The sequence below is a fragment of the Cricetulus griseus genome, chromosome 2 (assembly GCF_003668045.3).
Source record: "Cricetulus griseus strain 17A/GY chromosome 2, alternate assembly CriGri-PICRH-1.0, whole genome shotgun sequence".
NCBI lineage: Eukaryota > Metazoa > Chordata > Mammalia > Rodentia > Cricetidae > Cricetulus > Cricetulus griseus.
Genome location: NC_048595.1, coordinates 18,920,203 through 18,989,248, shown reverse-complemented (window position 1 = coordinate 18,989,248; position 69,046 = coordinate 18,920,203). Strand labels below are relative to the sequence as shown.

Sequence of the window (69,046 nt, the reverse complement as noted above, 5' to 3'; positions counted from 1 at the left end):
CTCATAACAGATGGTTGTGAGCCACCATGTTGTTGCTGGGAATTGAACTCAGGACCTCTGGAAGAGCGGCCAGTGCTCTTAACTGCTGAGCCAATTCTCCAGCCCCTCTTATTTTTGAGAGAGGGTCTCATAATCCAGATGTCTGGCCTCAAATTTGTTTTGCAACTAGGCTGGCCTTGAACTTCTGATCCTCTTGCCTACACCTCTTTAGAACTTAGATTACTGGTGTACACCTGCACTCTCAGTCTTATTTGGTGCTGGGGCCCAAGACAGGCGTTTGTGCAGTAGTGTCCTTGGAGCCAAGCACCCGCCATCTTCACGAGTTCAGCTACATTTGTTCACAATTGATCATGACATCTGGGCTTGTCACTTCAAAGTTCACTCTTAGAAAAAGGGGGCTGGGACTGTCACCTCAATGTCCAGCCATTCTCAGCCGTTGTACGCAATTCTACCCAGATTTCCCATAGCCTCCGGTCTTGGGCGGGGCTCAAGACCACCAACAAGCGGAGCACTAAGGGAAGGAGGCTCCATTTGTGTGGCTGTGAGGAAGCCGTCATCTATACTGGATAAAGACTAGATTTATACTGGATAAAAACAGTGTGGCTGTTTTCTAAAGAAGGGTGCTCTGTGAAGAAGCCCAATAAACTCACAGTTTCCCTGGAGGGAGGGAGTGACTTTTATAAAGAGCAGGGTAGACATTACCTGGTTGTCCCCTAGTTACTCCTTCCCTGAGAAAATTCTCCAAACGCCAGGGCTCTGTGAATGCTAGACAAGCACACTGCCATCTGAGCCACGCCCCCACCTCCAGCCATTCTGCTTTAACAGTTCTTGTTAGTTTGCCTGTTGTGGGTGTTACTGAAAAGGACTACAAGCTGCCCCCTTTGGCTCCTCACTGTTGACGAGACTTGTCTGTATGATAGGCAGCAACATTCCTTGTTCTGACCCTGCACACTCTCCCCTCTGTGACCACACGGTTTGTGTTTTTCTCCCAGTGGTGGAAATCTGGAATGCTTCCAAGGCTTTTTGTTTGGTTGGTTTTGATTCTGCTCTTTTTTTTTTTTTTTTCCTTTAAAGATTTTAAGGACCAGTAAAAGAAGAATCTTGCAAGCCAAGTGTCGTAGCTCAAGACTGTAATCTAAGCACTCTGGGAGATAGAAGCAGGAAGATTGCTTCAAGTTTGGGGCTAGCCTATGCTATGATAAACATACACCTGTCTCAGAAAACTCTTGTACATATCTATTGTCTATCTGTCTATTGATGGTGTCATAAAGCTCCATTCCTCAGAGCACAATTGCTGAGTCTCATGTCCCAGTATATTATTTTTTTAATTTTATGTGTATGAGTGTTTTGCCTACATGTATTCTGTGCCCCATGTTCATGCATCGCCAAGGAGGCTGGAAAGGAAATTGGATCCCCTGGGGCTGGAGTTACAGGAGGCTGTGAGCTGCCGTGTTGGGTGCTGGGAGTCAAACCCACGTTCTCTGGAAGAGCAGCCGGTGCTTTTAACCACTGAGCCACCTCTCCAGCACCCTGTAAGAATAGTTTACACTGTGATGTTTATCAAATGGCATTCCCCGAGGTCTCAAGAGGAGTCAATCATTAATATCTTTGCTAGTTTTATAGGAGAAAACCCAATTCCATTTTGCCTTTGATGTGAAGTTGGTAAGCGGGTGCCGATAAGCACGCCACCTCTGTTTATGTTGGGAACTCAGTTCATCAGTGCCCAGTGAACCACCTTTCTTGCCCTTTGCTCTCTCTGACCTTTGAACTCCTCACAGAGCTGACACTTGGTCCGGACACGTGTCTCCTGTGTTTTCCCCCTCCGCCAGTTACTTGTCTTTTAGTTTTGTTTATGGAACAACTGCAGGTTTAAATATAGTCTGTTTCCCCCCCTGCTTGTTGTTTGTGATTTGGATAGTCCTGGAGGCTGTATGTGGCAAGCCCCAGGTTCAAGCTGGTGGGGGCGGGGGGCAGCAACAGCTGGATCCCCAAGGCTAGCTCTCTGAGGCACAAGCAAAGAAAGGGACCGCAGAGGCAGCCCAGAGCCACTGGTTGGCAGTGTGCCTGGGACGCCTCCTCCAATTCTTCCCAGGTCTTTCTGGGGAGTTTAGGGTGGCTACCAGTGAGGACAGTCTCTTCCCAGACAGGAAGCATGGGAGCCAGCCAGTGTGCATAGCGCAGAAGAGAAAGAAGTGAGGGGCCAGTAAGATGGCTCCGTGGGTAAAGGGACTTGCCGCCATACCTGATGACTGAGTTGTTTAGTCCTGGGGACACACATGGTGGAAGTTGTCCTGACTTACACTAAAGCATGTGTGAACTCTCTAACACACACACACACACACAACACACACACACACACACAATTAAAAATGAAATCATTGGGGCTAGAGAGATGGTTCAGTGATTAAGAGCACTGGCTTCCAGGACAGGCTCCAAAGCAATACAGAGAAACCCTGTCTCGAAAAACAAGAAACAAAATCAAAGAGCATTGGCTACTCTTCGGGAAGACCTGGGGTCAATTCCCAGCAGCCACCTGGCAGCTCACAACTGTCTATAACTCTACCTACAGGGGATCTGACACCCTTGCACAGACAGACATGCAAGCAAAATATCAATAAAGTAGAAATAATTTTTTTTGTTTTTTGTTTTTTTTTGGGGGGGGTTCTCTGTGTAACAGCTGTGGCTGTCCTGGCACTCGCTCTGTAGACCAGGCTGGCTTTGAACTCACAGAGATCCACCTGCCTCTACCTCCCAAGTGCTGGGATTAAAGGTGTGCGCCACCATGGCCTGGCTAAATCAATTTTTAAAATAATGCAATAATCTACTTGGGCCGCCATAGCAACTGTTCTACAGATTATCGGAATTCAACACTAGAAATGGATTTCTCTCAGTTCTGGAGCCTGGGAAGTCCCCAGATCAAGGAAGGAGCTAGCAATGTAGGCCAGGAGGACCGTCACATGTTGTTGTGTGCATACACTGACCTTCCTTGCCGTGTACATGGAGGAAGGAATGCTACCTTCTCTTGTGGTCCCCATGACTGTTTTTATTATTTAATTTTTTAAGGCTGGGTCTTACATATCCCAGGCTGGCCTTGAACTTCATATGTAAGGAAGGCCTGGTCTCCACATACCCTCACACCCAGGCATGCCTGTGAATTTGGGGCAGCACAAGCTTCCAGCCCCTATCGATGCCCCAGGCTGTTTTCTGGGAGTCTAACCCAGGACTTATTACCCAGTGTGCAAGCTTGTTGATGCATTTTCCTTATCTGTTTAGTGGGGATGGAACTGGAATAGACCTCATGAACTAATAAATCAGTAACTACAAAATGCTTAGGACAGACTGTGACCAGCCTCCAAGAAAGTCCTCAGCAACTCTTGCCTCTCTCACTGAGCAGCAAGGTCAGGCTGTGACCCCTGGAGAATTCAGTCACAACGAGAGACTCAGGCTAGAGAGATGGCTCGGTACTTGCCCCACCAAGTCTGGCCTGAGTTCAGTTCATGGGAGCCACATGGGAAGGGAAGAATTGACCCCTGCACGTTGTCCTCTGACTTCCACATTCACGCATATGCATGCAATCAATACAAATTAATTTAAAAACTGATAGTGTGTGACTTCGAGGCCAACTCACTAAAGAGATCACCATTGTTTCTGAGTCACTTGCTCTGAGTTAGGTGCTGTGGTTTAGGAGTGTGTGTGTGTGTGTGTGTGTGTGAGTGTGTGTGTGTGTGGTGTGCGTGCGCGCGCGTGCCTGTGTGCATGTTGTGGACAGATATGTGGGCTGAGGGCTGCAACTTGTAAGCACTGAGTAAGTTGTCTGGAAGTGGCTCCCGTAGCTCCAGTTAAACGGGCCTGTAGTCCAGCCAATGTCTTCACCACCACAGACTCTTAAGTGGCCCTGAGCCAGAAATACCAACTTAGCTGATCCACCAAAACTATGATAGTCAATGTTTATTATGGTTTAAAGCTAAATTTGGGGATAATTTGTTAGGCAGAAAAAGACAATCTACAGATGGAGGTTGTGGGGTGACCAGTCGAGGCTGAGATAGGAGATCACACGGGGCAGCCTGGGCAGCATATGGAGACCTCACCTCAGAAAGAACTGAAGCCAGCACCTGTAATCACAGAGCTGCAGAGGCTGTGGCAGGAGAATCGTCATGAACTGTGGTTCAGCCTGTGTTATAATAAGATCCAGAACGGCCAGGGGTTACACATGGAGGCCAGCTGTAGTTCAGTTGGTAGAGTGCTTGCCTAGCATGTGTGACGCCTTCAACTCCATTCGCAGCCCCGAAAGAAGCCAGATGTGGCAGTACATACCTGTTATCTCAGCATTCAGGAGTGGAGGCAGGAGGATCAAGAGTTCAAGGTCATCCTCAGCTCTACACTAAGTTCAAGTCCAGCCTGGGATGAGTGTCTCTGCAAACACACAAGCTCATCTTCACAGCACTGTGTCCAGAGCTCTGCTGAGCAGATGGTAGCCAGTCTTGCTCCCTATCCAGGACGACAAGTTTGTGAAGGACTGTCATGAGTCAGACAGGCTCCCACCTTTGTGCTGTAGAGGGCTAAAGGACAGTCACCCTGGAGTCTAGACTCTTGGCCCAGAGAGCTCTCTGCTCTACCTGACTATCATTTCACAGGGTAGCAAGCTGACAGGGAGATGCTGACTGTCTTGCTTGAGGGACAGAACTAACCACCGCTGTGAAGGATCCTAAACTTGACCTCAGCTGCATTGGTCCTGGGCGGCTCTCAGGGGCTCAGGGTGTGGCTCTGCTATTTCTCACACTTCACAAAGCACGCTAACTCCCCCTTTCAGACTCATCAATCCTCAGTCACCTCATATTTTTGGTCTCCACGTCCCCTGAGATAGCCCCTTCCTTCCTTCCTTCCTTCCTTCCTTCCTTCCTTCCTTCCTTCCTTCCTTCATCGAGACAGGGTTTCTCTGTCTAAGAGCCTTAGCTGTCCTGCTGTCCTGGATCTAGCTCTGTAGACCAGGCTGGCCTCCAACTCACAGAGATCTGACAGTCTCTGCCTCCTGAGTGCTGGAATTAAAGGCGTTACCACCTTTAATTTTCTCTCTCTCTCTCTCTCTCTCTCTCTCTCTCTCTCTCTCCCTCTCCCTTCCTTCCTTTCTTCCTTCTTTCTTTTTTTCTTTCTTTCTTCCTTTCTTTCTTTTTGGTTTTTGGAGCTAGTTTCTCCTGGAATTAGCTCTGTGGTCTCGAACTCACAGAGATCCACCTTCCTCTGCCTCCCGAGTGCAGGGGTTAAAGGCGTGCGCCACCACTGCCCTTTCTTTAAAGACCATCCACTCCCCAGAGCCTTCAGCTGTCCATAAATGTTGTCTAGACCTGGGGACAGTAGAAGAAGGCCATGGGGCTCCTGGCCCAGGCTTCATGTGCTGAGTTCTTGGGACACTCTGGTCCTTTCTATGGTGTGTGGGTCAGGCCCACTGGACATCGTGCTGGCCCTGGGACACTGTATCATGCCCAGAATCCATGGGCCTGACTCTGACAACTGCTCTGGCTTTAGCCACTAGATCAAATAGCCATTGATTTGATCCTGTGATTTGGACTGATTCTTCACTGAAGATGACGTCAAGTCTATGGTTGGGGCTTCAAGCCCTAGCAAAACAGCCCCTGTGCCTCCCTGCTCCTGTTCCTGAAGGTCCAGAGCAGAGGCAGAATGGACCACCACACCCCATGGGCGGGGGGAGGAAGGGATAGTTGGGGGCAGGCAGGCACCTGACACAGAGCTAGCTGTTCCAGGACATACTGTGATAAACCAGGAAAGCATTCCAACAAGTCGGAAACACGAAGGTGTGAACGGGAAGAGGAGGCGGTCTCCTCCCCCGAGATACCACTCTCCCCACAACTTTGTCATCTTGCACAACTCCTCTGAGAATAGACCAGTGGGGACAAAATAGGACCCTTGGGAATCCTTTCCAGCAGTTGTTCCATTTGGCAGATGGAGTCACTGGTGGTGGGTGTGGCCTGCTGGGTATCACATTGCAAGTGTTGGTCACAGAGAGTCAGAGCCCAGGTTCCAGCCCTTGGCCAGGGTCCTCTCCTATGACCCAAGAGGCCTCACGCTCTCGGGTTTCTGAAAAGTCCCTTTTCTAGTGGCAGTCTGAAGAGCACAGACTTAGGAACTAAACAGGACTGTTCCAGCCTCACCAGCACCAGTTGTGTACATAAGGCAGCTCCATATACCAGTCTGCGCTCCAGTTCCCTCTTCTGGAGAGTGGAGACAAGAAGCATGACCTGTATCCAGGCCTGTTAGTGCATATCTGTAATCCCAGCCACTTGGAGACTAAGGTAGGAGTAACCAAAAGTTGGAGGCAAAAAAGTCTGTAGAGTGAGTTGAGACCAGCCCTCCTCTCACCTTGGCAACACCCTATCTCAAAATAAAACGGAAAAAAAAAGATTGGCAACATCTTTTATTTAGGGGAAAAAAAGCAGTAGGTTTCCACCATTGTGGAAATGGCCTCAAATTGAATTGGAAAATACTTGGTTACTCCCACAACAACCATGCCATCATTGCACTATTGAGTACATGCTGCCTAGCAGGTCAGTATTGTAGCATGCAGAGTTCAAAGTCAAGTAAAACTGTTGATGTGTACCAATAATAATAATAATAATAATAATTGAACCCAGGTTCAATTCCCAGCACCCACATGACGTAGCCATTTCATTGGTAAATCTCTGCAGCTGCGGTTGTCTGATGAGACTTGAACAAAATTGGACCTGTTGATGTGGAGACATGGATAGAGGAGGGCCCAAGAGGTACCACTCTTCCCAGCATTCCTATCTACAGCCAGTGCTTGTAGGAGGGAGACTTGTTGAGAAGAAGGGGCCCCAGTGGGAGAGGGGAGGGGGAAAATTCAGAATGGGAGGTGAACATGACTAAAATCCATTATATAAATGCATGAAATTGGCAAACAATTTTTTAATAATTTATTTTATTTTATTTTGATATGCTTTGGTGTGAGAGGTTCAGATCCCTTGGAACTGGAGTTACAGTTGTGAACTTTCATGTTGGTGCTGGGAATTGAACCTGGCTCCTCTGGAAGGGCAGCAGTGCTTTTTTTTTTTTTTTTTTTTCCTTTAATTTTATATACATTGACGTTTTGCCTGCATGGATGTCTGGGTGAGGGTGTTGGGTCCCCTGGAACTGGAGTTATAGACAGCTGTGAGCTGCCTTATAGGTGCTGGGAATTGAACTTAACACCTCTGGTAAAGCAGTCAGAGCTCTTAATAGCTGAACCATCTCTCTAGTCCTGACAAACATTTAAAAGAAAAAAAAAAAAAAAAAGCTTGCATCAGGCATATTGGTACATGCACTTGAGAGGCAGAGGCAGGCAGATCGCTGTGAGTTCAAGGCCAGCCTGATCTACAGAGGAGCTCCAGACCAGAAAAGGCTACATTGTGATATTCTGTCTCCCGTCAAAAACAGTCCTGGGCCCAGCTCATCACTCATCACTCATGTTGATCTCTTCACCTGCCAATCCTATGGTTTTCTAGTTTGTTCTAGTGACTGGTAGCGGTGTTGGCTCATAACTTCATGGTAATGCCACTGGCTCTCTCACTTACTCCTGGTGGAGCTTGGCCAAGTGACTGCATGTCTCTGAGCCTTGGCAGATCAGCTGGAGGCAGAGAAGGTGCGGCTCCCTGCCCCACTGAGTCACTCGGAAGGCCGGATGACAAGAAGTATGGAAAAGTCTCAGCACAATGGCCAACCTGTAATAAGCACTCAATACCTCTCTAACAGAGGAGCACAGGTTTGAGAGTCAGGCTACCCTGAATATGAACCAGGGCTTGGCTGGGCCATTTGTAGCTGTGTGACTTCGGCCAAGTCAGCTAACTCTCGGAACCTCACTTCCTATTGGGAGAGGAAAAACACAGATCTCCTGAAGGACAGATGTGAGGATCAAATGACCAGACATGTTTTGCTGCCCAGTGCAGCCACATGAGAATTTCCCCACCTCACCCTTTGACTTTCAACATTGCTGGCCTTCCCAGTGTTCATGCTGGAGGCCATCCCACTGTCCATTTGCTGGGGCTCTGCACCTGGCCTGCCCAGCGTGGCTGGAGAAAGTCAACAGGAACCTGTGACTGGCTCCTCCCAGGTGACAAGCATGCCCAGGACACAAACAGCAGCAAAGCCCTTCCTTGCTTGCTGCACGGGCTAATCCAGACCCTCTCGGCCACTGTCCATGCAGCTCTGGCCACCTGCCACCTCAGCCCCAGAAGTTGGCCAACTCTTTTTCCTTTCTTTCCTGCTCCCGATACCCTGAATGTTCCCTCCTTCTTTCCCTCTCCCAGCCCACATCCCAAAACTGAAATTCCCTCTGTCAGACCCAGGCCTATCTCAACTTTCTCATCATTGTCTAAACTGTCTTAGCTTTAAGTATCTTTTTAAAATACAAATTTTTGTTACATTTGGAAGTCACAATCTCTGGGAATCAGTTCTCTCTTTTCTTTCTTTCTTTTTCTTTTTTTGTTGTTTTGTTTTGTTTGTTCTTTGAGACAGGGTTTCTCTGTGTAGCTATGGAGCCTATCCTGGCACTCGCTCTTGTAGACCAGGCTGGCCTCGAACTCACAGAGATCCGCCTGCCTCTGCCTCCCGAGTGCTGGGGTTAAAGGCGTGCGTACGCCACCAACGCCTGGCCCAGTTCTCTCTTTTCACAGTGTAGATGATCCTAGGCGAAAACTCAGGTCTTTGTCCATAAGCCCAGTGTATTTCTTGAGCCAGAGCCCTCCCATTGGCTCTTAAGTATCTTTTTGTTTGTTTGTTTTGAAATAGGGACTCATCCTGAGCTGTGGTTAGCCTGGGGTTCACTATATAGACCAGGCTAGTCTCAAACTCACAGAGATCCACCTGCTTCTGCCTTCCGAGTGCTGCAATTAAAGGTGTGAGCTACCACCACCACCACCACCACCACCCAGCCCCCTTTTTGTTTTTTGATTTTGAGATCTAATAGGATCTGATATAACCCATGTTAGCCTTGGACTTACTGTAGCTGAGGATGACCTTGAACCTCCTTTTTAAAAAATGATTATTTTATTTCTAAAATTTATTTGAAGTTTCTATGTATATGATTTGCCTGTATGTATGTCTGTGCACCTTACGTGTGCCCATAGAACCAAAAAATGGCATACATTCCCTTGTGTTACCAAGAGTTGTGAGCCAACATGTAGGTGCTGGGAACCGAACCCAGGTCCTCTGAAAGGGCAGCCAGTGCTCTTAACCACGGAGCCATCAGCCCTATCACAACTCATAAGTAAGCAAGAATCATGATGTCCCAATTGGCATCAGGGACCTTTTTATAGCTCCCCTCAGCATTCCTCAGGGTGTTGGCTTCTTTGTCACACTGTCTGTAAAATAGCTCATAGCTGTAAAATGGCTGCCCACTCTCTCATGGCCCTATTCCAAACAAAAATGAAACTCCCTTCTTGCACTCATGTTTCTAGCATGGAGAAAGTCCTTAGTGTTAGCGAATGTTATTGCTAGTAATACCGACTTTGGCAATACCTGCACCATTAGACAGAAAGGAATGAGATTACCAGCATAGGCTTAAACCGTGAAAGGAGAGGGAACTTCTTTCTTGGGGCACCAGGCTGGGCATGCCTGAATGAACCCGAGCTCCCGTGAGCTGGGAAGAATGCCTCTTCTCAATTCTCGTCTTCTCCCTCTCAGATGGCCGCAGAGTATTGACTTATCCCAAACACACCTCCGTATCGACACCAGAAGCTCACAGTGGACTGTCTCAGAGACACCTGCTACTGGCTGTGTGACTTCACGCAGGTTACTTTGCCTCTCTACACCTGACCGGCCTGTCCGTTTAATGGGGATGTAACAGTTCTGTAGATTGTTCAGGTGACAAAATGCAGCAAGGTGAGCAAGTCCTTAGCACCATGCCTGGCATGTAGCAAGTGCTCAGCAAACACTAGTCACCAGGATTGGGGTTGAGCAGAATCACCAGATCTGAAAAAATTGACTTGTGTTCACACTGCAGCCTAGGTTGGCCTGAACTCACAGTAGTCCTCCTGCCTGAATCACTAGGTCTAGATTTTTGTCTTTTGTAATCTTGTTGGGACTGGTCCCTCCTTCTCATCTGCCCTTTCCTGAGACTGGCCCCTCTGCTCTTGGGACCCCCTAAGGTTTTTTTTAGAGGGGGCTAATTATGGAGAATGGAATGTAAGTCCTCATCCCACATCCTAGACAAATGCTCTGTCATTCAGTCATCCCCACCCTCCTTTTACCTTTACAAGTATTTATTTTTATTCTGTGTATGGGTGTTTTGCTTGCATGTATGTATGTGTGTGTACCATGTGTATCCAGAAGAGGGCATATTCCTTGGAACTGTGAGCATCCTTGTGGGTACTGGGATTTATTTGAACCTGGATCCCCTGAAAGAGTAGCTAGTGCTCTTAATTGCTGAGCTGTCTCTCCAGCCCATACTTGTTGTTTTTGTTTTTTTGAGACAGGGTTTCTCTGTATAACAGCTCTGGCTGTCCTGGAACTAGCTCTGTAGACCAGACTGGCCTCAAAATTCACAGAGATCTGCCTGCCTCTGTCTCCCAAGTGCCTCTGCTGCCCAGCTAGCCCCTACAATTTTAAAGATTAATTTAAAGATTAATTTATTTTTATGTGTATGTGTATTTTGCCTTCATGTATGTGTGTTATGGGCATGCAGTGCCCACATGAGACAGAAGAGGGTGCCAAACCCCCTGGAGCTGGAAATAAGAGTTTTGAGATACCATGTGGGTGCTGGGAACTGAACCCTGTCTTCTGTTCCATCTTTTTACTTTTTGTTTTTTTAGATTAATTTATTTATTATGTATACAGTGTTCTGTCTGCATGTATGGTTACACATCCAAAGAAGGTACCAGATCTCATCTCATTATAGATGGTTGTGAGCCACTGTGCTGTTGCTGGGAATCGAACCCAGGACCTCTGGAAGATCAGTCAGTGCTCTTAACCTCTGAGTTATCTCTCCAGCCCCAATCTTTTTACTTTTTTTTGTTTTTGTTTTTTTGTTTGTTTGTTTTTCGAGACAAGGTTTCTCTGTGTAATAGTCCTGGCTGTCCTGGAACTTGCTCTGTAGACCAGGCTGGCCTCAAACTCACAGAGATCTACCTGTCTCTGCCTCCCAAATGCTGGGATTAAAGGTGTGAGCCACCACAATCCTGCTTCTGTTTTACCTTTTATTCTGAGACATGACATCACTATAGAGTCCACTTTTCATCCTCCTTCCTCAGCCTCCTGAGTAGCTGGAAATATAGGTCTGCAGAACACTAGATCTTACCTCAGGGCTCTGATCACTCTTGTCTTGAGAGATCTATGTGTCCCACAGTTCTTCCTGGGGCCCAAGAGTGAACATGTATGCAAAGCCCAGGGTAGTCTCTGGCAGACTTCCGTGTGTAAGGGCCCAGGATTCAGAGGCACAGTAATGGATCTCATGTTTGTTTCCTTCCTGAGCTGTGAGCATCTCCGTGCAGGGAAAACAAACATGAAGGCAGGTTGTCAGCAAGTACCTTAACACTGAGCCACCCCACCAGCCCTCAAGAAAGCCCTTTTAGCATGAAGTGCATTAAATGGCTGAGGGGTGTCAGGGTGAGCTGCCCAGACCCATCAAAATGCTTGGCTGGAGTCTGAGGCAAGGGGAAAGGCTCACAGAGGGCCTACTCAAGCCCTGTTATCTTGGAGCTGCTCAAGGATCCAGAAGGGGAACTGACTTAGGTTGGTACAGGAACGCCGGCTGTCAAACCCTTGAATGTCTGGGAGCCTTCAGCCAGCTCCCATTCCCTCACTCCCATCTGACTGGGGGCGGGGTGCAGTGGGGGGGCGGGGGAGAGTGCAGTGGGGGGTGGGCATCTTCTGCAGGAAACTCAGGTACCTGTCCCTCCCCTGAATCTGGCTCTGAACAGTCTGTACTTGTTTACGACCCCCATCCCAGGGGAACAGTGATTGCTCATCCCTGCATGTGATTTGAGAGTGCCAAATCTTTGGGGCCTGGAGGAAATTCAAGCCCGGCCAGCAGCTTGGCATTGGAATGCTCAGCTGGTCCCCTCCTGGGCCTCATGTGATCAGAGGTACAGCTATAAATATCAGAGGGGCCTCAGACCAAGACAGAAGTCAGGCGCCAGGAGAAGACGACAAAGAGGATCCCAGTGAGCCTGGGGACAAAGGCAAGCCCTCCAGTGCCGCTTTGTGTGACACAGGTGGAAGAGACAGTCACATCTCAAAGCAATATGGATTATAAATCTAGCTTGATTCCGGACGGAAACGCCATGGAGAACCTGGAGAAGCAGCTGATTTGCCCCATCTGCCTGGAGATGTTTACCAAGCCTGTGGTCATCCTGCCGTGCCAGCACAACCTCTGCCGGAAGTGTGCCAACGACATCTTTCAGGTCAGCACTAAGCTGGGCCCCAACATGGAAGCAGCCCCCCAGGACGGCTTCTCAGATTCCTCTCCCTCTCAGCCTAGGTCACTTCTGACCACTCCATCCAATGTGAAGCCATGCAGAGACCCCTGGGAAAGGGTAGGGATTGCAGAGGGGCAGAGGGAGGGGCTAAGAGGAAAGGGGAGCTGCCCCAGGTCTTCTCCACTATCTATCTAGTCCCCACCCTGCCCACAACTCGAACCTCCCGGCTCTGCCTGGAAGGTTCACTGTAGAGTCTCAAGAGTCAAATGCTTCAGTGATAGGAGGGGGAGGGGCAGAGAGGCGAGAGAAACCAGGCACCCGGGCAGGAGCCAGCTCCAGCATGGCAGGAGGCCTAGAGCTTTGGAAGGAGGGTGGCAAAAGGCACATAGCCACAGCAGCATCCTCAGAGGCCGTTGGCTCCCACATGGGGGCAGAAGGGTTGCCGTCTCCCTGTGGTGGGAAAGGGAATAGTGGTGACTGCCCTGAAAGAGGGACTCAAGGGTCCTGAGCCACTCCAGAAAATGGTCTTCAGAGTCAGATGGAGTTGCACATGCCAATAACCCCAGCATTCAAGGAAGCTGGGGCAGGAGGATTGCTGAGAGTCTGAAGCCAGTCTGTGCTACCTAATGAGCTGAGATAGCAAGATCCTATCTCAAAAACAAAACCAAAAAACCAAAAACGGTCTTTCAGTTTTCTTTAACAATCCCAGGAGCTGGCACTAATTCTGAGGCCTGTGACATCAGTGGTAAACTGAGGCATAGAGAGAGTTGCTTGCCTAAAGTCACATGACTTGAACTCATGTTGGCTGATACTGTTTAAAGGCTTCAACCAAGACACTCCACCGCATGAGTGGACTGGTTCTAGGTCAAGACCAGGAGCCTGTGTCCTTTGAATTGGACTGGGGAGAGAAGGACTAGAGACTGGAGAGGGAAGAAACTCTAGCCTCATTTTTGCCTTGGCTGTCTGCAGGCTGCGAATCCCTACTGGACCAACCGCGGTGGTTCAGTGTCCATGTCTGGAGGCCGTTTCCGCTGTCCCTCATGCCGACACGAGGTGATCATGGACCGGCATGGGGTGTATGGCCTACAGAGGAATCTCCTGGTGGAGAACATCATTGACATCTACAAGCAGGAGTGCTCCAGGTCAGTACAGCCCAGCCTCCCGCCCCAGCCACCCCCCCCCCAGACTATAGCCACAGTCATCGGTACAGAGAGCCAGCACCCTCCACCTCAGACAGAGCCTCGGCTCTTGAGTTCACTGGGTATACTAGGGGCATGAAAGAGAGCCCCGAGACCTTTGTGTGTGTGTGTGTGTGTGTGTGTGTGTGTGTGTGTGTGTGTGTGTCTAGGCCAGAAGAGGGTACTGGGTCCCCGTGTTAGTCAAGGTTCTCTAGAGGAACAGAATTTACAGAATAAATATATACACAGGATTTATTAGGATGGCATTCAGGCTGCAATCCAGCTAGTCCAACAATGGCTGTCTACCAACAGGAGGTCCAAGAATCCAGTAGTTTTCAGCCCATAAGACTGGATGTCTCACTTGATCTTCAGTAGATACTGGAATCCCAAAAAAGTAGGCTCTAATGCCAGTGAAGGAATGGACTTGCCAGTGAGAGCAAGAGCAAGCAGGTGGAGAGAGAGCAAGCGTCCTCCTTCCATGTCCTTTATGTTGGACTCCAGCAGAAGGTGTGGCCCAGATTAGAGGCAGATCCTCCCATTTCACAAAAGATCTGAACTGAAAGTGGGTCTTCCCACTAAAATCATTTAATTCAGAAAAAAAAATCCCTTATGGGTATACCTAGTCACTTGGGTTTTAGTTAATTCCATATGTAATTAAGTTGACAAGATATCACAATCCCCCTGGAACTAGAACTGGAATTACAGATGGTTGTGAGCTGTCATGTGGGTGCTGGGACCCAAACCCAGGTCCTCTGCAAGAGCAGTAAGCTCTCTTAATTGGCCATCTATCTCTCCAGTCTCCACAGTGAATATCCCAAACGTCTTTGTAATATTGGTCTCATTAGCTAGAATACAACACTACAAATGGACATTGTTGACCCCCAGGCACAGTGGCACATGCCTGCAATCCCAGCTACTTGGGGGTCTGAGGCAGGAGGATCTCAGTTTCAAGGCTCACCTAGGCTACACTGCAAATGCAGTGCCTGCCTGGACAACTCAGCAGGATTCTGATTCAAAGACAAATAAAATAATAAAAATAAGGGGCTGGAAATGTAGCTCGGTGACAGAACTCTTTCTAACACAAGGCCCTGTCCAGTACCTTCTCAGATAGGACATGCAGATACATTTTTAAATTATTTATATTGTTTATTGTTATTAGTGTGTGTGTGTGAGCGTGAGTACACACACACCATGGCCCTTGAGTGGAGGTCAGAGGACAACTTTGTGGAATCTGTTCTCTCCTTCTGCCTTTACATGAATTCCAGGCATCAAACTCGAGTAACTAGCCTCGTGCTGCAATGCAAGTACCCTTGTGTGCTGAGCAATCTTGTCAGCCCATAAATGCCTATTTCTGATGATGATGACAATGATAATGACAGTGATGGCAGTAACAATAATATTGCAATTTATAGTATACAATGTCAGCCCATGGCTGTAGAGTCCTGAAGAGTATGCTGTGTCTGGACTCTGAGACTTTTCCCTAGTAGGTGAACGACCACGACAGTTGCCCTTAACCAAGGTCTGGTCAGAGATCTGCAGGTCACATTCTGACATGGTTGGGACAGCTCTGAGAGACACTGAGGCTTGAAGAGTAAGATCACACAAATCAAGCAAGTGTTTGACCCCGATACCTGACCGCCAGGGAGGGAGGGAGTTTCAACAGCAGGTCTGCTCCATCTTGTTTTACACCCTGGGGCAGAGCAGCAGGTGGCACCGGGGAAACCCCCACCATCACAGCCACCTCAGTATGAGGTCCCTGAGCTCAAAGATGAAAACAAAGCCAAAACCAAAAACCAGCCTGGATAGGGGCTCCTGGAGGGGGCAGTGAAGTCTGGGGTGCTACAGCCATGCAGGGCTGCTGGGAGGTGAGACATTGATACTGATGGGGACAGTCAGTTTGAGGTTTAGGAGATGCTTACATGTTAGGGGCTGGCATCAGAGGTAGTGTAGACATGGCTGCTTACCCTGAATGGAGCCAAGTTCTGTCTCACTTGGGAGGTAAAACCTTGACTAAAACCCGAGTAGATGCTGGGAAAGACTGATGCTAGAGAGGAGCATGCCAGGCACCCTAAGCAGAAAAAGCAATAAAGGGAGAAAGGTCCTAGGACAGCAGGAAGAAACACTTAGGCCAGCAAGATGGCTCAGTGGGTAAAGGTGCTTGCCGCCAAGCCGTCAACCCGAGTTCTACCCTCAGGACCCATATGGTAGAAGGAGAGAACAAACTCCTTCAAGCTGTCCTCGGACCTCCATCGTGTGACGTGGTGCAAACATTTACCCCAGCATACACGCATAGTCAATAAAGGCATTTTTAAAAATAAAAAAGAAGACGGGCAGTGGTGGCTCACTCCTTTAGTCCCAGCACTCGGGAGGCAGAAGCAGGAGGATCTCTGTGAGTTTGAGAACAGTCTGGTCTACAAGAGCTAGTTCCAGGATAGGCTCCAAAGCTACAAAGAAACCCTGTCTTGAAATATATATATATATATATATATATATATATATATTAGATATATATGGGCCCCATGAGGTCAAGCTTTGCACGGGGCTGCTACACAGCCCTGCCCCCAACCATGTGCTGTTTGTCTGGCTTAGGGTGTACATACTGTCCCCTTCTCCTAACCCTCGGACACCCTCAGGATGTGTTTACTCGTGTATTCTTCCTCCTTGCATTTCATTTCCACGGTCTCCACGCCAGGTACTGTACGTTATAGACGCAGGGGAGAAAAACAAGCAGGCTTCCCAGCCTAGTTGAAGGCTATGGTCTGATAGATTAAATATAGACATAAGGGTTGCCATCAAAATAAGTTGCCCAGGCCCAGCAACCAAGAGCTATGGGGCTATAATTAGAGCAAAGGCGTTCTAACCTCCTCTGCCTCTGTGCTGGGCGACCTTGGGCAAGTCTGTTCATTTTCTGGGACTCTGTTGCCTCTTCCTTAAGGTCAGCATCTTCTGGTCTGACTCTAGAATTCCGGGGCCCTCCCCGGGCTCCCTGTACCAACTCAGGCCAGCCCTAATGCTGGAGTCTGAGTTTAGGTGTCATTAGCCAGGTTTGGTGTCATTAGCCTCCCTGATCTTGGGCTCCCAGAAGATAAAACAAAGACTGTTTGGAGCAGGTACACACTGGGAACTGGCATGTGGATGTGGTGGCTTCCTGTTCTTGGATTTAGCAAGGGACAGTTAGAGGGGACATCCCTAACTTGTGGTTCTTCTCCCCCTCAGTCGGCCCCTGCAGAAAGGCAGCCACCCGATGTGCAAGGAGCACGAGGATGAGAAAATCAACATCTACTGCCTCACGTGTGAGGTGCCTACTTGCTCCCTGTGCAAGGTGTTCGGGGCCCACCAGGCCTGTGAGGTAGCCCCGCTGCAAAACATCTTCCAGGGACAGAAGGTATTGACTACAAACACTGTGCCCAGATGGATTTGACCCTTGTGGATGTGCTGAGCCGGCCTTTCAGGAATAGTCCCTCTGGAGGGACTTCCCAGGCCACAGGGACAGCAGCCGTTGCCTCCCTGGGGGAGGTGGCTGAGCTCATGGGTTATACTTAGAGCTACTTGAGAACACCTGGGTGTGGCCATAGGGAAGAGGCCAGACCCCAGGGACAGGCCACCAGGCCCTTCCAGGCCATGGCTTCCCCTCCTGTGTACTCTGGGGTCCCATACCTCTCCACTTGGGCCTCTCATGTAGCACAAGGCAAAGTCGAGGTTCTTCCCTGGGCCCCTGGCAACCCCAGCATGGTGTCTGTAGTAAGCTGTAGCCCTTCCTGAACTCTGTTCTCCACATGCCACTTGGCTCTTGGACTTTTGTCTTCTAGAACTTTCCAATCCTATTCCTTTTCTCAGAAATTAGCAGCCAGGGGGTATGACAGACAGCACAGGCCTTTAAGCATAGCACTCATGAGGCAGAGGCAGGTGGATCTCTATGAATTTGAGGCCAACCTGGTCTACATAGTAAGTTCTGGGCCAGCATAGTAAGACCCCAGCTCAGAAAAGAAGAAGAAGAAGAAGAAGAAGAAGAAGAAGAAGAAGAAGAAGAAGAAGAAGAAGAAGAAGAAGAAAGTTTTCTTCTGTTCCTTTGTCAGTATCTTGCTGTGTGTTCTGGGGTGCTCAGTTTCTCTCTCTGGGTCTCATCCGTCCATAAAGGATATAGCATCTGTATTAGTCTCTACTTTAGACCTTAACTGCACCCCAGAAGGAGGGATAGCAACCCTATTGGTGACTCTGTCAGAGAAGCAGCCGGCTCTGAATCTATTTCTGTCTCTCCTCTCTCACCCCTCCCATTCAGACTGAACTGAGTAACTGCATCTCCATGCTGGTGGCAGGGAATGACCGAGTGCAGACTATCATTTCTCAGCTGGAGGACTCCTGCCGAGTGACAAAGGTGAGGGTGCTGAGTGGCCCTGTCAGCGCTGAGGCAGAGTGGACACCTCAAGTGCAGCTGGTCTCTGGGAAAGGCCTAAGTTGTGAGTTTAGGTTGGGGTTTAGGGCCTTGGGTGTCCAATATAGATGGCAGAAAAAGGGCACAGCCATTCCCCCACTCACTTGGCAAATAGTTCATGAACATAGCAGTTATGTCAGACCCTGCCCAAGGTCAAGCCAGACCCAATTGGTCCCTGACTGCAGGGACCCACCAACTCCCTGAATGTCTCTAGCATCAATCATTTTGCTGCAGAGCAAGGTTCCTGGACCTTTAAAAGTTCACTTGACCCTGGAGCCTGTGGAAACTCAGGTTCTGATTCGGTAGATCAGGAATGAAATGGGATTCCACACTTCTTCATTTATTATTATTTTTTAATGTATATGGGTGGTTTTGTTGTTGTTGTTGGTTTTGGTTTTTCAAGACAGTGTTTCTCTGTAGCTTTGGAGCCTGTCCTGGAACTTGCCCTGTAGGCCAGCCTGGGACTCAGAGATCTACCTGCCTCTGCCTCCTCAGCGCTGAGATTAAAGGCGTGCACCACCACAGCCCAGCCAGGTGTTTTGCCATGTGTGTGAGTGCCTGAGGAGGCCAGAAGAGGGAGTTGGATCCCCCAGAACTGGAGTTACATGTGGTTTTGAGCCACCATGTGGTTGCTGGGAATTGAATCAGGGAGTTCTGGAAGAGCAGCCAGTGCTCTAACCACTAAGCCATCTTTCCAGCTCTCTTTCTTTGTCTTTCTTATTTTTTTCTTTCTATCTTTGATTTGATTTTTTGAGACAAGGTTTTGTGTAGAACAGGATAACTTTGCATTTACTATGTAGTCTAGATTGGCCACGAACTCCTGATTCTCTTAGCTCTACCTTCCAAGTGCTGGGATTACAGGAATGTACCTGGCTGAAAATGTGCATTTTGTTTTGTTTTGTTTTTCGAGACAGGGTTTCCCTGTGTAGCTTTAGAGGCTGTCCTGGCACTTGCTCTGTAGACCAAGCTGGCCTCGAACTCACAGAGATGGGAGTGCTTTAATCCCAGCACTCCCAAGTGCTGGGATTAAAGGCATCAACCACCAATGCCCTGGCTGAAAATGTGCATTTCTAATGAGCTCTGGCAGGCTGTTGGTTCCACAGACTACAGAATGCAGAGGTAGTTTTCCCAGCCAGATGTGATGCCATGTCTGTAATATCAGCATCTGGGAGATGAATACAAGCAGAGAAATTCAAGGCAATCCTCCTACACATAATGAGTTTGAGGCCAGCCTGGTCTACATGAAACTGTCTCAAAAAAACAAACAAACAAACAAAAAGAAGAGGAGGAGGAGAATGGTAAGAGAAAAGAAAAGAAAAAGAAGGAAGCCAATCCCAGTCCTGGAAGAGTATTCAAAATTCTGCTCTTCCTGGACACAGTGACACACACCTCTAGTCCCAGCTCTCAGGAAGCAAAAGCAGGTGGATCTCTGAGTTTAAGGCCAGCCTGGTCTACATAGTGAGTTCCAGGCAAGCCAGGGATACACAGTGAGGCCCTGTCTCCAAAAAGAAAAATAATCTGGTCTCTTCTTGAGGAAGGGTTGGAGCTGGTGAGGGGAAAAGCATCATAACAGCAAGTGAACAGAGCTGTGGGGAGGAGGGTGACATTGTGGTCCCTTGAGTGGTATCCCATTCAGAAAGGTGCCACTGCCAACCATTTTACTTTTTTATTTTGAGACAAAGTCTTGTTGAGTTGCACCATGCCAGCCTTTGCGTGCTCTTCCCGTTAGCTTTGCCTCCTGTGCGGTGAGGACTTGGCAGGCTCTCTTCTCCATGCAGATGACTGGTTCTTGGGCCCTTCTGTCTCAGAAAGTGGGTTGGGACCTCATGAGATGAGACTATAGGATTTCTGTCCTCAGGAAAACAGCCACCAGGTGAAAGAGGAGCTGAGCCAGAAGTTTGACGCCCTCTATGCCATCTTGGATGAGAAGAAGAGTGAGTTGCTGCAGCGTATCACGCAGGAGCAGGAGGAAAAGCTGGGTTTCATCGAGGCCCTGATCCTCCAGTACCGAGAGCAGCTGGAAAAGTCCACCAAGCTTGTGGAAACAGCCATCCAGTCCCTGGACGAGCCTGGAGGAGCCACCTTCCTCTTGGTGAGTGGCACATAGAGGACCTGGGTGGATTTAAACTATCCTCTTCCTTACTCCTTGAACAGGTCTTTTAAATCTTGGTGAGATGCCAGGCATAGTAGCTCATGCCTGTAACCCTAATACTTGAGAGGCTGAGACAGGAGGATTGCAAGTTGAGGGGAAACCAGGTAGAACGTTATCTCAAAATAAAACATGCCAGACTAGACTTGGTGGCTCATGACTTTGATCCCAGCGCTTGGAAGACACAGGCAGAGGCAGAAGGAGAGACACAGGCAGAGGCAGAAGGATCTTGTGGGTTTGAAGTTAGTCTTTTCTATATAGGGAGCTCCAGGCTAGCCAAGACTGAATAGTGAGACTCTGTCTCAAAAATAAACAACAACACAAACAAACACATTAAAAAATAGATGGCTCAGGGGCTGGAGAGATAACTCAAAGGTTAAGAGCACTGGCTGCTCTTCCAGAGGTCCTGAGTTCAAGACCCTGCAACCACAGCCATCTGTAATGAGATCTGGTACCCTCTTCTAGCCTGCAGGCGGAAGTCTGTATACATAATAAATAAATGAAATCTTAAAAAAAAAATAGATGGCCCTGTGGTTAAGAACACTCTTTTGTGCTGCACACCACTAGTTCCAGCACTGGGGAGGCAGAGGCAGATTGATTTCTCTGAGTTTGAGGCCATCCAGGTCTACAAAGCAAATTCCAATACAGCAAATTCCAATACATGATAGAGAGACCCTGTCTTAAAAGAAAGAAAGAAAGAAAGAAAGAAAGAAAGAAAGAAAGAAAGAAAAGAACACTTTTTGTTCTTGCAAAGGACCTGGATTCACTGGATTGACTTCCCAGAACCTACATGGTGGCTTACAACCATCCATAATGCCAGTTCCAGGGGACCCAATGACCACTTCTGACTTCCAAGGGCACCAGGCACATATGAGGTGTACGTACATAAATGCAGGCACTCCTACATATAAATAAAACAAAAATAAACAGATCTTTTCAACAACAGCAAAACCCAAAAATCTAGAGCGATGATGTCTCAGGAGGTCAAGAGTGCTTCCTGCTCTTCCAGAGGACTTGAGTTAGGTTCCCAGCATCCGCACTGGGAAGCTCACACCAACCTATAATTCCATTTCCAGGGGAATCTGACACCCTCTTCTGGCCTCCAGGAGCTGTTGCACACATGTGGTGCACATAAACTCACACAGGCACACATACATACAAAGAAAAGTTTAACAACACAAAAAACTACTGTACCCAAAACCCATGCCTTAGCTTTTCTCATGGGCCAGCTTCTCATTTGTCCAGACCATGGGTCTGAAAAGGAGGTTTGATTGACTCTCATCCAGGGGACTTCAGACATTGTGAATGGCTTGGTCCCAGAACCCTGACTTCCTACAACAGTGGAAGCATATTGGGGTGCATGCTGGCCAAGACCTGTGCTTACCCAGAAACAGAGAGGAAATGTCCAAGTTCTGTCTAACTTAGGGAAGGGATCAAGTTATGACTGCACCAGGGAACGGTATCTGAATCTATTCTCAGGAGGTCACTATTTTATGTCTCCTGGAGTTTTGCAAAGCTAACCTCTGCTCTTTCTCCCCACAGAGTGCCAAGCAACTCATCAAGAGGTTAGTGTCTCTGGAACTGTGGCCCAAGTCCTTAATTCCCAAGGGCTTCTGACACTTGCCCAGTGGGATCCTGTGCATTAGTTCTCCAGGCCTTGGGGCTCATCCCCAGCTCATGTCCCCTACTTTCTTGGGTCATCCACTCTGCTTGACCCTGGAGAAGAAATGTTCTCTGCCCCTTCATCTCCTCTCATGTCAGGGATGGACAGTGGGGCTGGGATGGACCCACATAGAGAGGAGGCTGAGCTGTCCCTTACAGCATGCAGCCCTGAGCCTTTACCCTGCCTTTCTCCCCACAGTATTGTGGAAGCGTCCAAGGGCTGCCAGCTGGGGAAGACAGAGCAGGGCTTTGAAAACATGGACTACTTTTCTTTGGATTTAGAACACATAGCAGAAGCCCTAAGGGCCATCGACTTTGGAACAGGTAAAGGACATGTTAATGCTACTTGCTTGAATGCCCGTTTGACCTTTGAAAGGCAGCGGTCCCCAATGGTAGGAGCCCCGATGGTAGGCAGACATCAGATTTACACAATCAACTACAATCAACTTTGACAGGGTCTCCCCATGGAGCCCTGGCTACCCTAGAATTCTCTAAGTAGAGCAAGTTGGCCTGGAACTCACAGATCTCTGCCTGCCTTTGTCTGGGCCTCCTGAACGCTGGGATTAAAGGTGTGTAGCCACCATTTGTGGCTACACAGTCTACTTTGTGATGAATCTAGAGCCTAGCACAGTGCCTACTGCATAATTGTTGCTCAATAAATTATTTGTGAAGACTGGTGGTGGTGGCGCACGCCTTTAATCCCAGCACTCGGGAGGCAGAGGCAGGTGGATCTCTGTGAGATCGAGGCCAGCTTGGTCTACAGAGCAAGTGCCAGGATAGGCTCTAAAGCTACAGAGAAACTCTGTCTCGAAAAAAATAAAACAAAAGAAAAAAGTATGTGTGAATCCAAACTTCATGACATCTGGTATTAGAGAGATCTAACTTCAAATCCTGATTCTGCCATTATGTGCTATTTGTGAGACTTTTGGTAAGCCTCCTGTACCTTGGTGGTCTCCTGGGTTTTTTGATTTTTGGGGGGTGGGGATGGGGTGTGGTGTCCTTTACTGGTGATTAAACCCAGGTTTTCACACATGCTAGGCAAGTGGCAAGTGTTTTCCCACTGAGCCAGCTTTCTTTTCGAGACAGGGCTTCTCTGTGTAGCTTTGGAGCCTATTCTGGCACTCGCTCTGTAGACCAGGCTGGCCTCGAACTCACAGAGATCCGCCTGCTTCTGCCTCCCGAGTGCTGGAATTAAAGGCGTGTGCCACCACTATGTCCATTCCAAGCTCATTTTTCATTGGACTTTTTATGCTCTATGGACTCTAGGATGGAGCTCTGTTAACACTTCCATTTCAGAGTTTAGTAAACGAAGCATAGACAGCTAGAAAGTAGGGGGTACAAACCCCACCCAAGGCCATTTGGCTCACAAGACTCTGAGGACGTATGACACAATGTGAAGACATGATGGCACTGGCCCGCAGTGATTCTCTGGGGAAACAATTAGTAACTATGGCTTAATGAAATAACAAGCCCTCCGGACTATCCAGTTTATGCATGCATCCTGGGTGTTTGGCTGGAGTTCTTACTTGCCGTTTTTGTACTTTTGGTTTGGGGATTTTTGGGGGAGGGACAGGGTTTCACTATGTAGCCCAGGCTGTCCTTAGATTTGTGGCTAACCTCCTACCTCATGTTATTCTTTTGTTTAAAAAGAAGAAAAGAGAAATGCTGAGACATGAGACATGTTGACTATAAGTTTATTATAAGGCCCGGCAGAGTAGGGAGACTAAGAAGAGGAAAGGAACAGGGATAATGGCTGACCGCCATGGCCGGTGGCCACAGAGAGAGCGCATAGGTGAGAGAGAGAGGAGAGAGGAAGCAGCTAGGAAGCAGAGAGGAAACAGAGAGAGAGTAAATGGGCAGGGATCTGTCTTTTTAAAGGGGTCCTCTGCACCTGCGTGCAGACTTAGTTCCCATGGAACCTAGGGCTGACCAGGGTACTGCCTGTTCCACCAGGTAACAGGGGCAGGCCAGCATAATGCCTGAACCTTTAACCTCAGTTTCCTGAGTGCTGGGATTACAAATTGAAACCATGGTGCTCTGGTTTGTAAATTATACTTGACAAATGCTGACTCTGTAATCTCTGAGGCCTGAAAGGGGGTTGGGGGGGAGGGGCAAGGCCCTGCTAGGAAAGTTTGAAGGTCACATCCCAGGATGAGAAAGTGAGGACCCAGGTTGCACCTGGGAGTGGGGGAGGACACTGTCCTGAGCAGAAACCCCCAGGCCATCCCAAGACTGCCTCTCTGTGGACTGAGGAATGAGTCAAACAGCAAGATGCTGAGCGAGCTGATTTCAAAAGCTGAGCAAATTCCTTAAAGCCAAGGACTCTGATCAGGAAGGACAGGAAATGTTTGCCCAGTTCCCCCTTTGTAATGTGTCTGTTCCGCTGAGATGGACAGAACCCTAAGTGTGCCTTCTGTGTCCCTGAGGACACAGACACACCAGAGATGAAGGACTGTGATCTGGAGGGAGGGGGAGGCAGGGAACATACAGGCTGGACTCTGTGAGCTGGGGTCCCTGCCGCTTCTAGGTGGGTTCTCACTTGGGCCCAGAGGACAATCTTCTTCTAATAGTTGCTCTGAGAAGCCAATCCCATTTTAAATCAATTGGTCTTGTCACAGATGAGGATGAGGAGGAGTTTATTGAAGATGAGGAGGATCTGGAAGAGGGTGTGTCCACAGAGGAGAAAGAAGGTGAGAATTCTACCTTTCTCTGCCCTTGCACCATCAGTGATAGGAGTGTCAGGCTATAAGTTCTGGGGGGGGGGTATTATTATTTTGGTCCTTCCCTCTTTTTGTACACCTGAGGTATGCATGCATATATGCATGTTTGCACACGTGTGTGATCAGGGCTGACATCACATCCAGGTTTTCTTGATCAGTCTCCACTCTATTCCCTGAGGCAGGTCTCTTATTGAACCCAGATGGGTTCATGAATTTGCTAGTCTAGCTAGCCAAATTGCTCAGGAATCCCTTTTCCTGTCTTCTGAACTCTGGAGTCACAGGTGCTACCACGGCCATCCGCCTTTCTTTGGGTGGATGCTGGGGATCTGAACTTGGGACCTACCCACCAAACCAGTTCCCAGCTACTGTTATGTCCTCCTCCACCAACTCCTCCTTTTTCTTAATGGCTGGCCTCTTAGAGCTGGGATTAAGGGCTTGTCCCCCTACACCTGGTTAGTGCTCAAGCCTAGTTACCGGAGCCAAATTCCTCCAGCTAAAGTAGCTAATTCGGAAGAATCTAAGGCAGTGGTTCTCAGCCTGTGGATCGTGACCCCTTTGGGTGAAGAGGGTTATCAAACGACCCTTTCACAGGGGTTGCCTAAAACCACCGGAAGATGCAGATATTTACGTTATGATTCATAACAGCAGCAAAATTACAGTTATGAAATACTTTTATGGTTGGTGGTCTCCACAACATGGGGGTCACAACATGAGGGTCACAGCATTAGGAAGGTTGAGAACCACTGCTCTGAGCCATTGAATTCTGACAGCTAAATTCTAGTTTGGCTCTAAAAAAGGAGCCCAGGCTGGAGGTGATATTATTTGTCACCACAGCTCTGGACTGGGTCCTCTTGAGTCTGTGTCTCACCATGAGCCTGTGTCTGACTTTCTCTTCCAGGACACCAATGAGGAGCTCGAGGAATAGACACCCTCTGGATGCAGAGACTGGGGAGGCTGGTGATAGGCCCATCTAGGGAGGGGGTTGGGGTTCGGGACTCCTTTGGGGGGGCACAATGGGGAAGTGTGTCTTCTCTCTGCTCAGAGAGCAGGGACTAGAGTAGAACCCCCCCCCCACTGCTGTGTCCAGCAGCTGCTCAAATAGGATTGGAAACATACTCCATACTTAAACGTCACAGGACACTTTTCTACGTTGGTGCAAAGCAAAATATTTTGTATGTTTTTAAAATGTGATTTTTGTATATACCTGTATATGTATGTCAATTTGGTGCTTTTTGTATGAAAACTTTTGTATGATCATGCCTGGTCATTTTGTGACTGGTGATTGTCACAAAGAGGGAAGGAAGTCAAGCTAACAGAGCTGCCCACTTCCCTTCCTTGGTGGGATGGCTGGGTCTCACTCAAAGGCCTGGAAAGGGACAATGTACTGTATTTCAGTGCCCATCCCCAAACAAGGGGAGAGGACTGAGTTTGTGTTATATGTTGTTTTATTAATAAATGCACAACAGGCTGGGCCTGGGGGCAAATGCCCTTTAATCCCAGCACTGCAGAGGCAGTTGTATCTGAGTTCAAGGCCAGCCTGGTCTACATGGAGAGTTCCAGACCAGCCAGGACTACACAGAGAGACTCTGTCTCAAAAATAATAATGAAAAAGAATAAAAAATAAATGCACAGTGTTTTTTTCCATGTAACCAGAAAAGAGGTGTAATTTCATTTAGCTTGAGAGAGAGAAAGAGAGAGAGAGAGAGAGAGAGAGAGAGAGAGAGAGAGAGAGTGTGTGTGTGTTGCTAGCAATGGAATTGAGAACCATGGAAATACTAGATAAAAACTCCACCCTGATCTGCAGGAGGCCCCAGCCCTCCTTTAGCCTGTTTCTGTTTGTTTTTAGGAGAAAATAATTCAGCTTCAGGCAGGTTTTTGTTTGTTTGTTTGTCTGTTTTTTGAGACAGGGCTTCTCTGTGTAGCTTTGGAGTCTATCCTGGCACTCGCTCTGGAGACCAGGTTGGCCTCGAACTCACAGAGATCCGCCTGCCTCTGCCTCCCGAGTGCAGGGATTAAAGGTGTGAGCCACCACTGCCCGGCTTTACAGCTGGATTTTATGGAGGCATTTCCTCAATTGAGGTTCTTTCATTAACTCTAGTTTGTGTCAAGTTAACACACAAAGCCAGTACACCTTGGAAACTTTTTGTGCCAATGCCAGCTTATATCTTCACTCTGCATGGGTCATGACCCTGTCATTTTTACTGTCACACACATGGTTTGCTTTCTTTTTTTTTTTTTTTTTTTTTTTTTTTTAGATTTTTTTATTTATTTATTATGTATACAACATTCTGCTTCCATGTATATCTGCACACCAGAAGAGGACACCAGATCTTATAATGGATGGTTGTGAGCCACCATGTGGTTGCTGGGAATTGAACTCAGGACCTCTGGAAGAACAGTCGGTACTCTTAACCTCTGAGCCATCTCTCCAGCCCCATGGTTTGCTTTCTTAAGTCTTTTCTCTTTGGGGGTGAGGAGTGGGGGAGACATCACAGTGTCTTCAACCTAATTAAGAAAAACAGTTTGGGGGCTAGGAAGGTGGCTCAGACTCACTCCCTGCTGTTGCATGGGACCTGGCTTTGGGTCACAGCACCTACATGGTGACTAACAGCTGTCTCTAACTCCAACTCCAGGGATCTGACACCCTTGTCTGTCTCCAAGGCCACATATATGCATGCAGGCAGAACACACCTACATACCAAACAAAAATAACCAAACTTTGGGGCTGGAGAGATGGCTCAGAGGTTAAGAGCACTGGACTGCTCTTCCTAGAGGTCCTGAGTTCAATTCCCAGCAACCCCATGGTGGCTCACATCCATCCATTATGAGATCTGGTGCCCTCTTCTGGTGTGCAGGCAAATATGCAGACAGAACACTGCATATATGTAATAAAAATAAGTAAATAAAAATTTAAAAAATAACCAAATTTTTAATAAAGGAAAGAAAAGTATCTTTACAACTGAGGCCTTTTATTTTATTTTCATCTCTCAGGCCATGACTTCACAGGGAATGGACGCCTGTTTGCTCTTATAACGCACTCTGTGGGCTGGCACTTCAGTGGGACCCAGGGACCTTTCTGTTTGGTTTGTTTTCCTTTCCCTGTTTCAGAAAGTCATTTCAGATCATACTCAGTAGACACATTCATTCTCCCAGGATCTGGCCCCCAACTTGCTTATTCACAAGCAAGGGACACTAGGTAGCACTAGGGACAGTGTCGACTCTGCTGGCTTTGCCATGGTGACATTTATGGGGTGTTCCTCTTTGACCCATACATGTTTGATGTCTGCAGTGTAACTTTTCTTGTAAAGTCTTGCACTTGTCATTTAGAAGCTCAGTGAGCGCTGTTAGGGCCTCCCTTGTTTCTCACTGGGAGATATATATTTTTGAAGATTTTATTTATTTATTATGCATACAGTCTTCTGCCTGCTGGCCAGCAGAGGGCACCAGATCTCATTCAAGATGGCTGTGAGCCTCCATGAGGTTGCCAGGAATTGAACTCAGGACCTTTGGAAGAAGAATCAGTGCTCTTAACCGCTGGGCCGTTTCTCCAGCCCCTCACTGGGAGATATTTTGTCTGAAAAGAAAACAAAAGGGAAGGACAGGACAGCTCCTGGGTATGGTGGAGGAGAAAGCTGATTGTAGATAAAAGGGAGAGCAGAGCCAGAGGCAGGGACATCTGGGAGAGTCCAGTGTGGACACGACTGTCTGAGCTGGGCCGTGTGAGGAAGAATGGGGAAGGGTGAGGGGAGACAGGAACCAGGAGCAGCAGCAGCAGGCCAGAGGTCCAAAATAGGGCTGGTAACCAAAATGTCTGGATTATACAGGGAAAAGCCTCTGAGGGAAGGAAGGGTGGAAAGTTCAGGGTAGGAGATGGGGTATGGGAGCTGTATCCTGGGAGAATGTGGCAGCCAGGTCTGTTTTGATAAGTTAAATAGACACCTCAGCCATCTGTCCTGGGTCTGAAACTTAACATTGTCAAATTACTGGAAGATGGCAACTCTGGCCAAAAGCACTTAACTTTCTTACTTTTTTACATTTTATTCACGTGTTTTTGTGGGGGGGGGGGGAGAGGAAACCCATGCCTCAGCACACATGTGGAGGCCAGAGGAAAACTTACAAGGAATCTGTTGTCTCCTTCGACCATGTGGGTACCAGGGATGGAACTCAGGCCATCAGGTTTGGGGACTCAGCTTTATCTGACGAGTCTGCTTTACCGTCCTATTTTCAAGTATTCTCCTGCAGAAGACTTTAAAGGTTTTCAAGGCCAGAAAGAGAGAGGCGGGGCATAGTGACCTTTGATCCCAGCACTGAAGTCACTGGGGCAGGTGGATTGAGAGTTCAAGCCAGCCTGGGATACACAGGGAGATAAATAATTAGACAATGAAGACAGACGCACCCACCGCCTGGAAATCACATCACACAACTGGCTCACAATATGTTTTCTCATCACCACTCCAACTTCCTGACTAGAGAGCAGGCATTATAGTCCCTAATCTTGCCAACCTGATGAGGCTAGTTTTATTGGGTTTACTTACAGGAATGTGGGTGAAAGGTTACTTCCAGGTGCAGAAATGACTGACAGCTGCATCGCTAAAATCCTTCTTCGGCATGGGGACAGGTCAACAACGTTGGAAGCCTGGAACACACAGCACGGCATTCCGTCCTTCCGAGGCAGTTGAGTCGGGTGAGCTTCTTTCTGGCAGGTCAGCTGATCACTTTTAGGCAGATCTCTTATTTAAGAGCCCTCGCTACTTATATATGCTTGTGGAAGGAGGGAACTGAAGTCCTCTCCCTGGCCCCCACCAGACAGGGTTTCTTTGTGTCACCCTGGATGTCCTAGCACTCACTCTGTAGACCAGGCTGGCCTTGAACTCACAGAGATCCCCCTGCCTCTGCCTCCCTTGTGCTGGGATTAAAGGTGTGGGAAAGCAGTAAGTTCTTTTAACCATTGACTCCTTTGACTCTCCAGCACCCTTGTTGAAGTTTTAAATGCAATTTTTTGTTAGGTGATCATGTGTGTGAGCTTGCACCTGCACACGCAAGTGCACATGCATGAGTGTGTGTTTTGGAATTGAACCCAGGGCCCGAGGAATGCTAGCCAATCGCTCTGTCACTGAGCTACATCCTCAGCACAAACTCTCGCAAATCAATTAAAATTGTTTCTGAGCTGGGCGTTGGTGGCTCACACCTTTAATGCCAGCACTTGGGAGGCAGAGGCAGGCAGATGTCTGAGTTCCAGGCCAGCCTGGTCTACAAAGCTAAACAGAAACCCTGTCTCGAAAAACAAAAACAAAAAAATCCTTTCGGAGGATACAGGGAAAGGCCTACTTCAAATGGGATTTCTCCAGATAAACTCTTCGAACACTAGATGTACACACCAGGCAAGAAATTAATTTTGCAGTGGATCACAGCAGGTTGTCCACAAATGCAATTCAATCTACTTGTAGTTCTTGGTCTTCAGGACAATCCTCTTTCTCTTTTGATAACATGCACAAGCTCCAGGCTTTATCTTCTCACCGCTTCCCTTTTTGGGCACCATAGAGTTGCTAAGAACCCAGGGAAATGCTAACTTAACACTTATGAATTCATCTCAAAGGATATAGATAAGGGGCAGAGGGCGGGGCTTATAGGGAGTGGTGGGGATACTCTATGCCCTCTCCAGGCACAGCAGTTTCCAGGAACCTTTCTGTGTTTGGCTTTAGGAAGCTTCTGGAACTCTGTCCTTTTGTATTTTTTGTATTGGAGATGTCCTCCAATACAAACACAATTAAATCAGAACCCTGAGGATTTGATTGGATGAAAAGAGTGAGACCTGAAGTTATCAGCTGGGTGGGGACATCCAGCAAAGCCTGTCTGTGCACTTTTCTCATCCCAGATACCAGGCAGGGCCCCTCTGGTTGGTGAGGCCAGAGATTTTTTTTTTTTTTGACACCAGATTTTGATTTTGATTTTGTTTTGTTTTTAATATTTTATAAATAGTTCTTACTTATTTTCTATGAAATGTACTGGGAACTCAAAAAGTCTGCTAAACCCACCAACATGAGTTTCCACAGAGAATTCTTTTATGATCAGCTCCTAGATAGAAGGCAGGAAAGATCAGAATTTCTGTGGCTTCAGGTGAGAGGGCAAGGTAGGAGGCTCAGTAGCCCAAGGTCACCCTCAGCAAATTCAAGATCAACCTGGGCTGCCTTGATTTACTCTTTTTGCTTGTTTTTCAAGACAGGGTTTCTGTGTAGGTTTGGAGGTTGTCCTGGAACTCTTTTTGAAGACCAGGCTGGCCTTGAACTCACAGAGATCTGCCTGCCTCTGCCTCCCGAGTGCTGGGCATGAGCCACCACCACCCGGCCAAACTGTCTATGATCTACCCTAAGAGAGATTCTAGTTTCTTCTGCCTTCCTTAGGAAGGGATAGGTTGGGTGGGTATGGGGCATTAGACTGCAATCCCTCCCACCACTCAGGATGCTGAAACAGAGTCACAAGTTCCAAGCCAGGCTGGGTTATAGGCATCATCAGAAATATGGATTTAAAACAAATCTTCTGAGTTGGGCAGTGGTGGCGCATGCCTTTAATCCCAGCACTCAGGAGGCAGAGGCAGGTGAATCTCTGTGAGTTTGAGGCTAGTCGGGTCTACAGAGTGAGTTCCAGGCTGTTATACAGGGAAAGCCTGTCTCAAAAAACCAAAATCAAAACATTGATAATTATGATATGCTTTGAATTGAGGAGAAAATGAGTGACGTGATAGACTGTCACAATTTTTCCACCTTACAACTCCACAGTGATCTGTGGTTGTCCTATAGAAACGCCACCAAACAGCACTTAATCCATGCTTATAGGACCAGGGCTTGAAGTAGGACTTTGTGCATAGTGGGAGACTCCTCTACCACTTAGCTCACACCTCTGCTCTTTTTTACTTTGAGACAGGGTCCAGTAAATTGCCCAGCTAGCCTCAAACTTGGGACCCTTCTGCCCAAGGCTCCTTAATTCCTGTGATTACAGGCATGTGTAACCATGTCGGGCTGTCCTATTTGTTTCAGCCTAATTTCAAAGATGTTTAAGTGCTCACCTAGGTTCTCCGTGCTAAGCTGGGGAGACCACTGGAGATCGTAGAAGAAAAGAGTCTCACTTCCAGATCAGCTAAATTACAGGCCCATACATTATGCCCAGAAATACTTGTTCCGTTACCCAATCCTCTGAGATTTGGTGTGGGTTTATTGTTGTGTGACAGGGCCTACAAGTCTGAAGTACCCCAGGATAGCCTTGAACTTGCTATATAGACAAAGATAACCTTGAACTTGTGATAGCGGTGCCCTTCCATCTCTCTCTGCAGAGGTGGAATCACCAGCTTGTGTGGTGCTATGGATGGAACTCAGGCTTCATGCATGTAAGTCAAGCTCAGCCCTAGTCCATCCTGCTCAGTCCTGCTCCCCTTGCCATGAGGCAAAGTCTCTCATGCTAGCCTGGGCTACATAGTATGACCACCGTTCTTCCTTCTCTTCCCTAGTGGGCACTGGGGATAGGATCCAAGGCTTTGTGCATGAACAGTCTATCAACAAGCTGCACCCCAAATATACCTTCCAAGCTGTGGTCCTGAAGACCTAGCACATGAAGTGATTGAGTAGGGAGGTCGCCAACTATATAAGGAGATACCTATCAGAGGCCAGCACCGGGGGCGCCATAGGCCCCAAACCCCAGAAAATGTGGACTATGGACTTTATGTGGGGCATCAGTTTGGCCCTACGGCCATCTCCCAGAAATTTGTTGGGTTTCTGGGGTGCGGTTAATGAGACAGGACACTGCTCTTTGTAGAGGTGGAGAGCCGGCCACTCGGATCCCTTTTTTTTTTTTTTTTTTTGGTTTTTTCGAGACAGGGTTTCTCTGTGGCTTTGGAGGCTGTCCTGGAACTAGCTCTTGTAGACCAGGCTGGTCTCGAACTCACAGAGAAACGCCTGCCTTTGCCTCTGGAGTGCTGGGATTAAAGGCGTGCGCCACCACCGCCCCGCCCGGATCCTAATCAGAGAGCAAGGAGGAGGAATGGTGCCTTTCAAAGGGAAACTTGGATCTGTAACTCCAGCAGTACTATGATGGGGTACTGCCCCCTCCCCAGAGGCCGAGTGCACCCCAGCCCGCCCGAGTGTCACTCCCTACAAAAGAAAATGATCAAGCTTCCGGGAAGTCTCTCTTCCTAGCTAGAAGCCCGACCCTAACCTCAGGAGTCCCTTTGGTTCTGTCAGTAGTCACATCCCTGCCCTAAGGCACCTCTATCTCTGTCTCTGTCTCTGTCTCTGTGTCTGTCTGTCTGTCTCTCTCTACATAACAGGTTTTCTCTACGTAACAAAGCTCTAGCTGTCCTGGAATTTACTATGCAGACAAGGCTGGTCTCGAACTCGCTTGCCTCTGCCTCCTCTCCGGAGTGCTGGGATTAAAGGGTGAGATGCCCGTTAAGAGTGGATGTTCTGGTCACCCAGTCCTAATTTAGCAACTTTGGGCAGCTCTTAGCAGGCTCTTTGCTCCGGGCAAAGGCCCTTAAGCTCTCGGTGTGAGGCCGCGGGCTGCTTCAGGCTCCGGGCGGCGGGGGAGCAGTGCTGGGGGCCGAGCCGCGGTTCCCTTTGCAGCCGGCCACCCTTCCCCCTCCCCGCGGGCTTTTGCACACGACGCGCGGCGGGCGGCTTCACACGGGGCGAGGGCCGGGGATAAAGCGGGCGGGCGCGGGGCGCAGAGGCGAGACCGAGCAGAGGAAGGTGAGAGCGCGCCGAGCTGACATCGTCTGGAGCGCAACTTCGAGGACGCACGGCGAGAGGCGGCATGCCGTCCTTGGACAAGCGGAACCTGTTGGAGAGCAGGAGCGGGGCGCGGTAAATTCAAGCCCCGAGGGGCGGGAATCTGGGCGACATCACAGGCACCTCCTCTTTGGCCATTCTGGCTGTGGTTGGTCCGGCCGGGGGCTTGAACCTGGGATCCCGCCAGAGGGATGGGGTGAGGCAAGGGAAAGAGGAAATTGGCTGTGGCCTCGTAGCCCCGGGGATCACCTGTCTCAGCTGGCCAAGCACACAGATCCTGAACGCTGCCTGCGGGTGCGCTCCAGTGGGACACAGTCGGGTGCCTGTTACCCCGCCTTCACTCCAGCACTTTGATCCCAAGCAGCCCTGAGGTGGGGAGGCCCTGTGCCCTCGGGTGCGCTGCGCTACGTTGCATGCTGCTGTCTTGAGCCAGAACTCTGCTCTTTGTCTGCGCTCGACTGGACGGCCTGCCCTTTGGCTAGTTCGTAAAGACTCTCCAGGCCTGGGAAGGGGTGGAGGAGGGGGGGACGGCTTAGAACAAGGTCCCAAGACTCACTTCCCCAGCATCCCCTGTAACATTGGCTTCTTACCTTGATCACCTGCCAGGCTCGGTGCTTAACTTGCTTTGGAAACACCGGACCAGCAATACTCCCAGAGACTGGCTCTGTGCTCCCACCTCCAAACGCTGAGCGTTTTCTCTCCTTCCCCACCTCCAGGTCATTCTTAGGATCACATTGGAAGAGTGAGGCTGCTTGGACCCCTCCTGTGGACCTGCCCGCTGTTGAGCTGGCTGTCCAGAGCAACCATTATTGCCATGCCCAGAAGGATTCCTGTAGTCACCCTGACTCCAAGAGGCAGAAGGCCCGGCGCAAACTCTATCTGGCCTCTGCCATCTGCCTGATGTTCATGATCGGAGAAATCATCGGTAAGGCCTTGTGTGTGAATTAAATAAAGTTGGTTCTTGCATGGGCTGAATGCTCTCATTAATGCTACTGACACTAATCCCTGTTTTATTGATTAGTTTTTCTTTCTTTCTTTTTCTATTTTTCTTTTCTTTTTTTTTCTTTTTCTTTTTTTTTTTTTTTTTTTTTTTTTTTTTTTTTTTTTTTTTTTGGTTTTTCGAGACAGGGTTTCTCTGTGTAGCTTTGGAGCCTATCCTGGCACTCACGCTCTAGAGACCAGGCTGGCCTCGAACTCACAGAGATCTGCCTGCCTCTGCCTCCCAAGTGCTGGGATTAAAGGCGTGCACCACCAAAGGCCGGCCTCTTTCTTTTTTTTAAGGCAGGGTCTCACTAGCCTTGGCTAGCCTGGAACTCTGCTTCCAGAGTGATGGAATTAAAGGTGTGTGACACCACATCCATTAATTTTTATTTGTTTATTGGCTTTTCGAGACTGGGTTTCTCTGCATATCTATGGCTGTTCTAACTCCTGCTGTAGATCTGCCTGCCTCTGCTTCCCAAGTGCTGGGATTAAAGGCGTGTACCACCATCACTGGGCTAATTTTTTTTAAATCAATCAGTTGGTTACAGCTCTGCAGTTAAGAGCACTGGCTGCTCCTCCGGAGGACTTAGGCTTGATTCCCAGCACCTACATGGTGGCTCACAATCATCTGTCACTCTGGTCCCAGGGAATCGGCTGTCCTCTTGTGGCTTGTGTGGGTACCAGGCATATGATGCACACCCATATGTGTAGGTAAAACACACTTAAATTAATAATGAAAATAATATAAGAGTACTTACTGAGCTCCTACTTTGCTTCCCTAGCTCTAATTGAACTTGATCTTCTTTACTTTTTTTTACAAACTCCTTTTTGAATTACAAACAAGATTGAATTACATGACAATCCCAGTTCCCTTTTCCCTCCCTTTCTCCCCTACAACCCCTCCAACTAAAACCCTACCTATCGCATATCCTTTAGAATTTTTTGTTGCTCCCCCCTGCCCAGAAAGGGTTTCTTTGTATTGCTTTGTAGGCTCTCCTGAAACTTGCTCTGGAGACCAGGGTGGCCTTGAACTCACAGAGATCCACCTGCCTCTGCCTCCCGAGTGCTAGGATTAAAGGCGTGCACCACTACTGCCTGAACTTGATTTTTGCACTCACCCTGTAAGAAAATGTCAACTCTTTAGCTCAAATTGAACAACTGATTGGTGCAGAGACCTTGAGCCCACTGTGTCTTCCCTTGTGGTCTCCCTGCTGTGCAGAGTTGGGGGGCGGTTAACTCTTTCAGGGGGAACTTCACCCTGGCTGTCACTTTTGCAGGTGGGTACCTGGCACACAGCCTGGCCATTATGACTGACGCAGCTCACCTGCTCACCGATTTTGCCAGCATGCTCATTAGCCTCTTCTCCCTGTGGATGTCTTCCCGACCGGCCACCAAGACCATGAATTTCGGCTGGCAACGAGCTGGTAAGGATCCTTGTGGCCACAGATGGGGTAATCAAGAGATAGATAGGGTTTTAGCATTTCTAGTAGTCTAGGCTGGCCTTGAATGTACTAAGAAGTAACCAAGGCTGCCCTTGAAATTCCTGATCCTCTTGTCTCCACCTCCCAAGCCCTGGAATTTCAGGTATGCCACACACAGCTAGTTTGGGGGGATTTTTGTTTTTGTTTTTGTTTTGTTATTTATTTATTTTACAGGATCTTGATACATAGTCCAGACTGGCCTCTAACTCACTGTAATAGCCCAGTCTGGCTTCAAACTCAGTAACTCTCCTGTCACAGCCTCCCAAGGACTGAAATTAAGGCCAGGAGTTAGGCCAAAAAGGCAGCTTCTATGGAAAAGGGAGTGTCTGCCTTGGCCTCCATCCTCTGGGAACTCCCAATCTGATGGGACAGACTTGGTGCCAGTTATCTGGGAGCTACTTGTTAATGGAGAAGCAAAGTTCATGTTAGAAAGTAGGGGCTCAGAACAAAGGACAACAGCACTAACATTGCCTGTCACTATGGGTCAGCTATGGGTAGGGAAAGGTCAGTAAACAGTCCCTTAAGCTGTTAGTTCCCTTCCTGGTGGCACTGCCACTTTCCCGTAGGGAGAGATGGCTCAGCAGTTAGCACGTGTCTTCTTGGCTGTAACTAGCTCCAGCTCTGGGGAATTTGGGCCCTCTTCTGTTACCTTCATTAATTAGGTAGTGACCTTACCTTTATTTGGGCAGGAAAATTAGGCATATATATGCCCTTCATCCCAACACAAGGGTGGTGGAGGCAGGTGAATCTCGAGTTCAAGGCTAGCCTGATTTACATAGTGAGACCACAAGAAACATAAAAAGGAGAGTATTAAACTCAGGCAGTCCTCTTGTCTTAGCAGCCCACATTCTAGGATTAGAGATGTCCACCACCATGCTGGTTAGAATATACACACATACATACATACATACCAGTTTCTTTCCACATACAGCAAACAGGATTGAGCTGGATGGTTCTAGATAGGAGTTCTCATATATGAGTTGGCAGGAAGAGGCATGTCTTCAGCAAACACCAAAAACATACTGACTTTTCTGCAGGGAGGGGCTAACATGGAGGGAGTAGGCCTTCCTACCCTTAGGGCCCAGGCTAATGTTCTTTTGGTTGGGCTCTTCTTATCTAGAGATCCTTGGAGCCTTGGTGTCTGTACTGTCCATCTGGGTGGTGACTGGGGTGCTGGTGTACCTGGCTGTGCAGCGCTTGATTTCTGGAGACTATGAGATCAAAGGGGATACCATGTTGATCACGTCGGGCTGCGCGGTGGCTGTAAACATCATGTAAGTATGGCCCGGTTCCCTATAAGTGACCCCCACTCCCAGGGAACGGAGTTCATGCCTCCCTTCCCGCACTGAATCTCACTCACGGCCTGAACTCTGGCACATGGTATACATTGGTCCTGCTTTAAATGGGACATGGGAGGTTATAGACCCCCACCCCACCCCACCATCTCAACTCTCCTCCCCTCTCATAGTACATGTCCAGGAGAATAACTTCTGAGGCTATCCACAGCAAAGGGATGCATCTGGTTCATGCTGGACCAAAGGCCAAGTCAGGTTGACATGGCTGAAACTGGTCCCAGTAAAAGAGAGGGGGCTGGTTAGAAAGAACATATGTTTGGGCCTTCTGTCTCCTCCGCTGGCTTGTCTCAGGTTCCCCTCCTGTGACATGATGGGATGAACCAGATGACTTCCTCATTGCCCCCTTGCTCTGAAATTCAACTCTGGGATTTTGTGCCCAGTCAGCCTTCCATTGTGGGCAGAACTCTTTGCCCTATGGCTATAAGCCAAGGCTGCAGACTAGATTCTTGATCCTAAGAGGATCGCTGTGTGCTGGGGGCTTCAGAATTTTACCTTCAGGGAGGCCAGCCCTAATGGGTAGACTGTGCCTAGCTGACATGAAACCTTTGCTACCTCATTGAACTCTGTCTGTTTCCATAGAATGGGGTTGACCCTTCATCAATCTGGACATGGGCACAGCCATGGACAGGGGCAAAGCCATGGACATGAACACAGCCATGGTGACCAAAGCCATGAAGACAGCCAACAGCAACAGGAGAACCCCAGTGTCCGAGCAGCCTTCATCCATGTGATTGGGGACCTTCTGCAGAGTTTGGGTGTCCTGGTAGCTGCCTACATTATATATTTCAAGGTCAGATCTGGGTACAAAGAGGGAGGTGGGGCAGTACCCAGGGCTTCTCTGCACAGGGCTTTGTCCCCATGCTAGGCCCCCTCCAGCTTAGGATGAGAGGGTAGAAAGAGGGAAGGGATGTTTATTTAATACTTTCCAAGTGTTGTTGGCACCTTTTACTTCTACAAGAAGCCTGAAAGGTAGGTGATTGTGCTATATGCCATTCAGAAAGGTTCTGTTACTTGTACAGTTTCACAGAAGCCGGATTTAAACCCATGACTGTGTTGCTGAAGCCGGGCATTGCCTATCACATAGAGATAATGAGTTGTAAAATGAGCCATGAGTGTGGCTGAGGCTGTGTGATGAATGGATTACTTGGTCCCATCGAACCTCAGTTTCCCCATCTATAAAATGGGAATGGTGAATCAAATGCCCACAGTCCTTTTTAGTTTCGCCTGTGTCTCATCTTTTTAGGAAGAGATGTGTCCTGAGGTCATCTGGATGGAGAATAGAGTAGAAAATTGGAAAAGACAGGCCAGAGCAAGTCCCGTGCTCACCCTGAAAAGAGAGACCCTTCCTGATACTGTACTGGTAGGGAAAAATATAGACCCAAGTGGATGCTGGTGAGCCCCATGTCTGTCTGTTTTTCCTGCAGCCTGAGTATAAGTACGTGGATCCCATCTGCACTTTCCTCTTCTCCGTGCTGGTCCTGGGGACAACGTTAACCATCCTAAGAGATGTGACCTTGGTTCTCATGGAAGGTAACTAGGCCTTCGGGCTTATGGATGGGGGTGGGGTGTGTGCAGATGTCTGTGTTCATTTGTTGTGTGGAAACCCGAGGTTGATAGTGGAGTGTCTCCTTCACCCTAAGTTTTCCTTTTTGGGGGGTGGTTTCGAGTCAGGGTTTCTCTGTGTAACAGCTCTGACTGTCTTGGAACTAGCCCTGTAGACCAGGCTGTCTCTAACTCTCCCCAGTGCTGGGATTAAAGGGGTGCATAAATAAATGTATGCCTGCATGGCAGAATAGGGCCTCATTATAGACAGTTGTGAGCCACCACATGGTTGTGGGAATTGAACTCAGGACCTTTGAAGAGCAGTCAGTGCTCTTAACCTCTGAGTCATCTCTCCAGGTCCACCCCCACCCCCACCCCACCTCACCCTGCCCGCCCCCCAAGGTTTGTCTGTGTAGCCCTGGCTGTCCTGAAACTCAGCTCTGTAGACCAGGCTGGCCTTGAACTCAGAGAGATTCCACCTGCCTCTGCTGTCATTAAAGACATGTGCTACCACTACCCAGCTAGCCCTTCTTGTTTTTTGTAATAAGTAAGATCTCTTACTGAACTTAGAGCTGTAGGCTGGCCAGAAAGCTACCTGAGTCTCCTTGTCCTCCACCTCCCACCCAACTCTAGGGTTACTGGCGAGGACAAGTGGCCTTTTTTTTTGTTTTTGTTTTTCTCATGGTTGCTGGAAACCTGAACTCATTTAACCCACTGAGCCCTCTCCCCAGATCTGGGACTCTCTAATTAGACTAAGCTGGCTGGCCAACCAGTCCCAAGGCATCTGCCCATCTCTGCCTTTCCTGTCTGGGATTACAAGTGTGCACTAACGTGTGTGCATGGGTACATGCGTGTTTAGTTCTGGGGTATCTAACAGGCCTCTAGCACCGTTAGCAGCTGAAGTATCTCCCCAGCCTGACTTTGGGGTTCTCTCTCAGCCTGAGGCTCACCAAGTCTAATCTACCTTGGTGCAGATGTTTGGAGAACCACTGCATTAGGGTGCGAGCCCGTGTCTGGGACCTTTAACGGACATAGGTCCTCAGAGCTCTGAGCTGATCAGATAAAGGTGTGCCAATTCCTAGACAGGTTCCAGCCAGCGCTTGCCCTCCCCCTAGGCCCAGGGCTGCCTCCTCCCTTGGAGTGTGTGTTGTCCCTGGCTGGTCACATGGCCTTGGTAACACCTGGAGCCCCACCCCTGCCCTCATCATCAGGTGACTTTTCTCAGGAAGATAAGGATTTGGTTCTAGTGTTGGGTTGTTTTTGTTTTTTGTTTGGGGGAGGGACCAGGTTTGAAATAGGTCTCTTTATGTAGCCCTAGCTAGCCTGGAACTCAAGACCAGGTTGGCCTCAAAGTCTTGCCTCCCAAGTGGTGGGTTAAAAGCATGGACCACCACATCTAAGAACTAGGAACTTTTTTTAAATTTATTTTTGAGACAGGGTCTCACTATGAAGACCAGACTGACACCAAATTCACAGAGAACTGCCTGCCTCTACCTTCCTAGTGCTAGGATCAAAGGGTGCTGGGAACTGAACCTTGATCCTTTGGAAGAGCAGCAAGTGCTCCCAAACTCGGAGCCGTCTCTCTAATCCCCTGTTGCTTTTTGTTGTTGCTTTTTTAAAATTTATTTATTAGGTATACAGTGTTCTGCCTGCATGTATTGCCTGCAGGCCATAAGAGGGCACCTGATCTCATTATAGATGGTTGAGAGTCACCATGTGGTTTCTGGGAATTGAGCTCAGGACCTCTGGAAGAGCAGCCAGTGCTCTTAACCTCTGAGCCATCTCTCTAATCCCTTGTTGTTTGAGATGGCCTTGGCCTCCTCAGTGTTGGAAGTGCAGGTGTGCACCATCGTAGTTGCTGAGTGAACCCACACCAGCTCAGTTCTTTCCCACAGGTCTCAGGGCCCATACCCTCCCTGTTCCTGCCTCAGCTGGTGAATGATGCCTGGAACTACCACTCTAATCCACAGGCCTAGCTCACACTTTAGGCCTTGGCTTAGGCCCAAGCCATGGCTTTCTAAAGGGTCAGGGACAGTTGGAAGAGAGTGGGGTACTAGCCTGGGCTTGGCAGGAATATTTAATTTCAAAGCTATCTTCAACAAGATGACTGGCCTTGGAGGGTCTGGAGGGGCCATACCTGTAATCCCAGCACCCAGGAAGTTGAAGAAGCAGAATTTTGGGTCGGAAACCAGCTCAGGGTACATAGCAAGACTTTGTCTAAAAAACAAAAACATTGACCATATAGCTGTGAACAAAAGAGACTCATGCTCTGTTTCCATTCTAGACTCAATAGATAAATTCGTGAGATCATTCCACTTGTTGTAACAGGACAGAGTGAGGGATGGGAGCACCATATGGAACCTGCTGGCCAAGGAGGCCTTCTGAGTAGATGGCCCTGGAGGATAGAGTGGGATGGGAGGGTAGTGTCCTTTACCATTGTGCTTTCTGTCCCCAGGGACTCCCAAAGGTGTGGACTTCACAGCCGTGAAGAATCTCCTGCTGTCCGTGGATGGGGTGGAAGCCTTGCACAGCCTGCATATCTGGGCACTGACAGTGGCCCAGCCGGTGCTGTCTGTCCACATAGCTATCGGTGAGTTAAGGTGAAGAGAGAAGCAGCCAGGGGCCTGGGGCCATTCCTGAGGGTTTGCCAAGCTCCGGCCAAGTGCTGAGCACTGAAATGCCCTTTGATCCTTCCAACTGCGTTTATGGAGGAAGATAACTGAGGCCTTGTTTGGGGTGGTCAGATCACTTGTACAGGAGCAAGGGGGTGAGTGGATGAGGGAGACAGATTCAAGCTGTAAGGCCAGTGCTTTTCTTGCTCTGGGCTCGCCTGGTACAGGATAGACCCTGGCACTTCTTGTCTCCTAGTCAATTCCCCAGGGGTAGACATGGAGCCAATCATCCCTTGTTTCTCTTCCCAGCTCCGCATGCTGACCCCCAGGCTGTGCTGAAGGTGGCTAGGGACCGCCTCCAGGGGAAGTTCAATTTCCACATCATGACCATCCAAATTGAGAACTACACTGAGGAGATGAAGGACTGCCAGGAGTGCCAGGGCCCCTCAGACTGACCATCTGGCCAGACACCATCGGAAACATCAACGGTTTAGCCAGGACTCTAGGTTCCAGGCACAGCCTGGTCCATGCCAGTGGGACTCTGTGGCCTCCTGTGAGCCCACAGGACCAGGATGAAGCCCATGAGGCCATACTTTTCCAGGGATGTTTGGGCTGGATCTTCAACTGTCATCCTCACATCACAGCTGGGATGGCACTAAGGCATAGAAGGAGGACCTGGGGTCGCCTGTACTAATCCAGGGTCTTTGTTACACATTACTGGGAAGTTGGCTCCCTTTTGCATAGTCAGTTTCTTTGATAAAAGAATTTTGAACTGGACTCAGAGGGATCCTTCAAAGACCATGTTATTACAATTTGGGAGAAAAACACACACACACACACACACACACACACACACACACACAGGCCAGGTAAGCTGTAACTCTCAGCAGCTGCAGGGAAGAGGAGGGAGAAAGAAGGCCACACCTTTGAGTTAGGGTCGTCAATGGAGTTGTGTAAACAGCTGAGTGGCTGCAATGGGGGAGGGGCTAGAGAGACAGTGAGGAAGCTCAGCATGCTGAGGGTTTTGGTCAGTTTCCAAAGGCAAAGCAGAGGAGCTGGGCAGATGCCTCTGGGTAGAGTGTGCTGCCACACACAGGTGCAACACCTAGTTTTGGATGCTCTGCACCTTGTGCCTAGTGGGGGTGGAAACCGAACCCCTGGGGCTTGCTGGTTGGATACTTTAACCACATCTGTGCCACCTAGGTTCAGTGAGAGCAGTGGAGGATGTGGCCTTCAGGAACGCACGCACACGCGCACGCGCACACGCACACGCACACACGCAGTTTAAAGATGAAAAATGAAGCGATGAAAAGGGGGAATCATGCTTTTGAGTTAGAATCTGGGAAAACAGGCTACCTTAGCAGTTGATGTCTGTAAGTAACTGTCTTGTATGTGGGGGTGGGGCAGACAGCCCTAAGTACCCTATTTAGGGGATGACTTTTCCTTTCAGTTTCTTAGCACATCTTTGGGTGACTGTCAGGCCCAACTGAATGAACTCTTTAAAAAGAATGTGTGGTGGTCAGAGGACAACTCTGGAGTTGGTTCTCTCCACCTTTAAGTGCATTCCTGGGATCCATGACAGGTTGTCAGGCCTGAGCTACCTACCCTTGAGGGAGGGGACAGTGGTGTATAATGTCTTTGGAGCACGTTAGGAAGTTCTGTCTTCACCCTGGGCCAGGGGTGGGACTTAGTTTCCTTTCTTTTGACCGTGAGGCATTTCCTTCTAGGAGACTGGCCTCAAGGAGCTCCTCCCTGGCTTGCTTTTCCCCAGTTGGTCCCCATGTGTTACCTAATCAACCTGTGGTAGCTGGGAGTCCCTGCCTCTGGCCATGTGGCTTACCAAAGCCATGGTGACTTCCTTCATACAAATCACCCTGAGATGTGGGTCCAAAGGCTTCTCTGTGTCTTGGTCACTTTGGCTGTGGGCCTCATGTAACTTCCTGGAGGAGGAGAGGCTTCTTAATAAGGAAGAGCTTGACTGGTTTCTTCCTTCCTGGTATCCCAGTCCAGGAAACTGTCAGTGCAGCCATGGCCTTGACACAGGTAGCAGGCGGGGACAGATTCCAGTTGAGACCTTCAGGACAAGGCTACCTCCCTTGACCTGATACTATCCCAGGAGGTTGTAGATGGACCTCTATTGCCTGGATGATGACCTGACCTAGTTAGAGCCTAGGGATGAGGATGTAATATATCCAGGGGCCAACAAGTCTGGGTGAAGAATCCTTATAGCTGGCCTGCCTTTACAAGATGCAAGAAGAGAGACCTGTCCCCTGTCTCAGAGGTGACAAGCCTACTTAGGAAGCCCTGGGTCAATGTGTACTTCTGTTGTGGGCCAGTCCTTAAGGCTGTCACTTCTCAGTGCATGTGACTCATAGGGAGACCACCACCCCCACAGGATGTGAAGACAGCCCAGCCTGCCACATACCTAGTGGTTGTGTATTGGTCACTTTGATCAGTATCCTGAAAAAGGGACTCTGCAGTTAATGCTGTTGTGAAGGGCCAGGCCAGCTTCCCAGCCTCCTGTCTTCACTCTGCCCTGGCAGGTAAGAGGAGAAGCTAAGTGTCTGCCTCCATCAACTGCACCACCTCTTAAAAAATAAATGGCAAGCATTTAAAAATCTATTTTTGTTTTGTGATTATTGTTTTTTTTTGTTTTGTTTTGTTCTGTGTGAAATGTGTCAGAAGCCCTGGAACTGGAGGTACAGACAGGTGTGAGCTGCCATGTGGGTGCCTGGAATTGAACCCAGGTCCTCTGGAAGAGCAGCTAGTGCTCTTAACCATTGAGCTATCTCTCCAGCCCTGTAAAAATTTTTAAAAATTTATTATTGTGTATCCGTGCACAAGTGTGGGCATTTGTGTTCCACGGTGTGTGTGTGGGTCAGGGGACAACTTTTGGGAAGTGGTTCTCTTTGCACTGTGGGTTCTGCGGACGGATTCAGGTTACTGGTCTTGTACATGCACCCACAGAGCATCTGACTGGCCCTGTTTCTGACCCTCCTGCCTCCGCCTCCTAAATGCTGGAATTACAGGTATATATTAGAGACATCTGGCTTTTTCAATTTTTAATTTTAGATAGCCTGTAAGTCCCATCTTCCTGCCCCATCTCCTGTTTACAACGTGTACCACACACCACCCCACCTCTCCTTTGACCCTCTCTCTCCATCTGTTAAAAAAACAAAACAAAAATAAACAACCTTTCAGCACTGTCGCTGGACGCCTGTGGCTTAGGCTCAGGGGTTCTTTAGTTCCTCAAGGTTTGTAAAATCAGTGTGGCCCTGGGACGGGGAAGATGCTGGTTAATTATGCCTTTATTCTCAAACAGCCAAGTGCCCACCCCTCAGCCTCCACCCCCAAGATTCTGGATACTGGGCATCTCTGTGTGCCATCTTTATATCTCTCAGGAGATGGCCATCGCTGTCTTTTTTTGTAGTTGCTGATGTTTTGAGATAGGTCCCGCTGTGTATGTGGTCCAGGATGGTCTGGGATTTTAAGAGGGTCTCCTGCCCCTGCCTCAGGCTCAGCCTCCTGAGTGCTGGGACTATAGACATGAGCTACTGGTCCATCTTCTTCAGCTTCCTTTTGTTTTGTTTTTTAGTTTTTCCGTGACAGGGTTTCTCTGTGTAGCTTTGGAGCCTGTCCTGGAACTAGCTCTTGTAGACCAGGCTGGTCTCGAACTCACAGAGATGCACCTGCTTCTGCCTCCAGAGTGCTGGTATTAAAGGTGTGCATCACCAACGCCCGGCCTTCTTCATCATCCTTTTAAAGAGTGTGTGTGTGTGTGTGTGTGTGTGTGTGTGTGTGTGTGTGTGTGTCCCTGTGTGTGTCTGCGAGCATACACTTATCTATATGTGAACCATGTACTTGGGTGCCTATGGAGACTGGAAGAGGGTTTTGGATCCCCTGGAATAGGAGTTAAAGGTGTTTGTGCTGGGAACCCAGGCAGGGTCCTTTGCAAAAGTAGTAAATGCTCTTAACCTCTAAGCCATCCCTCTAGCCCCCAGTTTTCATTTTTTAAAAATTATTATTATTATTATTATTATTATTATTATTATTTTTTTTTTTTTGGTTTTTTGAGACAGGGTTTCTCTGTGTAGCTTTGGAGCCTATCCTGGCACTCGCTCTGGAGACCACGCTGGCCTCGAACTCACAGAGATCCGCCTGCCTCTGCCTCCTGAGTGCTGTATTTTTCTTTTTTATGTACATACATTGGTGTTTTGCCTGCATGTATGTCTGTGTGAGGATGTCAGATCCCCGGGAACAGGAGATACAGACATTTGTGAACTGCCATGTGGTTGCTGGGAATTGAACCCAGGTCCTCTGGAAGAGCAGCCAGTGCTCTTAACCACCAAGCCATCTCTCCAGCCCCCACAGTTTTCATTTTTATAGATGAGAAAACGAGGTTCAGAGAGGTTAAGTCACACAGCGCATGTGAGACCGATGTGCCCCATACCCTGGCTAATAATCTCTGTCCCAGCAGAGGTTGAGACCTGCCTTACTGCCCTGAGCTGAATCCAACAGTCTTCCACACGGGCACAGCCAACGGGAGGCAGCCGTTGTCCTTGGTGTCCAAGCCTCAACAGCCTGTCCTCGGGCTGGCCCTGGCACTGGGTGCCCTCCGTCCTTGGCAGGCTGCCTAGACTGCAGCTGTGCGGATTCCTCACCCTCAACTGCTCTTGACCGTGGGCCAGGCTACCCCCACCCCACCCCGTCCACCCCGGCACCCCCGCTTTAATCTCCATGCCCCCCTTGCACCTCAAGCATCTGACAGTTCCCGGCTTCCACACGCAGCTGTGGCAGGCTCCAGGAAGGACCTGAGCCATACAGAGGCCAGGGGCAAAGCTGGAGAAAGGGGATGAGAGGCCTCAAGGGACAGGCTGTTCCAGCCAGCAACCTAGTCACGGGAGTTTCCACAGTCGTCAAAGGAGGAAAACACGCGAAACCTTGGGCCCGGGTTAGACCCACCCCAGCCCCGCACCACGCTCGCCGTTGACCCTGAGCAGCTGCTGTATGGGTATTTCTAGCCCGAGCGCGAGCGGGCAAAGACAGACGCGAGCTTTACTTCGGAAGCGGTAGTTCCAGTTCCAGGTGGGTGAGCCCGGGAAAAGCAGCGTCCCCTCCCCCACTCCACTGCCCCCACAGGACGCTGAGGACAGCTCTCTCGTGGCAGCCAGCCCGTCTGCGAGCCGCCCCGGCCCCCAGTGTGCAGGCCACAGTGGGTTTCTGTCACACTCCTCCCGAGTTTTCAGACGGGAGGCTGCGCACACCAGGGGCTCTCCACTTCCTCTCAGCTCGCCCTCTTACCCGTAGTCTTTAACTCCTCTCCCAGTCTGCCATTGTGGCTCACAACTCTAAGTCTAACGCTTGGGAGGCTGAGGCAGTTCAGTCTGGGTTGCAGAGTCAGACCTTGCCTCATTCGCTCACGCCCGTCCTCAAAAACAAAACAAAACAAGAAAGCCGGGCGGTGGTGGCGCACGCCTTTAGTCCCAGCACTCTGGAAAGCAGAGGCAGTGGATCTCTGTGAGTTCGAGGCTAGTCTGGTCTACAGAACGAGTTCCAGGACAGCCGGGACTACACAGAGAAACCCTGTCTAGAAAAACGAAAAACCGGGGGGAAAAAAAAAATTCAAGAAAGCAAAGCCAAACGCCAGTCCTTTGATGGGAGAGCAGCGCAGCAGCTGACCTCTAGTGGTCAAGGTTGGTAGTGCAGCGGTGCTAGTCTGGTCGTCCCCAGAGACTAGCACCTGCGATCTCTGGCACACAACACCCCAAATCCTCCGGTTATCTCCCACTCCCGACCTCCGTGTTCACTCTTGATTGAGCCTGGCAACCTTGATGTCTACGGATGTCTGTTTTCTTCGTGGACTAGGAACTCTAAGGCAGGGGATGGAGTTTTGTCTTGTGCACACTCTGCCCATGTTCGACCACGCTGGCATCCAGTTAATACTCTTGTAGCCTTGTAGCTATAGGCCAAATATTTAGTATGCACCTTCCAGACCAAAGAGGGGAGCAGGATGATCCGCCCTCCCGAGCTCCCAGACCGGAGCCGGGCGGCACGCTCAAGCACTCAGCGCTGAGTTGTGCCAGGGCTCCGAGACCACCAAGGAGGTGAGTGGGCATGCGGATCAGGAAAGGATGGGGCAGAGATGCAGAGAAAGGCATTTCGGGATCAGTCTGTGCCCTGGCCTGTGCCAAACGCAGTCCCGCGGCAGCCAGGGGGAGACCCCGCCCTTCAGGGCACCCGTCCAGCAGGCAGTGCAGCGCTTTACCTAGGGCTTCTCTAGACTGCGGTACTTCTTGCGTTGCACGGACACCGGGTCCTTGAACAGCACCGGCTCCAGCCGCACTCGAGAGGACACCAGAGGCATGTGGCCGAACCCTGCTGCCACACGGCTGAAGCAGTCCTGAGCCAGAGGCTGAGGCTCTGGCACGGGTCCAGGTCCCTCAGCGGCCTAAGAGGTGGAAGGGAAACATATCCATGAAGCTTGTTTTTCTGAACCTCACCCCTGCCGCAGCAAGAGAGATTTGGAGTAGACGGTAAAAGAGATGTGCCCTCTTCCCCTCCCCCCACCCCCCAACCCGTGCTTTCCTAGTGGGGCCCAGTCCCCGGAGTCGCTCACCAGTGGAACAGCCTCCTGGTGCTGCCTGCCATAAGGCACCTTGATAGGGGGCAGCTTGGTGACAGTTGCTACCAGGAAGTTCATCAGGATATCCACGCAGGTGGGAGTGTCATCTGCCATGGTCCTCAGGGCCTTCGGTAGGGAGTGGGTAAAGAGGGTGTGGTAATACCTGGAAGGTATAAGGTAAGCCTTAGGCAGCTGGACTGACAAGGAAAGGCTGCAGACAGGATCCATTCTTCCTTTGACTCAGACCTCAAGCCATTTTCTAAGACCTGTACCCCACCCCCTAACTCCTCTCACAGGGAGCTCCTGCCCGGGGCATGACCGGTTCTCCAAGTGCCCTGTGGCTTTGATTGCCATGGGTAACGATGTGTTATTCTCTATCCCTCCTTGGGGCCCACTTTCTGGGCTCCCAAGTCTGAACTCTGACAGATGGTTCCAAAGCCGTCAAACATGGCTACCCAAAGACGAGCTTCAGGGAGCCTGTGTCCATGCTGGGCCGCCCTGCACACATGAGATTATCCTTCTCCACCCTGAGCACACCCCCCTCAGAAAATCTATAAAAAATCCCATGATACGTGGGTGAGGTTTAAACAGATTAAAGAATCACTTTCCAGAGGCCCCGGAAGCCAGGCTTGGGGGTGGGAAGACAGCACCTGTAACATCAACACTCAGGAAAGCGGAAAGCTTGGGCTGCACAGACAGGTCCTGTCTCCCAATCATCCCTGGCTGACCTCAAAGTCACTACCCAGTGAGTGTGATCTTTAACTGGTCTCCCTGCTTCCACTGAACCAGGGCTGGGGTTACAGGTGTGTGCCATCATGCCCACTTCTATTCAGTGTTGGGGATGGAACCCAGGGCTTCACACATGCTAGACAAGCACTCCTACCAGCTTCCCAGCCCAGCTCAAAAACAAATAAGGAGACACCCCCCACCCCCCAATCACATCACTAGGAACAGGCTTACCTAGGCCTTGAACCCTGGCCCTAGACAGCAGGAATCCACCCACCCACTCCTAGGTTGGGGCTGGAGCCTGTGGCCCTTTCTCCCTGTGCTGGGGCCAATGTTTGCACCTGTGGTAGAAGACGGCTGTAGTGAGGACCATGGAGAATTCATTGGCCATCTCAGTGCTGTAGCCCCAGGCACCCCGGGCCTCATCCCAGAAGTGGTTCTGTGTCAGAAAGCCCACCATCCTCTCGGGAAAGCTCTGCCACACCACAAAAGCAAAGTCCACCTGTAGAAGGATTTAAAGGCGCTATGAGGAGGAACCTTCAGACCAACATCCTTATAGCCTATGGTGGGGAGGCCAGTCTGCCTGAGGAGTTGGGGCAAGGCTTAGGGGACAGGGGATGGGAGCCATGGCTTGGAGTTTTACAGAAGTTTAACGTGAATGTTTCTGGGGAACTCATGGAAACTTGCCCAGGAGCAAAGGGCTGGATCTCAGGGCTTGGGAGCCTGAGGAAACTCCAGTTCCTTTGTGCTCTGTACCCTCTACACTGGAGATCTTGTGGGCCCAGCTCTCACCTCACTGGTAGAAAGAGTGCTGTGGGCATCAAGGCTGAGGATGACATTGGTGCTGATGTCACCGTATGGGAAGAATCGGTCACTGGCCTGTGGTGGGGCAGAGCAAGTTGAGGGTGACTCGGCCATGAGAAGCATCCATCAACCCCAACCCAGTAAGAACGAGCCCTTCAGATAGAGTGTAGAAGAGGAAGCCAGGAATACAGAAGCCTGCCCACAAGCCTAGATTGCAGTTTCCCCTTTGTCTTTAAGGGCCCTTTGGTTTAGCATCTAGGGTTCCCTCTGTTGCCACATCAGACACTCTTACCAATCCTGGATCAATTATTTGAAAGGACCAGACTTGGAGTGATAAAAGTGTCTTGCCTAGTGTTGTGCGGGTTCCCAGCTCCCACCCTTTCCAGCCTATGGTGCTGCTCTCTGGAGTATTTCTCCACGAGCCCACGAGACATCCGCGCAGTCTCTTGCCTCCCATATTACAGGCACCTCAGTGTTCTAGGAGTGTATTTCTCAGGGCTGGAAATGGAAACCAGAACCCTGCATGTCGCAGGCAAATGTGTAACACTGAAACGCGCTTTAGTGTAAGAGCATCGTTCCAACTAGACGTCCAGCTAGAACCCATGGCCTGATTCCTGCAGACCCATATAGAAGTCCAGCTTGGTTCAAAACATCCTGTTAGCCCTCCCTGGTTCCCAGCGTGAGTCCTCCCCTTCACCTTCCTGCGCCCCTCAATGACTGTCAAGGGCACCGTTGTCTCCGGCCACCTGTCAGGAGGTGGCTTCTCACTGCTCCAGAGGATCAGGATCTAGGAAGAAAGGGGATGTATCAGCCGGGCGTTGGTGGTGCACACCGTTAGTCCCGGTACTCAGGAGGCAGGCAGAGGCAGGCAGATCTCTGTGAGTTCGAGGCCAGCCTGGTCTACAGAGCAAGTGCCAGGACAGCTTCCAAAGCTACACAGAGAAACCCTGTCTTGGAAAAAAAAAAAAAAAAAAAGAAAAGAAAGAAAGAAAGAAAGAAAGAAAGAAAAGAAAGGGGATGTATCTGAAATCTGGGATCCGGATTGGAGGGGGAGTCCCGGGATGGTCTTTCTTAGGATGGATGGAGCAGAGAGCAGCTATTTATGCACACACGAGAGGGGGCATGTCCCTTCATTGCCATCTTTAGTCTTGCCTCTGGTCTTCTGGAAGGCAAGAATCCTGGTTGAGACAGGGGTGGTGGTGAATGTCTGTAATTCCAGCATTTAGGAGGCTGAGGGAAGCAGATTTTTGAGTCTAGCCTGGGTTAACCAGTGCTAAGTAGTAAAACTGTTGCCTGGCAGTGGTGGCACTCTCCTTTAATCCCAGCACTCAGGAGGCAAAGACAGGCCGATCGCTGTGAGTTTGAAGCCAGCCTGGTCTACAGAGAGAGTTCCAGGATAGGCTCCAAAGCTACACAGAGAAACTCTGTCTCGAAAAACAAAATAAAACAAAAATCTGTCAAAAAATTAGTGTGACCACCCTAGACAGGGTCTCTTTATGTGTAGCCCTGGCTGTCTTAGAACTCACTGTGTAGACCTGGCTGGCCTTGAATTCAGCCTGCCTGTGCCTTTCAAGTGCTGTGATTAAAGCTGTGTGTCTCAGGAACTGGAGAGATGGCTCAGGGGTTAAGAGCACTGGCTGTTCTTCCAGAGGTCCTGAGTTCAATTCCTGGCAACCACATGGTGGCTCACAACCATCCATTATGAGATCTGGTGCCCTCTGCTGGCAGGCAGAAGACTGTATACATAATAAAATCTTAAAAAAAAAAAACAAAAAGCTGTGTGTCTCTTTTCACGCCATCCCCATCTTCCCTCTGAGGCTTGTGGTCTCCTCGTCACTGCCTGCTCAGTCCCCAAGCCCCATCTGCATAGGTTCTCTCTGCACCCTGGCCTAGCCACCGGCTCCCTCTCAGAATCAACCTGCATTCTTTGGTGTTTTTTTTTTTTGTTGTTGTTGTTAGATTGGTTTATTATTTTATGTGCATGAAGGTTCTGCCTGCATGTCTGTGTGCCAAGTGCCTGCCTGCCTGGTGCCTAAAGAGGTCAGAAGGGACACTAGATCCCCTGGAATTTAAGTCACCAATGGTTGTGAGCCATCATGTGGGTACTGGGAGCTGAACCCGGGCTCTCTAAAAGAACAAGTGCTTTTAACCAGTGAGCCATTTCTCCATCCCTGCTTGTTTTCTGTTTGTTTGTTTGTTTGTTTTATGGCTTTTGAGACAGGATCTTGTTACAGTCTTAGCTGGCTTTATACTCACTGTGTAGCCTGGGCTAGCCTAGCCTAACCTCCAACTCTCAGCATCCCTCCAACTCAAGTGCTGGGATCACAGGCATGAGCCACCACACCTGGCAACCTGTGTTCTTTGATTCTCAGTGTCCATGCACCAGTCTGATCTCAAGGTGAGAGAATGAATGAATGAACGAACGAACGAACGAATGAATGCTTCCTTCCAGCCTTGCCAAGAAGCACCAGGTCTTCCAGGGCTTTACCAATTCTGATGGAGTTCAAGGAAAGAACAAGAAACCTGGACTTAAAGTCAGCAAGAATCTTTGGAAATCTCCCCCATGCCTCCCCCATCAGATATGTGGTCATCTGGGGCCTTGCTCTGTTCCTTTCGACCACCCTGGGCCCCAGAGCTCCAGCTGGGGGGGGGGGGGCAAACCTGGGCACAGTACCGGGAACCTGCCACCACCTGGATAAGCTTCAGCAGGGGCTCGCTAGAGACCCCCACCCAGATCAGGGCGCTGAAACTGCTCTCGGGGCTGGAGCCTGGGGGAAGAAGACACAGGCAATTAGTTAGGGAGAAAGTGGATCCCCCTCGAGAGTGACCTGAGTCTGGGAACCCCAAAGAACCAGGCCAGATGTTAGAGTTTGAGGGTATCTACAGATGAAGCTGGAGCAAATCTGGGGAGAGCTAAGGTCACCTCGAGTCGTCCCACCCCCAGGACATACCCTGTTGCAGGTGATAAAAGGGGAAATCCTTCAGGCTCGTGGAAAAAGTAGGGAGAGCCAGGAGTGCTCCCGGGGGGCTGTTCCACATCAGTGAGGGGTGAGCCGATGTACCCCAGATCCGGTCCTGAATAATCTGTGGAAAGAGGCGGTTGTGCAGAGGGGGTGGCTAACTTGTGGGGTTCAGGCAGCAGGTTGTGGGTGGGGCCTGAGGAGGGGCAGAGCCTGAAAGAGGCGGGGCCTGAGCAGCGGTGGGATGGGAGGAGCTAACTCTACCAAGGGCCCTAAGGCTCACACCTTTCCCTCCTGTGCAGGAGAGCTGCCTAGTTCTGCAGCAGGAACGTAGAGGTGACAGCTGATGACATGGTTTTCCCTCCTTTCCTCGCTCCCACAAACACAAGTGTGGGGTCATACCATTCTTTCAGGACTCAAAATTCTGAATGAGCCTGACTCTTTCCCAAAACCACTCCAGACTGCTTCTGCCATCGGTTAGAGTGAGCCGGTGCTTGGCCGCAGCGGCCGCAGCGGTGTCCGCAGACAAGGGCAAGCTCAAGCCCGGGTGTAGACGTGTGCTCAGGATCACACAGCCACAGCACCGGAAGAGAAGGATGGAGGGGGGCGGCCTGCAGGGGAGTCCGGGGCCCCTGCGGATGAGCCCCGCTCACCTCCAGTGTGGTGTGGATGACTTTTTCCACTGAGGAGAAGTAAGCTGTCCACAGAAACTGGGTCTGCTGGCGCAGGGAAAGAATCTTCGAAGGGAGCATGTCACGGAGGGCAGTCAGGACCTGGAGGACAGAGGGAGAAAAAGAGGAGGCCTGGGGCTGGGCCCTGACTGACCCCGGGAAGGAGAAAGCCCGTGTCACAGCTCTGGGAACTGGGAGCTTCCAGACACGTGTACCCTGTGTTCAGGGTCACACGGAGCTGGTTTTAACTTAATGTTAGGTGAGGTGGCTCATGGCTGCAAGCCCTGGCACCCAGGGGGTGGAGGCAGGAGGGTCCTGAGTTCAAGGCCAGCTTGGACTAAGAGACCTTGTCTTTAAAAAAAAAAAAAAGTAGGAGTGGCTGGGGAGGGGACACAGACAGAGACTCAGCTGACAAAGTGCCTGCAGAGCATGGGCAAAGCCTGGCTTTGATCCCCAGCACACGTAAGCTGTCACCATGGACACATGCCTGCAATCCCAGAACTCAGGAGCTGGAGGCAGGAGGATAAGAAGTTCAAGATCGGGGGTGGGGGAGGGTGGATGGAGAGATGGCTCAGAGGTTAAGAGCACTGACTGCTCTTTCAGAGGTCCTGAGTTCAAATCCCAGCAACCACATGATGGCTCACATCCATCTGTAATGAGATCTGGTGCCCTCTTCTGGCCTCCAGGGACACATGCAGACAGAACACTGTATATATACTAAATAAATCTTTAAAAAAGTTCAAGATAATAATTCTAGTCTGCATAGACAGTTTGAGGCCAGCATGGGCTCTATCCTCCAAAATACCCAACTGGTCCAAAATACCCAACTGGAGAGGCAGAGACACAAACTACCACAATACCTCTAGTCTCACTTTCCCCATCTGTGGAATGGGTGCATTAAACACCTCTCTCATATGTGGTTGTTAAGATTCAAAGAGAAAATGACTGTTTAGTGCTTAGGTAATGTAGAGACTCAATGAATAAATGCTACTGCTCTGTGTGTGTGTGTGTGTGTGTGTGTGTGTGCGCGCGCGCGCATGTGCATGCGTGTGCGCCCAGGCGTTTTCATGTGTTTGTTTCCTTTTGACACTATCCCAGGCTAGCCTCCTGAAATCTCTGCCTCACACTCCCTGGTGTTGGCATCAGAGGTGTGGCCACTGTGCCCAGTTAAAGGATGGCCACTGCTCCCTTTCACCGTACCCAGTTAAAGGATGGCCACACCTCCACCTAACTCGCCAGATTCCTCAAGGCAGCGCCCATATACTCTTCAGACCCATACAAAATCAGTTTCATCAGATGGAAAAGACACAGGGTTTTACTCATTTCCTTTCAGGTGATTCTCAGAAAGCACCTGATCTAACTTAACCCCATTGTAGAGATGGGAAAACTGAGGCTGAAAGTGGCTCAGAACTTGCTCTCAGCACCCTCCCAAGTCTCTACCTTCATCTATGTCTATGGGAGCCCCAGAGGGAGGCAATGGGAATAGGAATGCCTACTAGAAGGGGGCCAAGTACCTGGGGTCCCTCCCCTGAAGTGCCCCCCACCATGGTGTAGACCCTGAGCTACCTGTAATGGGAGCCTCTCATCAGCAATGATGGCTGCCTTGGTCCAGTCGATGACTTCAGAGAAAGGCAGCTCCCAGCGCGGGCTGAGGAGCACCGGGATACAGCCGGCCTGGGGGGCAGGGCAGTCACTGGGGAGCCCAGCCCCTCCCTACACACACTCACCACCACCCCAGTCCAAGGTAGCAGCCCCGGGGGAGGATAAAGAGGAGAGTACTGGGGGGCAGGGGAACCCCTTCCTATGTGCATGTGCCCAGCACTCCTGCTAGCTCAAGGGTGGAGGTGGAGAGGCTGGGGTGCTCAGGTCGGGGTGTACCTGAAGGGCTTGGAGGAGGCTGGAGGCGGCAGATCGGTGGCCAGGAATGAGGCAGAAGGTGGCATTGGGTAGTGTTTCTCCTGGGTGGGTCCTGAGAAGGTATAGGAAGGTCTCTGGACACAGGCGCCTGGGACAGCTGCCGCTCATTGTGCTTGTCACAGTGGCCTTGCAGTGACACTCACATAGCCACAAGATGTTGACTCCCTCCGTGTCCTCAGCCACACAGCCACACACTGACCGTAACCAGGAGCAGCGACATGGCCTCTCCTCTGCTCACTATTCTGTAGGGCTTCAGAAACCCTGGTGCCCTTGGTGTCCTCAGACATCTCCCTCCTCTTCCTTGTACCTCAGTTCCCTCACTTACAAAATGGGAGGTGCCTGGATCTTATTTAGGCCTTCCTTTCACTTCTGCTCTGGTCCAGCGTCCGCGTCACCTGAGTGACCTCCACACTCAGCCCTCCCCATCACCTCAGTGACCTCCACATTCAGCCCTCCCCATCACCAGAGTGACCTCCACACTCAGCCCTCCCCATCACCTGAGTGACCTCCACACTCAGCCCTCCCCGTCACCTGAGTGACCTCCACACTCAGCCCTCCCCATCACCTGAGTGACCTCCACACTCAGCCCTCCCCATCACCTGAGTGACCTCCACACTCAGCCCTCCCCATCACCTGAGTGACCTCCACACTCACCCTCCCCGTCACCTGAGTGACCTCCACACTCAGCCCTCCCCATCACCTGAGTGACCTCCACACTCAGCCCTCCCCGTCACCTGAGTGACCTCCACACTCAGCCCTCCCCATCACCTGAGTGACCTCCACACTCAGCCCTCCCCATCACCTGAGTGACCTCCACACTCACCCTCCCCGTCACCTGAGTGACCTCCACACTCAGCCCTCCCCATCACCTGAGTGACCTCCACACTCAGCCCTCCCCATCACCTGAGTGACCTCCACACTCAGCCCTCCCCATCACCTGAGTGACCTCCACACTCACCCTCCCCGTCACCTGAGTGACCTCCACACCCAGCCCTCCCCGTCACCTGAGTGACCTCCACACTCACCCTCCCCATCACCTCAGTGACCTCCACACTCAGCCCTCCCCATCACCTGAGTGACCTCCACACTCACCCTCCCCGTCACCTGAGTGACCTCCACACCCAGCCCTCCCCGTCACCTGAGTGACCTCCACACTCAGCCCTCCCCATCACCTCAGTGACCTCCACACCCAGCCCTCCCCATCACCTGAGTGACCTCCACACCCAGCCCTCCCCGTCACCTGAGTGACCTCCACACTCACCCTCCCCATCACCTCAGTGACCTCCACACTCAGCCCTCCCCATCACCTGAGTGACCTCCACACTCACCCTCCCCATCACCTCAGTGACCTCCACACCCAGCCTTCCCCGTCACCTGAGTGACCTCCACACTCACCCTCCCCGTCACCTGAGTGACCTCCACACCCAGCCCTCCCCGTCACCTCAGTGACCTCCACACCCAGCCCTCCCCGTCACCTCAGTGACCTCCACACCCAGCCCTCCCCATCACCTGTGTGACCTCCACACTCAGCCCTGTTGCACTGGAGGCCTAGCCATGAAAGGATTCTCTGTACTGAGGTGGGCTGGGCCTCCAGCCTGGAACTGCTCAGGAAGCTCTTGCCCACAGGCCTGTCTTGGAGGACAGGCTTCCTCTGTTTCCCCTCCTCCTCCCTCAGCCCCCAGAGCCTTGATCAGGTTGTGCCAGTGAGTCTGAGGGAGTCCAGAGCCACCACCTCTCTGGGATTGCCAGTTCAGGGAACCAGTGCCTACAACCCATCTGGGGAAGAAAAAGCCAGAGGGGACCCCGTGGGTGTACACAATGCCCAGTGAGGTGCATGAAGGGGGCCACCCATGAGCCTCCTCAGCAGCTCTCTGTGCTGAGCCTGGCCTCCAGCGTATCAGAAAGCTTTAGTCCGAGAACCTCTGACCAGTGAGGGACACTGAGTCTCCAGGAGAGGGACTGCGCTGTGGTGAGAACTAAGATGTGCCAATTCCAATCCCCGGATGTCAGCCATCATGAGGGGTATGTTCAGGTGTGTACCAGGAGCCTCTGGAAGGAACCACAGAGCGAACATCACCCCCATCACAATAAAAGCCATAACATTGGCCAGGCAGGCCCAGCTCCCCCCCGCCCCCAGTAAGCTGTATGGAACTAAAAGAAACTCACAGAAAGAAAAGGGCTCACTGTACTGACTGTACCCCTTGGTTCTTAGCTCCTCTCCGTCTTGCCTCTGTGCCTCTGCATGCCCTGTCCCCTCATCCTGAGTGCCCTCCCTGCCTCACATGGGGAGCTCCTGCTCTGCAGCAAAGATCTGGCTGGGTGTCACCTTTTCCAGGAAGCCCTCCTTGATATCCCAGCCAAGCATCCCTCCCGGCACAGTTCTGAGTGCATTCTCACAGCAGCTCCCCGAGATGCAAAGAAAGCACTGCTGTACTGTCCTATCCGACAGGTGAGGGAACTGAGCCCCAAAGACAAGCTTAGTTCCGAAGCAGAGCAGACTCTAGAGCAGGGGTTCCCAACCTTCCTAATGATTCGGCCCTTTAATACAGTCCCTCATGTTGGGGTGATCCCTCAACCATAAAAACAGTTCCGTTGCTACTTCGTTAGCTATAATGTTGCTACTGTTGAGAATCACAATGTAAATACCTGTGTTTTCCAACGGTCTTAGGTGACCCCTGTGAAAGGGTAATTTGACCCCAAGGGGTTGCGACCCACAGGTTGAGAATGGCTGCTCTGTCGCCTCCCTCTGCATAGCGCTGTACCCCTGATGCACCTGGCTCCCTGATATGGGTGAGTTAAGGGTGCACAGGGGCGGAGGGTGCTGAGGATGTGAGGAGGGGCCCCTGGGAGATGGTGCGCTCCCAGTGTGTGGAGGCAGAGACTGAATGAGCAGCAATGTGGGGCTCAGGGCAACAGAGAGGGAACTGTGTCTCTGTGTGCTGACCACCAGGAAGTCTGAAGATGTTCTACGGCTTACGGTATGCACCACAGGCCTAGGACTCCAGAGCCCCTGATGAATGGCATGGCTCTGCCCATAGCCGCAGGGTTCACCAGAGCCTGGCCATGGCAGAGCCATATTGTAACTTCCATGGGTCCTAGGCTTTTGCAGTCACTCCTACCCTGGGGGAAAGTATTCAAATTATTTTTAAATACTGGGTTGATATATAAAAAGATAATGTTGTAACATTTTCCTTCACCTAAACATTCACATTTTTTCTTTTTTATTTATTTTTTTCATACTTTTTCTTTTGAAGCTGCTTTTATGTGTTTCACAGTGTCCCTGGGCTACATACACACAGCCACGGGACACGGAAACATCTGCTACATTTACATTAAAAATGGGAATGTGGGCCAGGCGGTGGTGACACACACCTTTAGTCTCAGCACTCAGGAGGCAGCAGCAGGAGGATCTCTGTGGGTTTGAGGCCAGCCTGGTCTACAGAGTGAGTTCCAGGACAGCCAGGGCTACACAGAGAAACCCTGTCTTGAAAAACCAAAAAAGAGAGGTAAGATGGGTGAAGATCTCCACTCCTGGAACCCATGGAAAGATGGTAAACCAACTAAACTTTTTTGATGGGTAGGGGGAAAGAAATACAGCTCAACAAGGGAAAGGCTACACACGAGACCTCAGACTGGAGGCCGAGAGCTGGCTCGGCAGGAAGGGCACAGCACCCGCCAGGCAGCTCACAACCTTCTGTAACACTAGTTCCTCCAGTTCCGGGGGCTCTGATACCCTCTTCTGCTGTCTCTCTCTCGGTTTACTTGTTGCTGTTTTTATTTTTTGAGACAGGGTCTTACTATGTAGCCCTGGCTATCCTGGAACTCACTCTGTAGACCAGGCTGCCCTGGAACTCACAGAGATGCACCTGTCTCTGCCTCCTGAGTGCTGGGACTAAAGGTGTGCGCCACCACTGCCTGGCCTTTTTTGGTCTCTTAAAGTATCTTTTGTACATATGGTACACATAAATGCATGCAAGCACACACATACACATGAAACAATAAATAAACATTTTTTTAAAGAGACAGGACTACAATGAGGAGGCTCACCAGAGCCAACTGCTATTCACATAATCTTCCTCCCACCCCCACCCCCCCCTTCAGGCTTTCATGACTCTGTCTCTGTGAAGGATGCTGGGGTTGAAGCCAATTGTCACACCTGACTCATCAGAGAGCCTCTTCTCTTCTGTGGCCAAAGCATCTCCAGAATCTACTTGCCACCCAGGTCCACGCACCCTTATGGCTCACCTGCTCTAAACTTAACCTAGTAGGTCTCCCCATCTAGCCTGAAGGCTGTGTGGTGCTGGGGAAACAGGTCACATGTCATTCCCCTGTCTCTGAATCTGTGCCCGATCTGTGCTCCAAGGAGAGGCCCCTTGACACCACCACCCTTCCCCTTTTCCGACATCATGGAAGATTTTCATTTATGTCTTCTGCTTCCTGCTTGGAAAGAAGCCTCCATGAAGCCAAGATGTTATCAGCTAACCGCCCCCCCCCAAGGCCTGCCCACAGGATGACGCTCACTAAATAACTGTGGAATGGGGAGGTGACCGGTTCCTCTTACTCCCTCACAATGACAGTGATTTTTCTCAAACACGTTTGGAAGCTAGGACTATGTCCCAGTTGGTAGCGTGCTTGTGTAGCATGCGTGAGACCCTGGGTTAGTTGTGACACCACATAAACCAGGTGCGGTGGGTGATGCCTGTCTGTAATCCCAGCACTCAGGAGGTCAAGGCAAGAAGAGCAGAAATTCAAGGTCATTCTTGACTACATAGTTGCAAAGTAACTGGGAGGTAGCTCAGTGGGAGAGCAGTGACCTCACTGATGGAAGCCCCAAGGTTCATCAGCGCAGCCCAAAACAAAGCAAAGCAAAAAGGGAAACAGCATTGCTTCCTTTACAATCTTAAAGTCAATATCACTAACCCCCAACATCCAGTGAAATGCTGGGTGGGCATGGCAGTCCACTTACAATCTCAATGTGAGGTGTATGGAGACGGGACCCTGTGAGCAAGCTGGCTAGCTAGACTAGGAGAACTGGCAAGCTGTGGGCTCAAGAGAGGGACCCCGCCTCAGTGAATAAGGTAGACGACAATCGGGAAGACAACCATCAACTTTGGGTCTCCACATGTTTGTGCACACCGTGTGCATGTACCCCCACACATGTGTGGCCACATACATGTGAGCTAGCCTGCACGTATGTCCACCACAGGCATGTACAGAATTCTAAAACTGGAGAAGAGGCCAGGCGTGGTGGCATGCATCTGTCATCTCAGTACTGGAGTGGCAGAGGCAGGAAGATCATGCATTCAGAACTATCTTCATACACACAGTGAGCTGAAAGCCAGCCTGGGCTCTAGGAGATTCTGTCCCAGAAAACCCAAGCAATCGAACAGAAGAAGTGGTATGCGGGATACCTACATATGCCTTGGATGTACAGAGCTGCCCAGAAAAGAAAGACACACAAGATGATGGAACCAGTGCTCGGCTCCAGAAAGGAAACCCGGGTGGCCGAGCCAGGCGGGAGGGGGACTTTTGAATGTGTAACCCTTTGTACCACTGGAATTCTTCATACTGTGAATGAATCACCTATTCATAAAAATAAAGACATTACAATTTCAGTGGGCAGGCCCTTATTCCAAGGCAACAGGAGACTATTCAACCAGCGTGGAAAAACACTGGTGCGGGAGCAAGAAGTACAGTTCTGAATCCCAACCCCTTGGAGTGCTCCATCAGAAAAGTGGAGGGGCCTGGGCAGCAGAGGGCCTCTGACACTCCCCCCACACAACTCCCTGAGTGCTTCCTGGACCGTGAAAAGGGGACTAGTACCTCCTGTGGAGGACGCTGGGAGAATCACTAAAAATGGAGGGAGGCAGGTACAGCACAGTCCCCTGGGCAGCCTCCACCACCATCTGCCTGCCAGCCAGGGAATGTGGGACAGTGGCAGGGACTGAAGTGCCTTTCTCTGGCCAGTGCTTCTTTATTCAGGCTGTCTTCTGCGGCTGGCCTCCCTCTCTCACTCTGTCCCTATGCTCTCTGGCCTAGGCAGCTGCTAGGGACTTCTGAGAAACCGAGGACAATGAAGGACTGCCACACAGCAGATCGTGGATAAACTCGTCATGGGAAATGCTGCCAGGAGCAGGATGGAGTGGCACACACCTGTAAGCCCTAGCCCCGCACTCAGGAGGCAAAGGCAGCAGAATTATTGTGTGCTCAAGGTCAGCAGGTTCTACCCTGAGCCTTCCAAGTAGGCCTGGGCAAAAAGAAAACAACAACCACACAAGTATCTTTCATAGGTGACCTATGTTACACTGGAACTGTTTCCCTTCAGCACACATAGTAATAACTGAAGTTAGCCCAAAGAGGGACTTCGGGCAAGCAAGCAGAGCCAGGGAGTGCACAGTGGGAAAAGAGGTGACCATGACACTAGGAGCCTTGTCACCACAAGACAGAGTTCTTATTAGTCTCTGGACCTGAGGAGCCCAGAGGGCCAGAGGGCCAGAGGGCTGGCTGTGGGAATGACAGGGCAGGCTCCCCGGAGGTCTTCCAAGTACCTCCAGGAGGGTAAGGAGGGTAAGGCTCCCTTCAAGTCCAGAGCCTCAAGCAGAGGCAGAAATGGAGCCTGGCCAGGGTAAAGAGTCCTGAGGGAAGCTGAGCTCAGAATAGCCCAGCTGGAGGATAGAGAGGGAACCCAGGAGGAGGCAAAAGAGAGACACCAGAGGGCTATAAGCAAACTCAGGTCTGCCCTGGGGTGATAGAGAAGGAGCCCTGGGCCCCACTGCCTGGGCAACCTTAGGTGTTGGTATTGGTGGCCTTCTGGAGACATAAGGGTTCAGTCATTAGGAGTGACAGGTTTAGGTCACTTAGGAAATGTGCCCGGCTGACCAGCACAGGTACAGGGCTGTCTCTATACAAGCTCTCCATGCCCTTGCGTCTATGCAGACATTAGTTCTGGTAGGAAGTTCTTTCCATCTGACCTAAGCCAGCTTTTTAAAATCAAAGGCTGTTATTTCCTTGAGAGATTAATCTCCAAAATTAGACACAAGAGCAGTTTCCAGCTGGGACCAGTTACCAGTCTCTGCAGCTCCCCTGAGGCCTTTGACAGGATTGATCATAACTCTTGCTTAAAACACAGAACTGCCATACTGAAGGCTTTACAGACAGATAGTTCTGGATTAAAAGAGTGGCTGAGCTCACTCTGGCCGGATAGCCATAGGTAAGTTACCTAATCTATATCATCTTTAGAATACAGATTCTTTACTGATAGCAGTTAGAACTATTTTATCATAGTGTGTGTGTGTGTGTGTGTGTAGGCCAGAGATTCAGTCACTCTCTATTTTATCTTTTTTACACTTACCTATTTATTCATGAGCATGGGTGCCTATGTGTCTTAGAGAGTGTGTGGACATCAGAAGACAATTCCCAGGAATCTGTTCTCTCTTTCTCTAGCTTGTGGGCTCAGGATTGAACTCAGGTCAACAGGCTTGGTGGCAAGCTCCTTTGCCCACCAAACCATCTCTCTACTTTATTTTTTAAGGCAGGCTCTCTTACTGAGCCCGAAACTCACTCATTCAACTAAGCTGGCTGCCAGGAGCTCTAGGGATCTTCCTAGCTCCTCAGCACTGGGTTTTTACATCAGGTGGGGGTGCAGTGGGGCTTGAACTCCTGTCTTTATGTTTGGCAGACAATACCCTATGACTGATCTGCGTGTGTGTCATGCCCCCCCCACAACCATTTTTTATGGACGTTCTTATACCAAGTGAGTGATTTACAAATGTCTGTTACATAAAATGTTAAGAGTAGGAGGGGACCAGGGTAACAGGAATGGGGGAGGAGGGAGTAGGAGAGAGCCATGCTATGTTTCTAAGCTCCCCAAGGAGAATTCCAAAAACTGCCTTTTGCACCCTTTGAGGCAAATCATTGGTGAAAGTCCACTCTGCTATCTTAACCCTATCTCGCCTACTGCTGCCGAGACTGGCTTGTCAGAACTAGCTCCCTCGGACAGGATGTCACTTTTGCCTTTACTCCATCCTCTGGAATTGATTCTATCGCAGGCCCCTCCCTTAGACTTCCCAAGGGTAGGTTTACTTACTGATGGAGTCCAGGGTCTTGCTCACAGTGCTTGCCCCAAGGGCAGGTTGAGGCATGGGTGTCTGTGATTCGCCACCTGCCCTTCTCCTCTGCTACTGCCAATAAGGTGGCCCCAGGCTGGGGACTATGCTGCTGCAGCTGGCCAGGAGCCCCACCTTGCAATGGGTGAGCTTCAGGAAGATATGGGAGCGCCACATCGAAACCTGGTCGGAAGATGTCCAAGGAGGGGCTAGCCTCGGCTACCATCGCCTGTCCCAACCTGGTGCAGGGCGCTGGGTACAGACTGAGGACCAGATGGTTCCGGCCTCCATTCCAGTAAGGAGGCAGGGGCCCGCATGTGTGGTCCTGGCTGGGGAGGAAGAGGTGGAGGCAAGCTTCTGTTGGGCTAAGCGCATAGTATCGGGAGCCTTCCAAGGAGTCCAGGATCCTGCGATGAGCCTCGGTGGTTGTGCCAGCGGGGGAGTGTGCAAAGATCTTGAGGGCATTTCCCTTACATTTGGAGGTGTCAAAGCAGGCTCCCCAGGTGCAGCTGCTCCCTCGGGGAGCTTGAGAAAGCTGTGGAGCATCTTTTGGGAGTGTCTCAGACTGGGAGAAACTCTGTAGGAAGGCAGCATCCAGCCAGCGGGGCCAGCCTTGGGAGCACCCTGGTAGAGGTCCAGGTGGCACTGCCAGGCGAAGGGGGAAGACTCCCAGGAGAATGAGAAGGAGCCAGGAGACTGACAGTGCCAGCCAAAAGGACTTTCTCCTCCACAGGGGCATGTGGCCACCCACAGCCAGGGCTAGAAGGACGTTAGGAACTTCTGTAGCAAACAGGGAAGGTGGGGGACCCCAGGGCAGGAAAGAAGACCCGAGAGTCAGCGCTCTGGTCCGGCACTCTCACTGCATGGATGGGGAGACTGAGGCCCATTGCAGGCAGGCTCCCTGCCTAAGTTCAAACAGCGTTATCACTATCAGCCACCTGTGGGACTGACCCCTTGTGCGCGGCCCTGGCTTTCTGAGCATGCCTTCCCACAACCTAGCCAGCCTTTGCCCTCTCATCAGGGACCTCTGCCCTGGGCCACTGCTTGGGCTGATGCAACCCTTGTCCAGACCACAAGACCGTGCCCATCTGCCCTCGTGGCGGCACCCCCTGACCTTGCCCTTGACCCAGAGGCAGGCTGTCTGCCAGACCACGGAGAACTAGTCTGGGCTCATGGGGGTGGCCAAGGGTGATGTGGAAGGAAGCAAGGCTGATCTCTCCCACTCCTGCCTCTGCCCCAACAGCCTTTGAGAAACCCTGGCTACCCCTGTAGCTTGGTGGCTGGGCTTCTGTGGCAGAGCTAAAAATAGACCTTATGCCCATGTGGGCCACCAGGGCCAGCTGAAGTTAGAGTCTGGGTGCAGCCCATGCCTGCTGCCTGGGGGATGAGAGGATTCGGCGTCCTGTTCTTCTTCCCCTCTGCTATGGCCCCTAACCCTGGCAGCTCCCCTGCACAGGGCAGAGCTGCCACAGGGCAGAGGCCAAGACCTACGCTGTGATCCCGCTCCTGTCTCACAAGCGCCGCTGGTAGCTCCAGGTCCCACGCCAGTAAGCATCTGGTCGGTCCAGATCGCTTTCCTAGCAGCAGCCTGGCTCCGCCCTCACCATCCCTGATTGGCTCCTGGCTAGGAGGCAGGGTCTCTACTTAACCCCTTGCAGTCTCCCTTCCTGGGGTGCTGTTTTGTTTCATTTTGAGACAGGGTCTCAGTAGCCCAGGTTGGTTCAAACTCACCTTGCAACCAGGGTTCTTGAGTTTCTGATCCTCCAAATGCCCGGATTCCAGCAATGTGCCATCACACCTGGCTCTGGAAGACTAATAATGGCCAGGAGGGCACCACACTTCACTTGTGGCCATTTACTGACAGCCTGTCTTTACTACTGATCCAAAGTACACATTTGTCTGTCATTTTCCCCATTACAATTATTTTATTATTATTATTATTATTATTATTATTATTATTATTATTAGCAGTAGTAGTGGTAGTAGTGTTTTGGTTTTTTGAGACAGGGTCTCTCTGTAGCTTTGGAGGCTTCCTGGAACTCTCTCAGTAGACCAGGCTGGCCTTGAACTCTCAGAGATCCACCTGTCTCTGCCTACCTAGTGCTGAGATTAAAGGCGAGTGCTACCACCGCCTGTCTCCCTTTTATTATTATTATTTTTAAAATTATTTTGTGGTGCTGAGAATGGGTGCTAGACAAGTGGTCTATCATTGAGTTACATCACTAGCCTCTTGTCATTTTTTTTTAAGTGTTGAAAAAAGCGAAGCTCTGAGAGAGGATAGGACTCCCTAAGGTGACCCAGCTAGAAATGTCCATGAGAAGATTTGAACCCAGAGCCTGGCCTGATGGGCCTTCTACTTGTCCCCCTGACCACTGGATGGAGCTGAGCAGTGGCTACCTGCATCTGTAGAATGGGTTAACAGCATCCTCCTTGGAGGATTGCCAAGATAGGTCCTAGAAGAGCCACTGGTGGTGTGGGGGGGTTCTGTCCACAAGGAAGTAATCTTTCCCTGATCTGGGAGGGCTGCTGACTTGATAGGGGAGCCACTAAGTGACCATTGTCTCCCCAGTGAGCAGCCAGCCTAAGGACAGGGCACAGTCATGTGCCCAGGAGCATCCTTGGCCTCTTGGCACCCAGAGGTTGGTCTCTCAGTGATAGCTAGCTGCTCAGGCAAACACCAGGCCTTTTCACACAAAAGACAGGTGTGGTATATGCTGTTGCCATCTTACCAGGCTAACTTCCTCCTCTGCCTAGAATTGCTAGAAGGTTCCCTTCCTTCAGAAAGCTGCCCTCACTCTCCTCAGTCTGAGCCAGGACCCTCTCCTCCAGGTCCTCATGCCATTTCTCCTTCTCCCCACCGCTCTCTGTCTCTCTCCATCCACATTTATTCATCCTACTGATCCTTAGCAGCACTAGCTTGGACCAGGTTCCCCCGGAGGCACTAAATATGGGTAGCAGTATAAGTGACTATGTCCTGCCCAGGTTGAGAATGACTGGAAGAGAGATACGATTATCATCCCCATTTTACAAACTCGAAAGCTGAGGCTCAGGGAACTGGAGTGACCTTGCCTGTATTTCCATGGCTTAGCCAGGTTCTAAGCCATCTCTTCCACTTTCTTTTATTCTGAGGCTTTCTCTATGTAGCTCTGGATGTCCTAGAACTCACTATGTATACCAGGCTAGCCTTGAACTTGTAAAAATCTGCTTGTCTCTGTCTCCCAAGTTCTGGGATTAAAGGTATATGCCATGATTCCCAGCCATTCCTTTTTGGTTTGGTTTGTGTGTGTGTGTGTGTGTGTGCGCGCACGCGCGCGCGCGCATGCGTGCAAGAGAGAGAGAGAGAGAGAGAGAGAGAGAGAGAGAGAGAGGGTTTTACTGTGTAGCCCTGTAGACCCAGCTGGCCTTGAACTCACAGAAATCTGCCTGCCTCTGTCTCTAGAATGCTGTGATTAATAGTGTGTACCACCACCACTCAGGCCCCCACTCCCTTTTTAAAAACTATATATATTTTCCGGGGCGGGGGGGGGGGGTTCTGAGACAGGGTTTCACTGTGGGTTTGGAAGCTGTCCTGGAACTAGCTCTTGTAGACCAGGCTGGTCTCGAACTCACAGAGATGCGCCTGCCTCTGCCTTTCGAGTGCTGGGACTAAAGGCATGCGCCACCAACGCCCGGCAAAATTGTATTTATTTTTATTTGGTGTGTATTAGCTTGTCTACATGTATGTATGTGAACTGTGCGCATGCCTGATGCCTGTGGGGGCCAGAAGAGGGCATCAGATTCGTTGAGACTGGAGTTACAAACAACCGTGAGCTGCCAAGTGGGCTCTGGGAACTGGACCTGGGCCATCTGCAAGAACAGGTGCTCTTACGGCTGAGCAGTCTTCCCAGCTCCACTCTCCATTCCTTTAACCACTAAACAAGGCAATCTGTTCCGTGAGATGGACCCTCCTCCACCCCCTGCTGTTAGAGGAGATACCAGTGTGTGTGTGTGGGGGGGGGGCGCTGGCAGCCTACAGAGAGGCTGATGGACCCAGGGGCAGAGAAGCTCTCTGAGGAGTGACATTGACTTTAAGATTGTAAAGGAAGCAATACTGTTTCCCATTTTGCTTTGCTTTGTTTTGGGCTGCGCTGATGAACCTTGGGGCTTCCATCAGTGAGGTCACTGCTCTCCCACTGAGCTACCTCCCAGTTACTTTGCAACTATGTAGTCAAGAATGACCTCTAATTTCTGCTCCTCTTGCCTTGACCTCCTGAGTGCTGGGATTACAGACAGGCATCACTCACTGCACCTGGTTTATGTGGTGTCACAACTAACCCAGGGTCTCACACATGCTACACAAGCACGCTACCAACTGAGACATAGTCCTAGCTTCCAAACGTGTTTGATAAAAATCACTGTCACTGTGAGGAAGTAAGAGGAACCGGTCACCTCCCCATTCCACAGTTATTTAGTGAGCGTCATTCTGTGGGCCAGGCCTTGGGGGGGGGGGGTTAGCTGATAACATCTTGGCTTCATGGAGGCTTCTTTCCAAGCAGGAAGCAGAAGACATAAATGAAAATCTTCCATGATGTCGGAAAAGGGGAAGGGTGGTGGTGTCAAGGGGCCTCTCCTTGGAGCACAGATCGGGCACAGATTCAGAGACAGGGGAATGGATATGTGACCTGTTTCCCCAGCACCACACAGCCTTCAGGCTAGATGGGGAGACCTACTAGGTTAAGCTTAGAGCAGGTGAGCCATAAGGGTGCCTGGACCTGGGTAGCAAGTAGATTCTGGAGATGCTTTGGCCACAGAAGAGAAGAGGCTCTCTGATGAGTCAGGTGTGACAATTGGCTTCAACCCCAGCATCCTTCACAGAGACAGAGTCATGAAAGCCTGAAGGGAGGGTGGGTGTGGGAGGAAGATTGTGTGAACAGCAGTTGGCTCTGGTGAGCCTCCTCACTGTAGTCCTGAGACAGTGAATTCCAACAAAGGCTTGCTTAGCAGGGCGGGAGAAACAGTCAGAAAGACAGGTGACCAAGGCCAGCAGGCTAGAGGACTCCCAGATTATATAACAGTTTGTTCTGCAATTGAAACATTCCACCCAGAGGGGAATCTCCTTTTTTTTTTTTTTTAAGACAGGGTCTGTATTGTTTTACAGCCTGTCCTGGAACTCGCTTGGTAGACCAGGCTGGTCTTGAACTCACAGAGATCCGCCTGCCTCTGCCTCCGAGTTCGGGATTAAAGGGGTGCACCACCAAGCCCCTCGAGGGTAACCTCTTTAAGCAGGAAGATAAACAACTGAAACTAGATTCAGGAAGTCCCCAAACTGACCCTTGATTAGGCCCCTCCCTCCCGGAGTAAGTAAAAAAAGCTGAGGGCCACAGATAACATCAACCTGAAAAAAGGGCTCTGAGAGCCGGACAGCGGTGGCCCATGTCTTTAAACCCAGCATTTGGGAGGCAGAGACAGGAGGACAGCCTTATCTACAGAGTGAGTTTCAGGACAGCCAAAGCTATAGAGAAACCTGTCTCACCCCCTGCCCCCCCCCAAAAGGCTCTGAGACCAGACCAGCTACCTGGAAGGTGGGGTCACTTGAAGGGAACACTCCAACCTGCTACCCGTTGAGCTGCCAGCAGGCCAGGCCTGCAGGTTCTCAGCTTGTGTGAGCTGTCTGGTACTGGGGTAGGTTTTGCTGATGTAGCTGTCTTTGAGTCATTTCGACTCTGAGTAACCCCTCACCTATATTCCTGTACGTAACCTCAATAAAACTCGTTGGTTCATCAAGTTAGACTTTGGTGGTATTCGTACTTTGGTCTGTTTGGGGCTTCTTGTCCCCAGGAAAAGTCACACAATGAGGATACCCTGTCATGCTCTGACTGCCACCCTACCCCCAAACCTGGGCTCATAGCTAGCGCATGTTGGAAACATGTTGCCTTTGCATTGCAACACAC

The 69,046-nt window shown here is 50.3% G+C and overlaps 3 protein-coding genes across 6 annotated transcripts; 2 read left to right on the top strand and 1 right to left on the bottom strand.

Moving 5' to 3' along the window:
* Nucleotides 1–12,156: 12,156 nt before the first annotated feature.
* Trim63 (tripartite motif containing 63) lies at nucleotides 12,157–32,162 on the top strand. Its single transcript, XM_035438640.1, has 9 exons — nucleotides 12,157–12,407; nucleotides 13,392–13,564; nucleotides 16,817–16,985; nucleotides 17,880–17,975; nucleotides 19,891–20,124; nucleotides 21,724–21,746; nucleotides 22,043–22,167; nucleotides 24,462–24,533; nucleotides 32,065–32,162. Exons 1-9 carry the CDS (start codon nucleotides 12,249–12,251, stop codon nucleotides 32,160–32,162), a joined length of 1,149 nt encoding a protein of 382 aa, XP_035294531.1. The 5' UTR covers nucleotides 12,157–12,248.
* Nucleotides 32,163–33,365: 1,203 nt separating this feature from the next.
* Nucleotides 33,366–41,766, top strand: Slc30a2 (solute carrier family 30 member 2). Of its 3 annotated transcripts, none has more exons than XM_027399633.2 (8): nucleotides 33,366–33,415; nucleotides 34,057–34,265; nucleotides 35,599–35,745; nucleotides 36,923–37,076; nucleotides 37,737–37,947; nucleotides 38,582–38,687; nucleotides 41,155–41,289; nucleotides 41,621–41,766. In XM_027399633.2, the coding sequence occupies exons 1-8, from the start codon at nucleotides 33,366–33,368 to the stop codon at nucleotides 41,764–41,766; spliced, it is 1,158 nt and encodes a 385-aa protein (XP_027255434.1). The 3 variants fall into 3 exon arrangements, with proteins under 3 accessions (XP_027255434.1, XP_035294788.1, XP_035294789.1); XM_035438897.1 differs by lacking the exon at nucleotides 33,366–33,415 and having other exon boundaries at nucleotides 34,112–34,265; nucleotides 37,737–37,787; nucleotides 37,839–37,947; XM_035438898.1 differs by lacking the exons at nucleotides 33,366–33,415; nucleotides 35,599–35,745 and having other exon boundaries at nucleotides 34,112–34,265; nucleotides 37,737–37,787; nucleotides 37,839–37,947.
* Nucleotides 41,767–47,139: 5,373 nt separating this feature from the next.
* On the bottom strand, nucleotides 47,140–64,704 carry Extl1 (exostosin like glycosyltransferase 1). 2 transcript variants are annotated; one of them, XM_027399634.2, is made up of 11 exons: nucleotides 63,098–64,703; nucleotides 54,973–55,063; nucleotides 54,661–54,768; nucleotides 53,077–53,196; nucleotides 52,415–52,547; nucleotides 52,125–52,231; nucleotides 50,161–50,250; nucleotides 49,452–49,538; nucleotides 49,001–49,161; nucleotides 47,928–48,096; nucleotides 47,140–47,759 (listed from the first exon to the last, which is right to left on the bottom strand). In XM_027399634.2, exons 1-11 carry the CDS (start codon nucleotides 63,853–63,855, stop codon nucleotides 47,577–47,579), a joined length of 2,007 nt encoding a protein of 668 aa, XP_027255435.1. In that variant the 5' UTR covers nucleotides 63,856–64,703; the 3' UTR covers nucleotides 47,140–47,576. The 2 variants fall into 2 exon arrangements, with proteins under 2 accessions (XP_027255435.1, XP_027255436.1); XM_027399635.2 differs by lacking the exon at nucleotides 54,661–54,768 and having other exon boundaries at nucleotides 63,098–64,704.
* Nucleotides 64,705–69,046: the final 4,342 nt, after the last annotated feature.

Bases quoted from the DNA above. Each gene is read 5' to 3' on its own strand.
- Extl1 (XM_027399634.2), bottom strand. From the start codon at position 63,855: ATGCCCCTGTGGAGGAGAAAGTCCTTTTGGCTGGCACTGTCAGTCTCC. The intron at 54,769-54,972 runs GTACACCCCGAC...CCTGCCCCCCAG, and splicing joins GCCTCCTCCAAGCCCTTCAG to GCCGGCTGTATCCCGGTGCT. The intron at 50,251-52,124 runs GTTTGCCCCCCC...CTTTCTTCCTAG, and splicing joins GTTCCCGGTACTGTGCCCAG to ATCCTGATCCTCTGGAGCAG.
- Trim63 (XM_035438640.1), top strand. From the start codon at position 12,249: ATGGATTATAAATCTAGCTTGATTCCGGACGGAAACGCCATGGAGAAC. The intron at 17,976-19,890 runs GTGAGGGTGCTG...TTCTGTCCTCAG, and splicing joins ACTCCTGCCGAGTGACAAAG to GAAAACAGCCACCAGGTGAA. The intron at 20,125-21,723 runs GTGAGTGGCACA...TTCTCCCCACAG, and splicing joins GAGGAGCCACCTTCCTCTTG to AGTGCCAAGCAACTCATCAA.
- Slc30a2 (XM_027399633.2), top strand. From the start codon at position 33,366: ATGCCGTCCTTGGACAAGCGGAACCTGTTGGAGAGCAGGAGCGGGGCG. The intron at 34,266-35,598 runs GTAAGGCCTTGT...TCACTTTTGCAG, and splicing joins CATGATCGGAGAAATCATCG to GTGGGTACCTGGCACACAGC. The intron at 37,077-37,736 runs GTAAGTATGGCC...CTGTTTCCATAG, and splicing joins GCGGTGGCTGTAAACATCAT to AATGGGGTTGACCCTTCATC.